The 71,905-nt window shown below is 43.0% G+C and overlaps 4 protein-coding genes across 5 annotated transcripts; 3 read left to right on the top strand and 1 right to left on the bottom strand.

The window, feature by feature from the left end:
* Positions 1-15,100: 15,100 nt before the first annotated feature.
* Positions 15,101-17,962, top strand: LOC311146005 (protein eva-1 homolog A-like). Its single transcript, XM_084182437.1, has 3 exons — positions 15,101-15,431; positions 15,827-16,183; positions 16,324-17,962. The coding sequence occupies exons 1-3, from the start codon at positions 15,323-15,325 to the stop codon at positions 16,434-16,436; spliced, it is 579 nt and encodes a 192-aa protein (XP_084038563.1). The 5' UTR covers positions 15,101-15,322; the 3' UTR covers positions 16,437-17,962.
* Positions 17,963-18,769: 807 nt separating this feature from the next.
* LOC311145523 (XK-related protein 5-like) lies at positions 18,770-26,857 on the top strand (the record flags this gene model as incomplete). Its single annotated transcript, XM_084181787.1, has 9 exons — positions 18,770-18,887; positions 19,803-19,998; positions 23,917-24,083; positions 24,203-24,336; positions 24,421-24,499; positions 24,879-25,048; positions 25,133-25,244; positions 25,359-25,792; positions 26,144-26,857. 9 exons carry the CDS (start codon positions 18,770-18,772, stop codon positions 26,855-26,857), a joined length of 2,124 nt encoding a protein of 707 aa, XP_084037913.1.
* Positions 26,858-30,148: 3,291 nt separating this feature from the next.
* LOC311145726 (cathepsin B-like) lies at positions 30,149-34,923 on the top strand. The gene is made up of 9 exons (XM_084182013.1): positions 30,149-30,284; positions 32,089-32,303; positions 32,591-32,705; positions 32,796-32,911; positions 33,026-33,111; positions 33,224-33,370; positions 33,515-33,631; positions 33,728-33,856; positions 33,966-34,923. The coding sequence occupies exons 2-9, from the start codon at positions 32,095-32,097 to the stop codon at positions 34,037-34,039; spliced, it is 993 nt and encodes a 330-aa protein (XP_084038139.1). The 5' UTR covers positions 30,149-30,284; positions 32,089-32,094; the 3' UTR covers positions 34,040-34,923.
* A 492-nt stretch (positions 34,924-35,415) lies between these two features.
* LOC311145727 (uncharacterized protein) lies at positions 35,416-52,566 on the bottom strand. Of its 2 annotated transcripts, XM_084182015.1 has the most exons (6): positions 52,442-52,559; positions 51,874-51,970; positions 51,166-51,237; positions 37,459-37,529; positions 37,253-37,377; positions 35,416-36,884 (listed from the first exon to the last, which is right to left on the bottom strand). In XM_084182015.1, exons 1-6 carry the CDS (start codon positions 52,476-52,478, stop codon positions 36,465-36,467), a joined length of 822 nt encoding a protein of 273 aa, XP_084038141.1. In that variant the 5' UTR covers positions 52,479-52,559; the 3' UTR covers positions 35,416-36,464. The 2 variants fall into 2 exon arrangements, with proteins under 2 accessions (XP_084038141.1, XP_084038140.1); XM_084182014.1 differs by having other exon boundaries at positions 37,253-37,529; positions 52,442-52,566.
* Positions 52,567-71,905: the final 19,339 nt, after the last annotated feature.

The following is a 71,905-nucleotide window of genomic DNA, read 5'->3' as shown; positions in this document are numbered from 1 at the left end:
CGCTGCCTTAATCTCATAGGCCTGCAGTAGCAAAATTTTAATAATAGCCACACCATACCAAACTTTCACAAACGCTTCTAAACTATATTACTTTGCTTAAATGATGCCAAGCACACACATGGATTTACACCGATGCGTACATTGAAAACATCATTTTTCCTGACACAGGCCATCTCCATATGCCGGCTCTCTCAGCTGACGACCTGTCTCCCGAACTGAAATATCTGTACCTCAAGGAAAACAGGTTAAAACTAAATGGCATGAGACTGCGTGAGTATGTACAGTAAGGTCTAAGAGGATCCCAAGAGGCCTCCATATTCAGAAAGTACCTACTCTGGGTCGCAAAGATTAGGAATTCTGCACCAAGTGGTGTGCGGTCCTCAATAAAGCCAGGACCAGGATTTTCAACGGGAAGGAGAGCGACACAGCCCCGGAGTGCGATCAAGACCCCAACAGTACCGCTACAATACCAGACAAAGAGGACGCGGAGGTGTCGGCATGGAATGGGGAGAAAGACGTCAGCACCACCCGAGCTGCAGGACCAGAACCTAATCTTCAATCTGTTTGACAACAACCTGACACCGTCCGAGCAACGCCTTCTTAACAAAGCTAAAAGTTGAGATGTTCAATAGATCAATCAAGCTGAAATATTTCTACAACAATGACAATGTGCAGGTGTATAATCCCCTTGCCGAATCCTCACAACAAACCACTCTAAGAGTCAAAAGTAACTTTTGACCACCAGTCAACAATACCGCTATTAATCCATTTTGTAATCTGGTGGATAGAGATATTGACTTAATCCTGCAGTCTTCTAAACATATAGACATTGGTAAAGTTGAACGTGATACATTACCGTCACTGAGCAGCAACAGGAATGTGGTTTAGAAACCAGCTGACAGAGGCGGCTTAGTATTGTTAAATAAAGACAATTATGACTTTGAAATCATGTCCCAACTCTCTAATGAGACTTGTTTCACCAACTTGGAAAGCAACCCTACCACCATTTTTAAGGATACATTTGACAATTTTCTCCATAACGCATTGGCAGAGGGCCATATCTCCCTATCTGAATTTAAGTACCTTACAAAATACTTTCCTTCAGTCCCTCTTATGTACTGCCTTCCTAAGATTCACAAATCAATAGAGATCAAATCCTCCTGGATGGCCTATTGTAGCATGTAATGACATCTTTATTTTGCATTCAAGCCTCAGTTTTGGATCTTTTCCTTTTTTCAATAGTGTGCATGTCTCTATTTCTTCCAGTAAACTTTATTAGGGTAATATCAAAAGTCAAGCCATTGTTTATAGGGAAAATACCAGCAGAAGAGCAAATGTAAACCATGGTAAAAACGCACTACCCTCTCCTGCGCCTCACAAAAAACTACACAACCCTCCCTAAAGCAAAAAATAAAACAGTTTGACAATCCTTCCCTATTTTTGACCACCCCTCCCCCCATAATGAATGAGACACCAAAATATTCTGGAAATTCTTCATGAACACCTTCTTCTTCTTCTTCTTCTTCTATTGGTGTATTGCCGCCACCTACTGTACGGGTCTTCTTCTTCGATATTATTGTGGTCCGCAAACAAATGCTGTAGGGGCATGCCGCCACCTACTGTTTTGGCTGTATGTCAGCCCAAATAATTAACAAAATATACTAAACAAACAAAATAAACAAAACAAAACTCAATTTACTCCTTTATTCAAATTCAACTGCCACCGCCCATCCCTACAGGCTCTGGGGCCTGAGAAGGAAGAGCATCTTCGGACAGTATTCTTTGCAATGTTTCAGTAAAAACCTTTCAGCTGCAGATACTACTATGTTCAGTTTCTTTGACTTTTTGTTAGTTTTTGTAGTACAATTAATCACATGCGCGATAAACACCATAAAATCCACCTTCTTCACAATCAGCATATCAGTTTCCCTAAACTGTTGAACAACACTCTGAATCTCCACAGTCTGCGGAGCATCCACTGCCATATCTTCAGCTCCCCTCGCTCCTTCAACTATTTCACATGCCTCGGTGTGGGAGACCTGCTGTATAGCCCTGACCCTTGCCACTTCATACTCCTTTACCCTAACTGGGCACTCAGGGAACAGTCTATGACTTGGGTGACTGGAGTCTTTGACAATTTTTAGGGCCTTCCTCTGACACCACCTAGTATACTGTATAGGTCCTGGATGGCAGGAAGCTTGGCCCCAGTGATGTACTGGGCCGTACGCATTACCCTCTGTAGCGCCTTATGGTTGGATGCCGAGCAATTGCCATACCAGGAGGTGGTGCAACCGGTCAGGATGCTCTCAATGGTGCAGCTGTAGAACCTTTTGAGGATCTGGGGACTCATGCCAAATATTTTCAGTCTCCTGAGGGGGAAAAGCTGTTGTCGTGCCCTCTTCACGACTGTCTTGGTGTGTTTGGACCATGATAGTTTGTTGGTGATGTGGACACCAAGGAACTTGAAACTCTCAACCTGCTCCACTACAGCCCTGTTGATGTGAATGGGGGCGTGTTCGGCCCTCCTTTTCCTGTAGTCCACAACACGGTTCAGCGGGCGTGCTCCAACTACTCCTGGTATGCTCCTCGTAAACCACGAGGCCTCCACATCCAACGCGATGCAAGAGATGACACCTTTTAACAGTGCTCTGCAACAAAAATCAAAACTCTCCACTTCATACGTCGATAGTTTGTCGATCCTTAATGCCTTTTCCTTCTGCTCTTTCGACACACAAGAAATCAAAACAAAACCACTTCTGGTCACTCTGACCGACTCCACATTTCCCAATGCATCCCTTAGCATACTTGATACTTCAAACGGATCTCCCAAAAAAGCATAATTGTTAGTGAACAACTTCTCCAACCAAAAACCTATACTCACTTTTGTTCCATTTCCCTTTATCACTGTCCTCCACTCTTCAGCCAGACTGCAATGATTCACTTTCTCCACCAATCTCACTCCCACTGGGCCAGAATCATCCTCGGAACGAGGCCTGAACTCGCCAGTTCCATGAACACCTTTCCAGCACTTGGGCAGTTGTCACAATAGCTGGACCTCATTTGACTGTCATTCAGAACATTTCTTCCTGGATCAGATGATGATGTGTGAAAATATCATGACGTAATTATACAGCTCAACACCAAATGAGCATCCAATAAGTATTATGCATAATTATTGAAGGACTACATTAATGACAGTATCGATTTAGATTTTAAGTATCAAGGTGAGGTGACTCTTTCGGTTAGAAGCATTCGATTTTGCAATCGCATACATTTTTGGGGATTTGTATGCCCATGAAAACCATTTTCACCTCCTAACATAAGGAGACATGAAATGTTAAGTAACTACACTGCATTTCTGAGATCTCTATACAAAAAAACTGTCTGACAGCTAGATCCAGGATTCGTATAGGGTTCAAGTTCAATGTCTAATTTAACTGATTAATACTTAATACTGTATATAATATAATGACAACTTACATTGACATAAATTAAAGGACAGAAAAGTAATGTCACATGATTTTGGACAAATCTGTCAACACACCAGCTGTGGTGCGTGGGTAAAATCACTGGGGAAGCCAAGCCAGTAAAAAAGCCATATTACAGCTTATGTTGTGATAATAACCCATTCGTTCAATAGTTCTATGACCTGCAGCATTGTCAAGCAAGTTAATGTTTTCGACAGTTTACTAAATAACTACTGATTTAGAACCACAGAGTTACTGCAAGTCAGCACAAAAACAAGAGGAGCACTGCGCCTCCGCTATTCCAGCACCATTTCAACTTAAACATCATCAAATAAATCAACAAGGCTATATATGCTTAGTTTAATACACTAAAAACAAACATAAATTCATAGGCTACCTAGCTAAAATGCTTGCTATTCTAACTTCCTCACATGGGCAATAATGAACCAGCTAAGTTAGCTAGCTAGTTAACGTGAGCCTGCTAGGCTACATCTAGGCTACATATTGAACTTCAATCATCTCAAGCCAGTGGCACAATATAATCAATTTATGGTTATATCCAAATTGTCATCATAATCATTGGCCTGTACAGAGAATTAAGTCAAAACTACAATTCCAACTCCAAGGGCCGATTTAGCAAGCTAGCTACTGCGGACATCAACACAACATCAACACTTGCAAATTGATGGAAAATTATGAAAACACAGAGAGACTAAACCTACTTTTTTAAATCGTTTTTATTATTGGCCAAATTTTGGGCCTGGCTTCCCTTGGCATCAACAAATACACACCACTGCAAGACACCAACCATGAGAAAGGGTTAAACAGGTTTTAAATAATTTCTATTGAATATAGATAGCTATGTTCCCCCCTTATATCTTAATGTAATGACATGAACAATATTGGCAGATTATTATCAACGACTTATCAACAGCTGTAACAAGTTGTCCAGCGTAGGAAATCCTCACTGGTACACTAGTTTATAGAAAGACCCATATGCATTTCAGCTTTATACCTCAAGGAGAAGGGCAATTTAAAAAAGAAACTGTCTGTGTTGATCTCATCTCAGACCTTCTGTTCAAATGCTCCAATTACTCTCCAACCCCCTCTGGCGATAACATTATTAACCTAGCTACACACTCGCACACACACACACACACACACACACACACACACAGTGAGGTCCAAAAGTATTTGGACAGTGATACATTTTCTGTTGTTTTCGCTCTGTACTCCATCACTTTGGATTTGAAATGATACAATGAATATTAGGTTCAAGTGCAGACTGTCAGATGATTTAATTTGAGGGTATTTGCATCCCATATCAGATGAACCGTTTAGATATTACAGCACTTTTTGTACATAGTCCCCCCATTTTAGAGAATCAAATGTATTTGGACAAATTCACATACACTACCGTTCAAAAGTTTGGGGTCACTTAGAAATGTCCTTGTTTTCGAAGGAAAAGCAATTTTTTTGTCCATTAAAATAACATCAAATTGATCAGAAATACAGTGTAGACATTGTTAATGTTGTAAATGGCTATTGTAGCTGGAAACGGCTGTTTTTTAATGGAATATCTACATAGGCGTACAGAGGCCCATTATCAGCAACCATCAGTCCTGTGTTCCAATGGCACGTTGTGTTTGCTAATGAAGGCTATTCCATGCGAGAAATTGCCAAGAAACTGAAGATCACGTACAACGCTGTGTACTACTCCCTTCACAGAACAGCGCAAACTGTCTCTAACCAGAATAGAAAGAGGAGTGGGAGGCCCCGGTGCACAACTGAGCAAGAGGACAAATACATTAGAGTGTCTAGTTTGAGAAACAGGCGCCTCACAGGTCCTCAACTGGCAGCTTCATTAAATAGTACGCGCAAAACACCAGTCTCAACATCAACAGTGAAGAGGCGACTCCGGGATGCTGACCTTCTAGGCAGAGTTGCAAAGAAAAAGCCATATCTCAGACTGGCCAATAAAAAGAAAAGATTAAGATGGGCAGTCTGAGATATGGCTTTTTCTTTGCAACTCTGCCTAGAAGGTCAGCATCCCGGAGTCGCCTCTTCACTGTTGACGTTGAGACTCTTGTTTCTCATGGACTGAGAGTCCTTTAAGTGCCTTTTGGCAAACTCCAAGCGGGCTGTCATGTGCCTTTTACTGAGGAGTGGCTTCCGTCTGGCCACTCTACTAAAAAGGCCTGATTGCTGGAGTGCTACAGAGATGGTTGTCCTTCTGGAAGGTTCTCCCATCTCCACCCACAGAGGAACTCTGGAGCTCTGTCAGAGTGACCATCGGGTTTTTGGTCACCTCCCTGACCAAGGCCTTTCTCCCCCGATTGCTCAGTTTGGCCGGGCGGCCAGCTCTAGGAAGAGTCTTGGTGGTTCCAAACTTCTTCCATTTAAGAATGATGGAGGCCACTGTATTCTTGGGGACATTCAATGCTGCAGAAATGTTTTGGTACCATTTCCCAGATCTGTGCCTTGACACAATCCTGCCTCGGAGCTCTACGGACAATTCCTTCGACCTCCATGCCTTGGTTTTTGCTCTGACATGCACTGTTAACTGTGGCACCTTATATAGACAGGTGTGTGCCTTTCCAAATCATGCCCAATCAATTGAATTTACCACAGGTGGACTTGTAGAAACATCTCAAGGATGATCAATGGAAACAGGATGCATATACATTATTTACCATTCATTTCTGATGGACACAGAATTATCTGAAACATAATCAAAACAAACTGCAAATGCATCCAACAAGTTTGTAGAGTCACAAGCTTGATGTAGTCATTGTGTGCTAGGAATATGGGACCAAATACTACACCTTTGACTACTTTAAAGGATAATTAAGTGCACTTACCCCAACCAGCAATTCACTTCCTCCTACTTGTTGTGCAGTATGAGGCTCTGAATTTTTTTTGAACAAATGCTCCAAAAACATCACTGTACTGAGAGCTTCTAAAAGGACGTATTTGGGAGTTTTTGGAGCATTTGTTCATGAGCCCCCGTAATGCACAATGAGGATGAGGAAGTGAATCGCTGGTTGGGGTTGGGGTTTCTTAAAAACAAGTGAAATTGCAATAAAGTGTCTGGACCCTTCTATAACATGCCATTTATATCCAAAATAGAGATTTTGTTGTAAAAAAGCTACATTCTCCTTTAATACAAATAAGTTAATTTGTCCAAATACTTTTGGTTCCCTAAAATGGGGCGACTATGTACAAAAGGTGCTGTAATTTCTAAACGGTTCACCCGATATGGATGAAAATACCCTCAAATTAAAGCTGACAGTCTGCACTTTAACCTCATAGTCATTGTATCATTTCAAGTACAGAGCCAAAACAACAAAACATTAGTCACTGTCCAAATGGACCTCACTGTATGTGCATGCACACACACGGCACACACACACACACACACACACATCCTGAGTGTTTTAGAGCTGAAGCTGTGTAAATGAATTTACTCATGAGAACAAATGAAGGAAATCTGTATCTGAGTGCACTGTCAGTTCAACTGAGCTTAACTCTGATGTAGCCTGAATGAATCCTGTCTGGCCCCGAGGTTAAACCCACACTAAAGCCAATATGACACACACACACACACACACACACACACACACACATATACACACACACACATACACACAAACACGTGTATCATCCCTAGCCTGGCCCTGAGGTCAAACCCTCAGTAAAGCCAATATGACAGTGTAACACTAGAGAGGAGCCAGTGGATGACAGGCTGTGTGATACAGTGTGTTTGTTAACCAATCTCTGTCTGTTCACTGGCCAACACAAACCCAAGCAGAGAGACTAACAGGAACACACACACACACACACACACACAATGTTGAGACAACTCCTGAATTCCTCAGATAGGATTTGTGCTTGTATCTGCCTGCATGGTTGGATAGAGGAGGAGAGGAGAGGTGTATATAACATGGAGAACAACATTAAATGTATGGCGAGCAAGCATTGTCAACACAACTCACAGAAACAAAGATCTTTGTAACCTGGAGGCAGATTATTTCTTAGGGTTAGTGGAGGACATTTGTTCATCACCGTGAGACAGTGGCTGAAAGGTTACGTAATGATCCTCCAATGAGATTAAGGCACAGAGGGTTATGGGTAAATGAGGGGCAGCAGTGTGCACTAACGACTCTGAAGTGTCCTGTACGCCACTACGTCTGCATAGTGACAACTCTCAAGTGTACTCCATGACCCACTTATCAGAGAAGTGTTTACTTTTGAGAGCACTCCAACTCCTTTGTGCAGGATACTGTATCTATATAACTCTAATGTGACTAATTAATGTGAAGCTTCTCACTGTAACTCTAAGGCAGGGGTGGCCTACCCTCCTTCTGGGGAGCTACAGGGTTTGCTCCACCCCTGCACTAACACATCTGTCAATGCCCTAATGAGCAGAGCTACCCTTGCCTGTATCTTGAAGACTGATGTTGTCACGATCGCTATTAGATGACTCGTGGAACCAAGGCGCAGCGTGATAAGCGTACATTTTATTTGTACTGAACACACAAACCAAAACAACAAACAAACGATACGTGAAGTCCTAGGTTACCAAAACAAACCTTAACGGAACAAGATCCCACAACCTAACTGGTGCCAACAGGCTGCCTAAGTATGGTCCCCAATCAGAGACAACGAGCTACAGCTGTCTCTGTTTGGGAACCACCCTGGCCAACATAGATCAACACGATCTAGAACAAAAACATAGAAAACTCAACATAGAAAATCCACACCCTGGCTCAACATTTAAGAGTCCCCAGAGCCAGGGCGTGACAGTACCCCCTCCAAAGGCGCGGACTGCGACCCCGCCACACAAACACAACAGGGTAGGGGCCGGGTGGGCATTCCGCCTCGGAGGCGGATCCGGCTCCGGGCGTGACCACCACCTTTTCTCCACCTCCCCGTTGCGCCCCTGGTCTGGTCTGGCCCCGCTGACTGGAGCTGGACCCGACGACGGTGGATCAAACCTTACCGGCTCCGGACTGGAGCCGCTGGCCGGAGCTGGACTGGACACCGGTGGAACGGATTGCTCTGGCTCCGGAGTGGATCCGCTGACTGGAGTTGGACCGGACCCCGGTGGAGCGGATTGCTCTGACTCCGGAGTGGAGCAGCTGACCGGTGCCGGACCAGGCACCGGTGGAACAGGCACGGACCGTGCTGGACTGGACACATGCACCACTGGCTTGGTGCGGGGAGCAGGAACGGGCCGGACCGGGCTGACGACGCGCACCACTGGCTTGGTGCGGGGAGCAGGAACGGGCCGGACCGGGCTGGCGACGCGCACCACTGGCTTGGTGCGGGGAGCAGGAACGGGCCGGACCGGGCTGGCAACGCGCACCACTGGCTTGGTGCGGGGAGCAGGAACGGGCCGGACCGGGCTGGCGACGCGCACCATTGGCTTGGTGCGGGGAGCAGGAACGGGTCGGACCGGGCTGGCGACGCGCACCACTGGCTTGGTGCGGAGAGCAGGAACGGGCTGGACCGGGCTGACGACGCGCACCACTGGCTTGGTGCGGGGAGCAGGAACGGGCCGGACCGGGCTGGTGACGCGCACCACTGGCTTGGTGCGAGGGAAGGGAACAGGCCGGACCGGGCTGGCGACGCGCACCACTGGCTTGGTGCGAGGGGCAGGAACAGGCCGGACCGGGCTGGCGACGCGCACCACTGGCTTGGTGCGAGGGGCAGGAACAGGCCGGACCGGGCTGGCGACGCGCACCACTGGCTTGGTGCGGGGAGAAGGAACAGGCCGGACCGTACTGGGAACACACACCACTGGCCTTGTGCGGGAAGCAGGAATGGGTCGGGCCGTACTGGGAACACGCACCACTGGCTTAGTGCGGGGATCAGGAACGGGCCGGACCGGACTGGTGACACACACCACTTGCTTGGTGCGAGGAGCGGGACTGGGTTTCCTTATAAACCTCCGCTCCCTCTGCTGCCTAACCAGTTCCTCTCGCCGTGCCTCTACACTCTCCTTCTCCCTTATCGCCTCCAGTAGCTCCTCCCTCTGACCCATTAACTCCTGCTCCCTCATGACCAATAGCCCCCGTAACCTGGTGGCCTCCTCTCCTAGTCCGCAGATTCGCCCTGTAGCTGCCACCTGCTGCCCCGTCGTCCACGCAGTGTGCCCCCCCCAAAAAAATTATTGGGGTTGCTTCTCGCGTGTCCGTCGTCGGCACGGTTGGCGCCGTTTCTCCTCTCCTGCCTGGGCATTTACCTTTGCCCATGGCCCTTTCCCCGCGAATATCTCCTCCCAAGTCCAGGCTGTCTGTTCCTGGACACACTGCTTGGTCCTCTTACGGTGGGATCTTCTGTCACGATCGTTATTAGATGACTCGTGGAACCAAGGCGCAGCGTGATAAGCGTACATTTTATTTGTACTGAACACACAAACCAAAACAACAAACAAACGATACGTGAAGTCCTAGGTTACCAAAACAAACCTTAACGGAACAAGATCCCACAACCTAACTGGTGCCAACAGGCTGCCTAAGTATGGTCCCCAATCAGAGACAACGAGCTACAGCTGTCTCTGATTGGGAACCACCCTGGCCAACATAGATCAACACGATCTAGAACAAAAACATAGAAAACTCAACATAGAAAATCCACACCCTGGCTCAACATTTAAGAGTCCCCAGAGCCAGGGCGTGACAGATGTTAGCTGATGCCAAGCTTTTAGCTCAGTGGGCTCAGACAGTATTGAGTCGTGCAACCAACTGCCATTGCGACATGTTAATGTAATTTTTTTAATACAGTATACTGTATGTGCTGGAGATAAAGGGAGGTGTATTTTTCCTGACGTACGTGTGTGTGTGTGTACAATTGTCTGTGTGGGTGTGTGCGTGTATTTTCCCCGACGTGGCCTCTCTCTGCATGTCATAATTTTTTGAGACGTTTGTGTGTGTGTTACATAAGTCATGCTCATGCACAGTGCTAATCGAATCATTCACATGACCGAGTCATCTGGAGCAGAGGCCCAATCTGCCTCTTCCTCTCCTCTAGTCTCTCTATCCAGATATCTCTCTCTGGCTCTTTCTCTCGCTCTCTTTTTCTGTGAGTCCCTCTCCTAATCTATTCATTAAAGAAAATGTCACTGCTGCTCTTTCACTGTATGTGTCCATTAATATGTTATGAACATGTAATTTATGTACACATATTTAGCAGATGTTATTGCGGGTGTAGTGAAATGCTTGTGTTCCTAGCTCCAACAGTGCAGTAGTATCTAACAATTCACAACATTACACACAAATCTCAAAGTAAAAGAATGGAATTAAGAAATATATAAACACACACACAGAGAAAGAGAGAGGACAGTCATAGAGGCACACAATAGCTGTTCTCACACAGAGGACTGAATGGCTGCCCTGTTGGCAGGTCAATAGGTAGGTGAAAGGGGGTTGTGTGGAGGTTGTATGGTGGTTGTGTGAGAGTTGTGAGCGATGGTGCGTTATTGGTCAAAGTTGTGTATATTGTTGTTCCCTAGGGAAAAGGTTGTATTTGTAAGTTGTGCATTACTAATGTCTGGTAGAATAAATGATGCAGTCAACAACCTTTTCATTCAACAAAGCGAAAGACAGATGTCATGTACCTTATTTTTTTAGTGATCCAATTGACATTTTACATTTACATTTTAGTCATTTAGCAGACGTTCTTATCCAGAGCGACAATTAGTGAGTGCATACATTTTTCATACTTGCTCTTTCAGATTCTTTCAGATTCTTTCAGATTCTTTCAGATTCTTTCAGATTCTTTCAGATTCTTTCAGATTCTTTCAGGTTCTTTCAGATTCTTTGATCATTGTTGCAGCTCTCAAACACACACACACAAGTATCTCAGTATGAGAGTTCTTCACAGCATATTAACAAGGGTCACAAGGGTTAGAGGTCAAAGTAGGTCTGCTCCCAGGTTTGTGTGGTCGGGTGTTCGGCCCACTGGATCAGGTGACAACAACAGATAACTCAGGGTTTTAAGCAGACATGGACAAGACATCTGGAATAACTATTTTGTCTACTAGATTAGTGTGTGTTTGTGTGTGTGATATATCGTCTGATGTCCCCAGGGAATGTTCTCTGGAGAAGTCAGCAGGCAAATTCCCAGTCAAAGCTGAATGAAAGTCCCATGTCATACTCACTCCTCCCTCTCTCTCTCTCTCGCTCTCTCTCTCTCTCTCTCTCTCTCTCTCTCTCTCTCTCTCTCTCTCTCTCCACCTTTCCCCTGGCTTCTCTCTCTCTGTTTCTCTCTGTCTTTCTTTGTGCCACGGTGTTGCTCTCTCTCTGTTCAGTGTAGTCAGGTTGAGTGGTAGGAGGGAGAATGTATGGCAAAGAGTGAGGGTCTTACTGAGTGTGGGAGATGAGAGTGTGAGGGGTTTTTAGGAAGAAGAGTGTGGGGCAAGAGAGTGTGTGTGTGTATGTAAGTGAGGGCTGTGTGTTTGTGAGTGTGTGTGTGAGTGTCCGTGGGGTGAGCTGCTCGCGTGTCACATTCCAGCGTCCAGGGCTCGACCCCTGTCTACCTGGAGACGGACCTGGAAAACTTTGAAAAATCATTCGTAGAAAACTGTGTGATTGGAAAACCTCTGAAAACCTGTATCTCTCTGTGACTTTGAACTGCTGCTGGTCTTGCTCAGAAAATACTCATCTGTTGTAGGAGTGACAGAGGAGCTTACTTTTCATTGAAGGAGGGATTCTCTCTACTCTCCACTTCCTCTGTTTCTCCTGCTGGGTCTCTGGGCTTTGGATAGTGGTCTCGCTGGTGCCGCACTTACTACGGCTCAAAACCAGAGGAGAGGAGGGAAAAGGAGAGGGCAGATGAAGAGAGGAGAACATTACATTTAAAAACAGTTTCAATGGAATGGATTAATAATCTGTATCATGGATATGTAAGTATAAACAGTAGCCTATTTGTTTACGTTAATGTTCCCTTAACGTTTCTGATGGATGAGTGAGACATACAGTATGTGTCTTTGTGTGTGTATGAAGTTGTGTGTGTGTGTGTGTGTGTGTGTGTGTGTGTGTGTGTGTGTGTGTGTGTGTGTGTGTGTGTGTGTGTGTGTGTGTGTGTGTGTGTGTGTGTGTGTGTTGGATAATGTGTGGCATTTAGAGAAGCATAATAACCTAGTGTGTCACAGTGTGACTCCACTGCTGGTCTGTGGGTTTGGCTACAGGGTGCGTGTGATTGTATGTGTGTAGGGAACACACAAACAAACACACACATACACACACACACACTGGCACCAGCAGAGAGTTGTTGAGTTGATTTATGAATGGGGGGCTCCCACAGTATGGTTGTGGGGGGAGTGCAGACTATTTCTCTTTCTTGCTCTCCCTCTCCATCTTCCTCTCCAACTGCCTCGCCCTCTCGTTCAAAAAGACTGGAGGCCTGTAATATTGCTGTGTTTGGACTATAGCATGTTCTAACTATAATATCCTCTCTCTGTTTATTTATGTCTCTCTCTCTCTCTCTCTCTCTCTCTCTCTCTCTCTCTCTCTCTCTCTCTCTCTCTCTCTCTCTCTCTCTCTTCTGTCTGTCTGTCTGTCTCTTTTTCTCTGTATTCCCATTTGGTCTTTAAGCAGGTTAATGAGATGGTTGTATGTTCAAAGCAGACAAGGGGGAAAGTCCAGTGTCACTCTGCATCAGTCTCAGAGTCAACACACACATGCACATGCACGCTCTTTTGGCTAAATTTGGTCTGAAAGCTGGAGGCTTGGTTTCTCTGGAATATTAATGGCCAGAGCTATGTATGTATGTGTGTGTGTGTGGGCATATTTCTTGTCAGAATTCTGCACACACTGGTCGGAGTCATGCCAAAGTGGGGTAAGAGTTGAGCAGTATGTGAGAGAAATAGGAGCCCAGTTTAAATCAGCACAGGGACTCTGCATTACAATGGACTATTGTGCTGTAAGACTGTCTGTCTGTCTCTGTCTGTACACGTCTGTGTCTATTACCAAGCAATAGGTTTTAGTCTGCACCTGCAGTCTCACAGAAACAGAGTGGAGACTTGAAGAAGAAAACGGAGAGAAGAAGGAAGAGGGGAGAAGAGAGAGGAAAGTAGAGGCTAAAAAGGAGAGTTCATGAACTGCTGAGTGTTTAGTCAAGTCATTCTAACTGTATCAGACTGTAATCCGTTAAGTAGAGTGTTCTAATGAGCTGTAACAAGTTTTAACGAGCTGTGTGTGAGCCAAGTCTGACTCTTATAAAACTCACCTATCATTATCAGCTCAGTCTGTTTGATAAGGACATCAGACAAACCATGCCTAGGTAATAGATTTAATTTAAACTTTAGCTGACCTGGTCAGTTTTCCACCTCGTCTGTTCCCCTCTTTTCCTCTTTGTTTCTCTCTCACCATCCCATCACAAAGCAGCCTTCATGGATTGTTTCACTGACAGTCAACTAAACTCAGTCTGAGTTCACACACAAGCACAAATATAATAATAATAATATGCCATTTAGCAGACGCTTTTATCCAAAGCGACTTACAGTCATGCATGCATACATTTTTGTGTATGGGTGGTCCCGGGGCTCGAACCCACTACCTTGGCGTTTCAAGCGCCGTGCTCTACCAGCTGAGCTACAGAGGACCACACGTGCACAGCCCCTTCTCCCTATCTCAACCAGCTGTGATACTGTGTAGCCTACAGTTCCCTGTTCCTCATTTTCAGTATTGTTCAAATAATCTCCACGGAAGATAGATGAATATGTTCTGTCAAAAATGTACACAGGGCTTTCTCCCTAAAATTTAAGTTATTTATTTCCTTCTTTCTGTTGAGTGTGCATTTATGCGCTTGTGCCTGTGTGAGCGATTGCATGAGCGTATGTGAGAAAAGGAGAGAAGGAATATGAGTCCTATGTGTGTAGGAGGGAAGAGAATGAGAGGGGGAGCGCAGGAAAGAGAGAGGGGGAGAAAGTAGGTAGAAGGGGAGAGGGGAAATGGAAGAGAGGGGAGTTTTCTTCAGAGTTGCAGGTCTGTTATTCTGATCAGAGAATGACTCATGGACCCTATCCTCCCACACCTTCCCTCTTTCCCTCTTCTCTCTCTCTCTTTCTTTCTCCCCTCTCTCTCTCCCTCTCCTTGGAAAACCGTAAACCAAGGAGCCAGGCTCGCCAAACCATGAAAAGCAGCGCTGCCTTTCTAAGTTTACAGTGTTTACAATCTCTGAAATATTTTCCCTTTCACTAAATACTATCTTTGTGTCCTATCCTTCTGATTGGGTGGAAAGCCACTGTGTTTGGATAACATCTAAGTGGTATTTCTGGGGTGAATTAGGGCCTTTTTTGTTGCTTTATTGACTACATAACTGCAAAGGCATGTTTACATGGGGGGAAAGTGGAAACCAATGATTGTCTCAGGCTCTGTAATTTTCTCTAGACTCATCAGACAGACCCACAATCATCCAGAGCTTGAAACAGGGTTCATCGCTTGCTGAACGTTTATGTGACACTTTGATTGAACATGTGGCTAATGGGGAGATACCAGGTTAGGGGCATTTCTCAGACTTTCTCATAAATCATGCAATAATTATGAGATAATCTAGAATGATCTTACTTTGTCACTCACTACTCTCCTTCCGTCCCTCTCTCCCTCCCCCCTATTTGAACCCTACAGTGACAGAGAAGACTGCTGTGCTGTTTTCAGCTGAGGACAAGAGAGAACTCAGTTCAGACTTTATGGAAGGGGGTAGACCGGAACAGATGACGCGCTAAGGGTCCAAACATTGTTTCCATAAAACCATATAGGATTAAAGACCAGAGTCAGCCGAGTCTGACTTATAGACAGAAGATACCAGCCTAGACCAGAGAGAGGCCAGACACAGTTAGTGACATCATCATGAATGCCCCACCCACAGGAAGTCCCAGCCCAAATATGGAGGTGAAGGTGGTCTCCCAGGAGATGGCGTTGTTTAGCAACGCCCTGGCGGCCTACACCTTCATAGCAGGTAAACATTGACTGATACAACAGTTGTACAGCACAAGAGGCTGCTGAGTGGAGGAAGGCTCGTAACAATGGCTGGAATGGAGTGAATGGAATGGTATCAAACACATGGAAACAATCTGTTTGAAGTGTTCGATACCATTCCATTGATTCCGTTCCAGTCATTACTATGAGCCCGTCCTCCTCAATTAAGGTGCCACCAGCCGCCTGTGTTGTACAGGTGTAATTGCTGTTGTTTGGAATATATTTTTGTTACAAATGATGATTGAAAAACATGTGCTGTTCAGGTGTCTGTCAGTGTTACCTGCATAAATAAAGAAGATTACTCTTATTATTTTATGCTCTCATGCTCTTTGTTTGTCTCTCTTTCTCTCTCTCTCCTTCGCTCTCTTGTCTCAGACCAGCCGGAGCGAGCAGCTCTGGTGTTTGTTAGTGGTGTGTGTGTGGGTCTCCTTCTCACCCTCTGTGGCCTGGTGGTCCAGATACACTGTCGCACCGACTGTCACTACAGTAACGGACGGCGACATCACCATCAGCATAGAAACAAGACTCATCACCATCACCATAGGGACCATCACTGTCACCACCATCACCAACCTGGCAACCCTAATACAGGCAACCCTGGTGTAACCACAGAGACGAGCGAAGACAGCGACTCGGAGGACTGGGACGACAGGAACTCTGACCTCACGGCTCGACGACGAAGGCGCTTTGAGAGAACGCTGCTGCAAACCAGCGTTTTCACCTCCGCAGAAGGTAACACACACACTGCGTTGGAAACATTTGAAGTACTTTGTTGTTTTTTGTTGTTAAGTGTACAGTTTATTATTAAAATGTTCTGGAAGCAGTTGAAATAAAGTTGGTTTTGTTGTGTTTTGTTTTGTTTTGGCCTGTAGAGTTGGAGCGAGCTCAGAGGGTTGAGGAGAGAGAGAGGATCATGCGAGAGATCTGGATGAACGGACAGCCTGATGTCAACACTGTCACACGCAGCCTCAACAGATACTACTGACAGGAACGGAGAAAGAGAGGATGAGAGACAGATAGAGAGAGAGAGAGAGAGAGAGAGAGAGAGAGAGAGAGAGAGAGAGAGAGAGAGAGACATACGGATGGAAGAAGAGAAAAAGAAAGGATAGGGAAATGATGCACTTTTTTTTAGACAATGTCACATTGAATGGTGCGTGAAGCCTACAGTAGTTGTGGACAGGACTGTTAGCCAGGGAGAGACAAACGGAAATTACACTGGGCACAGAGCCATGGAGAGAGGGTTAGGGTGTGTCTGACACAGTAATGTAGTGGTAAAGAAATAGGTGGGTAAACGCTGATCGCCGTTCGCGGTGAGTAAAGTAGCGTTCCTTATACTTTCAATGCATTTTCCACAAAAATTGCACAAAAAATAAAAAAAGGTGCGTAGACGGCTTTTACGTGCGTTTATCCTCCACTACACCCCTGGTCTGACATGACACCAGGAGTACGCCAATCTAAGGCTTTTAGAGCTGTGATTATCACCATCACCATTGACAACGGCCCACAATTCACCTCTATGGAAATATCTGCTTTCCTGGCTGAACATTCTGGTTTTTGTACTTTGTACCAGACTGGTACTGTCTTACACAGCACAGTTCACAACAAGGACAAGGACCACAGAGAAAACATCTCAACTAAAATGGAATTTTTGCCTTCACTCAATCTTAATGTGTATTTAATTGATTCACTGTTGTATTTTGTGGATTAATTCCTTTTTATAAAATAGCAACACTTTGTTCGTTTGTCTCAGGGATGCTTTTAAGGGTTGTCGTTGGGGAAATGTTTGAATTTTGTAGATGAAGCAACAATCATTCCTTAGAGAGACTATAACGATGAAGCTGCGTCTGTTTGGTTTGTCAGCAGGAGTGTGCATTTATTAGGTAACTAGCACGGTTGTGTGCCTTAAATTTAGTCACGACAGACAGAGGCACTGCTCCAATACAGCCAGCTCCGGAACAGTGCCCTTCAGATAATAAGTGCAATACACTCCCTGTACAGCCCTTAAGAAGCCACCACCATATTGCTAACACCTATCTGCTCCCTTCAGATGTGAAACACTGAAGAGGTAGCTATAGTCTCTACTATATGTATTGCTTTTGGAGTGACGTGGGGTGGTGCAACACTACCTTGTGATGTTTTGAATAGGTTAAATGGTGCAACACAACAGTATTATTCTCTCTGCAGTGTTTCTGGGTGTTTCCCCTAGCTTGTCGTCTGTATTAGAAAAGCTGTCCGTAAAGTGAAACGTCTCTCTGAGAGAGAGGTTCTGTATGCATCCTTCCTTCCTCTCTTCCTTGAGTTAATCACAGATCTGAGAGAGGTGGATAGGTGAAAACAGTAGGATAGCCTTGCCACTTTGTTCTCACTTATCCAGTCAATACAGATCAGTGATTTCCTCAAGGAAGGGAGAAAAGAAGGAAATAAAGATTGCATTAAAGGATACTTTAATTAAGTACTCAAACAGACTGAGACCAACACACTGACCTTTTATTGAATAATAAAACCCTTTAGAAACAAATGATCTGCCTGTTTTGGTCTGTCCTGTGAGTTTATACTACCATCTGCTGTTAACTGTAATGCACTACACCACTTTTTCAATCCCTCCAAAACTAGGCAGTATGCATGAAGGGGCTTCCTTTCCAAATCTTTGGTAAAATTCTGAGTTATTTGGGAACAAATGCCATCACGAGACAAATATTGTATTAACTATCTAATACAGGACACTAAATACTGTATTAACTATTTATTATAAAAGTCATGCTGTACCAATGTTACTCATTATTTGAAATGACAAAAATCTGAGACTTTGGTTTTAAAGGGGCAATCAGCAGTTGAAACAATAACAAAGGACTACACGTCCCCTTTCGGTAAAAAGCTGAGGGATGGGGCTGGAGAAATGTAACCACTCTCAAATTCATAGACAGAGCAATGACTGCAAGGACTGGCCATCCATGAAATAAACATTATAATTGTAACCATGTTTTGAGGCTATATAGTGTTTGTTTACAAACATTGGAATTAAAAAAGCGTATATTTTGGATTCTGATGGGGTAAGACAGTTGCACTAAGCTCATGAGGCATTTATAAGATATATTCGTCAAGAATCAATGGGTACATATCATTAATTTATATGTCCAAATATACATTTAGCAACTGCAGATTGCTCTTTTAATGCGCGGGCTATGACGTCAGAAGCCATCTTCAGAAGAAAACGGAACCGAGCAGAGAGCGCGGTACCCTATTTACCTTGGACCGGATTATGCTGCATGGGACTCATCACAAAAACAACACAGCAGTTAAAGATTCTTCATCTCCGTGATGAGACAATACACCACGTCCCGGGACATGGCCAACCCGGGAGGCTCGTGCGTGGCCTGCTGCCAAGTTTGCGTTTTCGCGTTTACAGCATTTCTCATTGTGGCTGAGCGGACTGCGCGTAAGTTTAGCACTGCGGTTACCGAGAACGACCGAAACGCAACCCTCCGGTGATGGAGATAGGCCTGTTATATCTCTCACCACACCTATGCTACACCACGTCATATCATATCAGTACAGTGTTAAACCAGGAAAGGCTGCATGCATGATGGTTTAATTCATTCATATTTCCTAAAGTATAAAAATGTTCATCTGCATTTGCAGATACATTAGAATCATTATACTGACTGGTGTTGTTGATCTAGATTTACCCAGGTGGTCATGAAACCATGCAGCAGCACAGCCGCGAACACATTACAGCTGTAGATTTAGTTATGCTAATAGAAAAGTGGCGCATTTTTGTCATATTCGAGGGCATTTTCTGGGTGCCATGAATGGATAGCGGATTGGCCGGACCCTACTCTACCCTACCCTCTCTCCTATACCGACCGTCTGGTCCGGCAGATGGTTCATATTACTGGGACAGGAGAGGAAGAAAGAGGGAGGGAGGGCGAGGGAGGAGAGAGAAAATGCAGATCTGAAGGGAGAGAGCACCGCATCGTTCGTTCAGTGGATCTCCCATACATGAGGCGCGTGCATTTTGTAGCCTATTAGAGATACGGAGACAGCGCAGAATCTCCCAGACCCTACGCTGTCCTCAGCCGACAGTCGCACACACACATACAATGCTGAAACTGCCCTTGTTCAAGTGCTTAGCACACTTTTGTGGTCTCGAGTCAGAACAAATATTAATTAGGATATTAACTACACATTAGTTAGATAATAATTACATATTGACATATTGATTACCTTTTGCCCATTCACATTTGTACTTAAACACCATCAGCAATTAGACTATAAAAAAAGTGTATCAGTGTGTAGATTTACTGTATGTCATCTCTAATCTAATCATCTACCTGTGCATGTGTCTCCACAGTGATCTATTGTTTCGTGTACTACCTGTGGGTGGGGCATAACTACTGCTACGGCCACTGGGCGGGGCTAACGGCCTTGTTTCTCCTCCCTGGATGGGGCCCCCAGTTGCTAAGTTGGCTGTGGTACCAGGCAGATGGACATATACGCAGCAAAGATCTCAAATGGATTCACATCCTGCACCTGGGCATCTTTAGAAGGTAACGTACTACACAGCTAATTAGGCAGTGTTGATTTTTCAGTGTAACATTTCTATTGTTGATTCAGGAGTTAAATTCACTCTGCAAGTGTGAAATTAACACTCAGTGGCATAAAAGAGCCCCCATTGTTGGTGTTAATAACCAGAGTTGTTGTTTTACACTGTAGAGAGTAAAACAGTCCCATACCCATCAATATATTTCCCAGCATGCTCTACTATAGGTATATTTTTTAGGATTGTTTTAAATATCTGTTTTTGCATGTACATTGATTGACATCTTATACACAAAGATAAATAACATACATTTTTCAAAACGAATCCAATCAGTTAGTTAGATTTATTGCACCCGTTACCGATTTAAATGGTTTAGGTAGTCTTTTTTATCAAGTTTTCTAACCCTGACAGCCATTCTGAATGCAGTTTGCGGGTGAATAAAAACTGTTGGATATCCTAACTCTGGCTGGATTCCAATAGGAATTACACATCACTTTGCAAGCCAGCATAATGTGACTTGCAGGCCTGATGTGGCCTGTAAACCAGGAGTTTCCTAACACCACTGTGTTAAGGCGTCCGCATGCTTTCCCCTCAGAAACAGTTCGCAACAGTTCGTGCATATATTATGATGACATTTTGTGACGTTTTTGTTCGTTTTGGCCTTCGGCAAGGGTTTGTGAACACAATAAAAATTCTCGAGGCAAGCCGAAGATCGGAAGCCGAAGTCTACGCCGATTCGTAGGTGATTGGTCAACAGTAGTGATTCTTCAATAAAGTGTTTGTTGTCATTCAACGATAGAAGACTCGTTTTCATGCAGTTTTTTTTTTTACTTGAGAAATACTGCACCAAACATCCTAGTTAGATGTACAATTGCGCGACTAAGCTCTCCTCGACAAAAACGTCTACATTTATGACAGATTTCTTGAGTTATGTGACTATTTTGAGGATGTGTACTGGCTACGATGTCTGTGTAAATCGCTTTGGATAAAAGCGTCTGCTAAATGGCATATTATTATTATTATTATTATTATTATTATTATTATTATTATTATTATTATTATTATGGACAAACAGTACTATTGCCCCTTTTTTCTTGTTTTTCAAGCGAAGGGCTTTTCAAGCTACGGTCAAATGTATGCGAGCACACTCGTGCGGTTCGAACCAAAGCTCGCAGAAGCCTTTAGGGTAAAACTAGGCCATCAAAGTAAGGCCTTATGATACAGTGGGGAGAACAAGTATTTGATACACTGCCAATTTTGAAGGTTTTCCTACTTACAAAGCATGTAGAGGTCTGTAATTTTTATCATAGGTACACTTCAACTGTGAGAGACGGAATCTAAAACAAAAATCCAGAAAATCACATTGTATGATTTTTAAGTAATTAATTTGCATTTTATTGCATGACATAAGTATTTGATCACCTACCAACCAGTAAGAATTCCGGCTCTCACAGACCTGTTAGTTTTTCTTTAAGAAGCCCTCCTGTTCTCCACTCATTACCTGTATTAACTGCACCTGTTTGAACTCGTTACCTGTATAAAAGATACCTGTCCACACACTCAATCAAACAGACTCCAAACTCTCCACAATGGCCAAGACCAGAGAGCTGTGTAATGACATCAGGGATACAATTGTAGACCTGCACAAGGCTGGGATTGGCTACAGGACAATAGGCAAGCAGCTTGGTGAGAAGGCAACAACTGTTGGCGCAATTATTAGAAAAGGGAAGAAGTTCAAGATGACGGTCAATCACCCTCGGTCTGGGGCTCCATGCAAGATCTCACCTCGTGGGGCATCAATGATCATGAGGAAGGTGAGGGATCAGCCCAGAACTACACGGCAGGACCTGGTCAATGACCTGAAGAGAGCTGGGACCACAGTTTCAAAGAAAACCATTAGTAACACACTACGCCGTCATGGATTAAAATCCTGCAGCGCACGCAAGGTCCCCCTGCTCAAGCCAGCACATGTCCAGGCCCGTCTGAAGTTTGCCAATGACCATCTGGATGATCCAGAGGAGGAATGGGAGAAGGTCATGTGGTATGATGAGACAAAAATAGAGCTTTTTGGTCTAAACTCCACTCGCCGTGTTTGGAGGAAGAAGAAGGATGAGTACAACCCCAAGAACACCATCCCAACCGTGAAGCATGGAGGTGGAAACATAATTCTTTAGGGATGCTTTTCTGCAAAGGGGACAGGACAACTGCACCGTATTGAGGGGAGGATGGATGGGGCCATGTATCGCGAGATCTTGGCCAACAACCTCCTTCCCTCAGTAAGAGCATTGAAGATGGGTCGTGGCTGGGTCTTCCAGCATGACAACGACCCGAAACACACAGCCAGGCCAACTAAGGAGTGGCTCCGTAAGAAGCATCTCAAGGTCCTGGAGTGACCTAGCCAGTCTCCAGGCCTGACCCAAATAGAACATCTTTGGAGGGAGCTGAAAGTCCGTATTGCCCAGCGACAGCCCCGAAACCTGAAGGATCTGGAGAAGGTCTGTATGGAGGAGTGGGCCAAAATCCCTGCTGTAGTGTGTGCAAACCTGGTCAAGACCTACAGGAAACATATGATCTCTGTAATTGCAAACAAAGGTTTCTGTACCAAATATTAAGTTCTGCTTTTCTGATGTATCAAATACTTATGTCATGCAATAAAATGCAAATTAATTACTTAAAAATCATACAATGTGATTTTCTGGATTTTTGTTTTAGATTCCGTCTCTCACAGTTGTAGTGTACCTATGATAAAAATTACAGACCTCTACATGCTTTGTAAGTAGGAAAACCTGCAAAATCGGCAGTGTATCAAATACTTGTTCTCCCCACTGTATATGTAACATTTTAATGATAACATTCACTTACTGTATGGACTCATTTGGTGAAAGCCACAGGTCTTTAAAATGAAAGAATTCAACAAGCATATCTCTGTCACTAACAAATACAGTCATGGGTGGTAACTTAAATTCACTCAAAAAGAAAAGGCACCATGGGAAATATGCAAATTAGGCTTTACTCCATACAACAGGTTACCCCACCTGGTGGACGGCGGGCCCCCCAAGTTTTCTGAGCAAAAAAATGACAAATATTCTTATTTATTTTTTGGGACATAAAAGACTGTAAAAACACCAGCAAATCAGCTCAAAGTGATTTTAATATGGAAATCTGTTCAAAAGTACTCCCACACATAGTAGAGAGATATATGTGATCGTATACAAACGTAAGCAAGGTTTGAAATTATTATGTTTTAGTCAAACATTATATCAGTTTGGGCTTTTTGCAGTCTATAAATTATTTGTAATTATGTTCCGGCCCCGTGATCATCCGCTCAATATTTATTTTTATTTTTATTTATTTTTATGAATTTTTTTTTATGAATTTTTTTTTCTCACCTTTATTTAACCAGGTAAGCCAGTTGAGAACAAGTTCTCATTTACAACTGCGACCTGGCCAAGATAAAGCAAAGCAGTGCGATAAAAAACAACAACACAGAGTTACATATGGCCTGTGGCTGAATCTAGCTGATGATCCCTGCCATACAGTGTTAAAACAACACCCAAAATGACTTACTGTGACAGTGTTTTTGTTTAACAATAATAGTAGTTAACGCTAGATCAAGTGTGAGTGTTAATTACCCCATAGTGTTAAATTTGAGTTACACTGGCAAGTATAATGCAGTGTACATTTTTTACACTACGGAGTGTTACATTAACACTATAATCAGAGCAGTTTTTACACTCAGAGATAGTGTTAAAATTAACTATTTAAGTGTTGATTTAACACTGCAAAATTTGCTGTGTACTGCTGTAGTACCTCTTTGGGGTTAGAGGTCAGAGGTGAGAGGTCAGCGATGAAACAAAAACACTAAGCTGAACTCTGTGTTGAAGTGTCTCACTCCCTCTAACTCTGTGTTGTGTGTGTGTTCCAGGTTATGGGAGACTATGACATCCACTGGAGAGGATCGGTGTAGTGAGATAATGCAGCAGGCTGATGTTTCAGCTCTCCGCCTGTTGGAGGCGCTGGTGGTCACTCTGCCACAGACTATCCTGCAGACATACGTCCTCATCTGTACCGATGTAGGACTCTCTTCACCAGGTACTACACGTGTGTGTTTGTGTGTGTTTGATACAATCACCCTACAGAGTATTCATGTTATCTCTCCCTCCACCTCTCTCCCCCTACCCTCTCTCTCTCCCCAACCTCTCTCTCTCCAGTGTCAGTGTGTTTTGCGGTGTGTCTGCTGTCCCTGGCCTGGGCCTTAGTGCTGTATGCCAGAGCCTGTTCCCTCATCAGACCTGGACATCTCCCCATGACCCCCGCTGCTATCGCCTGTAGACTGCTCTGGAGGGTAGGGGGGCTGGCTGGGCTGGGCTGGGTGTGTGTTTGTGTGCGTGTATGTGTGTTAGTAACAGACTTATTGTATTGTGTTTAGGTCAGTATGTTGGGAGCACGTCTCGCCACCCTCACGCTCTTCACACGCCTGTTCCGCCAGTGGGTACTTGGAGTTATTGGTGAGTGTGTGTATATGTGTCTCTCTTTTAGTGTGTGTTCGTAGATAGATATATGTGTGTGTCAGCGGAGGCTGCTGAGGGGAGAACGGCTCATAATAATGGCCGGAATGGAGCAAATGGAATGGCATCAAACACCTGGAAACCATGTGTTTGATACCATTACCACGAGCCCATTCTCCCCAATTAAGGTTCCACCAACCACATTTGACATTTTAGTCATTTAGCAGAAGCTCTTATCCAGAAGGACTTACAGTTAGTGAGTGCATACATTTTCATACTGGCCCCCCGTTGCAAGCGCCATGCTCTACCAACTGAGCTACACCTGTGATGTGAGTGTGTGAACGTTCAGTGATGTTTGTCCTGCTCCTGTGTGTCTCAGGTCTTCACTGGTTGGGTGCTACGTTCTGGTTGGTGTCGCAGCAGAGTGACATCATTAAAACGCCACTGCGCTGGCACCTGTTCAACCTGGTTCTGGGAGCTATTCACATCTTCCTCTTCCTCAACGTCAAAGACGGAGCCTCCAGATGCCGCATGGCCGGCTTCTACTTGGTGTGTATGTGTGTTTGTTTGTGTGCGTGTGTGTGTGTGTGTGTGTGTGTGTGTGTGTGTAACTCTCTCTGCTCTCTCCTGCAGGCCATGTTTATCGAGAACGCTCTTCTTCTGCTGGCAGGTTCCGACTTCTTCAGTGTTGCATCATGGGATAGCATGGGTATCCCAGCCGCCGTGTTCTGTAGTTTCCTCATTGGTGAGACATGCACACGTGCACGCACACACACACACTTACACTCACACTCACACTCACACTCACACCACACTCACACACACTCACACACTCATATTTCGGTCTGTGTTATTACAGGAGTGATAGCTTTAGTCCTATACTACCGGTTCCTCCACCCTAAGTCATTTGAGATCTTCCAGAGCATACGTCACCATGGAATGAGCGGAGCTTGTGCGGACCGGGGCTCTTCTCTCTCATTGGAGGAGAAGAACCATCGCCACGGTCAACTTGTGGGTGGCGGGAATCTGCTGGAGCTCCCTAGCCAATGGCAGGGATGGAAGCACCACCACTGGCTGCTGATTCGCCTAGCCCTGAAGACGGGTGATGTGGCTAGAATAAGCCATGCCTATGGCGAAGGGGGATTGGCCGGGCTGCTGGGACTAGAGGAAGAGACTCTGCCAAGGTCCCCAGACATTCCGCAACGTTCTCTCAACGTTCCACAACATTCCCCCAACGTTCCACAACATTCTCCCATCGTTCCCCAGGTTGACCAGGTCAGACAGGTGGAGGAGGTGAGATGAGCACCCAATTCCATTTGTTCCCCTTCTCCTGAAGTGTACCCTTGACAGGTTGTTGTTGTTGTCAAGCTCCTGTGTCATGTTTGGATGTTCAGAACTCCTATCTTTTCCAAATAAATCTGCACTCTGGTATCTGCTTTTGAAAGTTCTGTTTTCATGTGGATGAAGCGTTGTTTGTCTTAAAACAGAGCAGGGTGCAGAATTATTTGCTATTCTCTACTACTGTTGGATGTTCTCTGATAAGTTATCTATTTCCAGGATGTGAGAACAGGACAAATATAAGTAACAACCAAATTATTATTATTATAGAATATCATTCACCATAGCTGTCCTTCTTCTTCCTAGGTTATAAAGGCAGCCCAAGCCAGAGACATCATCAGTGAGGTGAGACAGGCAGTGAGACAGGGGGAGGTGAGACATGTGCTGCCCTCACCCTCTCCCATCCATGAAGTCAACCCGCCGCTGGTGGAGGTCCTAGTTGAGGAGGTCAGAGGTCACCTCTCTGAGCCCACCAACCCGCAGGACAACTCCAGCCCCCCTCCCTCCAGCCCCCCTCCCTCTGACGATCGAGACGACGAAGACTTCCAGAGCGCAACGTACTGCTCCCCCACACCGTCTTCTCCCAAGTACCCAGACTACCGCCACATCGACAGCAACGTGGTCACCTCAAACACCGAAGGGTCATCTTCTGCAGGGTCACTGGATGTCAGACGTGGTTCGTCTCCAGAGAGGTCACCGTCCCTGCTGTTGGGCATGGGAAGCCCCCAGCGGAACTTTAACCCCACGGAGTCTGGCACCACCTTGTACTTCAGCAATGACCCAGTCTCCCCGTCCAGTGGCAGTTACCTGGGCTGGGGGTCTGAGCTGTCACCCATCTCCACCTACCGGAGCCCCTACCGCATCAGGGAGCCCCTCTTCACCTCCACCCCCAGACAGGAGCCTCGTGCTGGGCCAGAGGAACCAGGTCCTGGCCCCTCTACCACCGCCACCACCACCATCACCACGCATGCTAGAAAACAACTGGTCCAGTTTGTAGACCATAGAGATAAATTGATCTAAAGGGGGACAATGGGTGTAGTGAGATGATCAGACCTGGTCAAATACATGTAAAATACTCTCAAATACTTATTGAGGTGTGTTTGATTTCGCTTGACCGGTGTGCAGCTGGTTGGGAGGAGTTTACACTTTTGGGACTATTTCATTGGTTCCATTGTACCACTGTTCCATTCCATTCCAAGCTAAATCAAGTGTGCCTAAAGTATTTGAAAGTATTTAACATTATTGTATTTGACCCAGGTCTAGAGATGATATAGAACACAATAAATAGAGAGTATGTTACAATATATATGACGTTAGCCTGGGTGTAAGGCTGGTTCAGTATTCAACAGTGCTATTACAACATCGTTTTCATGCCAGACAACTGGTCTATTACTAGCCATGGGCTTGTTGACTAAATTAGAACCAGCTCGGCCCCCAGGCTAGCCAGACGTGTTTCACACTAAATATCAATAGCTTGTCTTGTGTATCCATTTTAATCAGCCAGTGTGAGATTGTGAATCCACATGTATCTATCACACACAAACACACTAACATAGAAGCTGCACTGGAAGTAGTCTTTAATGAAGGAACAGTGGGATATCCTTTGCTCTTAGGCCCCGATTCAATCAATCACAGATATAGAAAATTGCACTGTGGGTATACTCCGAATGTCCATGCTGTATTCTTTTAAAAACAGATTGGGTTTCATGTTGACATTGAATGATAATGTCCGTGAGAGTAATAGCGTGTGGTGTGTCAGATTTAACATGGTTAACACCTCTGCTAGAGCATATACCATAGAAATAGAATCTAGAAATAGAATCGAAAACTAGATTATATATTTCTATGGCATAAAAATTGTGAGTGAACCCTCAGTGTGGTTTACTTTATGCTATGGGTTGAATTAGTGCCACCATAAGGCGTTATGATTCATCATTAGGCTATAATATCTTAAGTTATGGTTTATTAAGGTTTGACAGAGAAGAGAGTTTATATTTTTGACATTGTTTCTTTCTTTCTTTTATATAACTAAAATAATTTGAAGCAGTTTGCACTTTTATGAGGTATTACGATATGATTGGGTAATTGAAGGGGAGCTATTGGTTAGTCAATAGAGACACTCTCGTCACATTAAATTTTTTACATTTTAGTCATTTAGCAGACGCTCTTATCCAGAGCGACTTACAGTTAGTGAGTGCATACATTTTTCATACTGGCCCCCCCGTGGGAATCGAACCCACAACCCTGGCATTGCAAGCGCCATGCTCTACCAACTGAGCTACACGGTGCCTGTTAGGGTTTACAATACTATTATAGGCTACTGTATATACATTAATTATTATTGTATCCAAATGTGATATTTAATCTAAAGGGACTCTAGCAATATAAGGTAATGTACGTAAATACTTTTATTATGTGAAATTTAAACCGATATTCTTACTCTTATTTACAATTTGTTTACAGCTAGTCCCGACATGTCAAGCAGACCATTCGGTCTGATAGGTACTAGTATTTAAATATTTATGACATTATTCAAATGTGTTCAGTGTTCAATTCATTTCGGTCAGTATAGGTGCTATTTCTAAGTCTTGAATTCACCTCATATGGTGAAGATGTAAGATCATTGTGAACCATTGTAGGGAGGAATCATTTCTACTTCTGTGAGACAGGAGAAAGATCCAACTAATCTTATCTATTCAAGTGGCATCAAAGCAGAGTGTATCTATCAGTGTGGAAGTGCCTGAAACAAGCTGCTAGTAGTATTGATGAGCTTCCAGATCCTCTACAGTCTGGTCATATTTCTGTCCCTATCCCTTACCTTAGTCCCTAAAGGGGCCCTTTGTTCCTAGAAGGGGCTAGGGAGAGAAATAGAGCTAGGCCTATCTAGAGGTTATGTCATGCGCTGCTATGGATGTTTGGAGGTCAGTGTTATCAGAATGTTGTGTTTTTTACTTGTTTTTTTACTGTTGTTTATTTTGTTTGATTGGTTTTATAGTGAATTCAGAACTAACTTTGTCCCCAGGCTCAAGAGAGAGAGAGCCAGCTGGGGACGAGATCAGTTCAGAACTATTGTTTTATCTCTGTTGATATAAAAGGGAATGTGTGAGCTAGCTAGAGCTGAGGAAAATGGTACGACTGCATGCTCGTCCTTATTTTTATACATGTGAAAAGAAAAATCACTTACACACACGTTGCATTAACCAGCTTTTAGAATATATGTCTATGCAAAGTTAATATACTAGCTAATATAGCCTACTAATATCAGCATGTACTTTTAAATGTATGTTAGTGCTCTAACACGCTTTAGAACGCTATCTCAATGCCTGGCTTGATAATCAAAATAATGAAATTGTGATCAGTGCTTGCCTTGTAGAAACTACAGCATCAGCTGCAATGGCTGTCAGTGTCATTGCCTTATCTGTATATGTTCATCACAATGAATGGATGGTGCGCTCGCATTTTCAGTTTCTTGCATTTTATACATAATTTTTTTATTGTGGCCACATTTACTGAATGAAATGTGTACAGTAGTGTGATTCACTGTGTTTTGACTAGGTACGATTTGATGTCTGTACTTGACAATATGCATTAACAAAATGTTGTTGTTGTTTTTATTATTATTGTTATACCAGGTGAATGTCATGCATCTGATTGCTTCATGTAATGTCATTATTCAAATAATACAATGGTTATTAATAATTGGATAAAGTACACCTGAATAAACACTAGCATTACCACTATGGAAGGGTGCTGTGTTTCTAATGTTTATCTAGCCATGCAGACGACCAGTGTTCAAGCCCAGTCAATCACACCTTCTTTATTCTGTTTCTTCATGATTATCTAATCAGTTGTTTGTCAGCTGAGTAAACGAACAGAGGAACAGAAAGAAGACTGATCATTCATTTGTTACACAATAGCTTTTCTGTGGTTTATGGCTTTTGTCCTCTGATGCTTTATTTTATATGATGACTTTGCTTGCTTTGCAGTCACAAGTTGTTCTTGAAATGCAGTATTTTGTGTTGAAGATCCTTTAAACTTAGCCTGATGTGAGTTAGCAAATGCAAATCCTATAGGCCTAAGTTTCTGCTTCACCTGCATCAGCTAGAACACTGTCATGTAGCAAGAATTTCTGTCTGCAATTGTGCACATTTCATTTCACCTGAATATACCCCCTACTCATCATAGTTGTTGTAAATAACTAGGCCTATAGTAGTTACATCATAGGACTATTGTATCAATGTACAAGTTACCAAATCTTCTAATCCAATCTGCATCTGCAAGAGTCACGAGGGCGATGAGCGTAAGAGGCGCATGACAAGTCACGTGATTTACCGGATTTAAACGCCAGATTCAGAACTGAAAGGTGAAAGCTACAAAATATATTTTTTGACGAGAGGTGGATGTGTAGTGTAACTGTTATTCGGCACACCTGACAAGCAGATAACAGGTAATTTATTTTATTTGATTTCACATTTGTTTTGAAACTTGAGGAATGTGAATGTAGCTACAGGAACTGGCAACAGTGTTAGCTAGCTAGTTTGTTAGATAGTTTACGTTAATTACTGTAGGTAACAGTAGCTAAATTTAGCTACGCTAGTTCGCTGAACTCAACAAGCTAGCAACATTGTCGTCTTGGAATAAGACAGCAATGGATAGATAGATAGATAGATAGATAGCTAGTTAGTGTCTATTTCCTGATTTACATTTTGTTGTGACAAACAGAACATTATTAATGTTACTTAGAATTACTAACGTTAGACAGTTTAAAATGCAGCTGTGTTGTGTCAGCTAACTACGTTACTTTCAAAGTGACAATTATAAAATTGGTTGATAACTTGTTTTCGAGATACGCGTGTGTGTGCTATGAATTGTGTAATGACTATCTGCAATGACTAGATAACTCAATACATTTCTCAAAGGCATTTTATGAAAGGGCTCAGATAAGTTCCCTACCCTGTGTAAACAACATGCCTGGACTGGTATGTAACAGAAATCCTGGTTTCATTGTAAACAAGACTGATATTTCTGGATAAGAAATTGAAAGCCAGACACTCACTGTAACTGGATCTCAAAGTTACTCTTGTGGTGTAGAAGTCAAGTGTTATTCACTCCTGGCCACCCTGTGTACAAGCATTTATCAGTTAATTTTCCATGTGATGAGGCTAGTGATTCATGTCAAAGCAGAACAATAAGTCACTGATGACAAGTACTCTTTCATTTCCTCTCTGTGGGTTTATGAATGCCTGTTCTGACAGTTTGAAGTTCAGGTATTTTCTCCTTACTAAACACTGCCCTGTTTATGTCCTTTTGAGACTAGTTTAGACATTGTTAGAGTTACCCTATCCTTGACCTACTGATGGAAGATGCGGTGCTGCTTTATCAATTGCCAGTGGGACAGCATGTTGCACCAGTCTCAGACAGGATGGAAAACAATATCTTATAGGCATGTAGCAATACCCCATGTAGCAATACCCCTAATTCAAAAAATGACATCTGAAAGTCTTCGTGACTCATATGTTCCTCTACCATATGACCAGTGGTGCTGTGCTTTAGAGAAGTGACTATCTTTAGGGAAGTAGTACTTCGCTGCCTGGCTGGCTGACCCTTGTCTATGCTGAGTTGAGAGGAGTTGTAAGCAGTCATGTTGAGGGGAATTTCCTGTAGAAGTACTTGCCTGTTTCTACATGATCTTGCTGCTGACTCATGCCTGCCATGTGACATCAAGTTTTTCCCTCCAGTTAAACGGAAGTCCTCTTCTTTCTGTCCTGTTGATCTGATTGTCCTGAGTGGTCTGTTCTGTGGCCTTGCTCTTAAGAGCTGCTTTAGTTCAGCTCGTGTTTGTGTCCCTGCATGACTGCATGCTCTCGTCACAACACTTGTGACTCCATGATGCCAGTCAGCAGGTGGTAGGTCTACATGTGGCATTAGCTTTGTTATTAACTAGGGGATTACGCACCAAACCTGTTGTGTTGATTAGGGCCTAGCCTTCACCCTTACTCTTTACAAGGATCAAATGGGGTGGAGCGCCTAGTTTCTTTCAACAGTTGGTGGGACAATTCCCATCGTCAGTCGACATCGCTGTAAATGTGCCACACTCCACATTTAGTCAAAAGTCTAATTTCCATCTGTGAGTGTCTAGATAGAGGGTTGACTTCATCTGAGCAAGCAACTGCAAATGTCCTAAACTACATTGCCTTACTCTTCTTTAGTGTTTGAACTCCAGTTCCCATTATGCCGTTGTGTCCCTACAGGAAGTGATGTGGCACGTGGCATTCCTGGTGCTGGTGTCTGGGCTATCAATCAGCTTGGCCCGGCCCCGCCTACCTCCGCTCTCCCACGAGATGGTTGACTACATCAACAAGGCCAACACTACCTGGAAGGCTGGCCACAACTTTCATAATGTGGACTACAGCTATGTCAAGAGGCTGTGTGGCACCCTGCTCAAAGGACCCAAACTCTCCATCATGTGAGTGTCAGCTGTGTGTGTGGGTTGTATTGATGGAATGTACTAGCTAGTGTATTTTTGCTGTACAAGAAGGAAGTGAAAATGGATCTGTCAATAGAAATGAACACAAGCTTCAGATTCTGCCAACACTACACAGTAACAGTACACATGTTCAGTCTTGGTCTTCTCCTGTCACACTCTTTCTCCTTTCTCTCCCTCTTTCTCCATGGCTGTCTCTCTGGAGGGTTAGTGTGTAGGGTAGGTTGTAGCATGTAGAGTTAATGGCTATTTTGTTCTCTCCTTTGTAGGGTGCAGTATGCAGGGGACATGGAGCTGCCTAAAAACTTTGACCCTAGGCTTCAGTGGCCCAACTGCCCCACTCTGAAGGAGGTCCGGGACCAGGGCTCCTGTGGCAGCTGCTGGGTAAGAACGCACACAAGGATACACCCATTCTCAGATTCCTGTGACTGATCCATGAAGTTGAGTGTGTTTGATGTGCTTGTTCCACTGCAGGCGTTTGGTGCTGCGGAGGCCATTTCAGACCGTGTGTGTATCCATAGCAACGCTAAGGTCAGCGTGGAGATCTCCGCTGAAGACCTGCTCAGCTGCTGTGAAAGTTGTGGCATGGGGTACGTGCATATGTGTGTTTCTCGTTCACCTGGGGGGGGAGTGGGGGTGCGCAAGGGATCGGAGGTTGGTGGGATTTGTGCGCTTGCATTTTTGCTAACTGTGTGTGTTCTTAGATGTAATGGTGGTTACCCCTCTGCTGCATGGGACTTCTGGACTAAAGAGGGGATGGTGTCTGGAGGACTCTATGACTCTCACATCGGTGAGTAGCACACACTTTCTCACTCTGTTTTCCCACAGTTCGTCATCTCTACTCCGTCCTCGCTGAGCATCATGTGAAACCCACTTACCCTCTGTCTGGTCTCTCCTCTCAGGTTGCAGGCCCTACTCTATCCCTCCCTGTGAGCACCATGTCAATGGCACACGACCCCCCTGTAAAGGAGAGGAGGGCGACACCCCACAATGTATCAACCAGTGTGAGGCCGGGTACACACCTGGCTACAAGCAGGACAAGCACTTCGGTAAGGACACACAAACGCATTGTGTATTTTTTTTTTCTTTGAAAATGAGTGATTGAATCTATACGGTTTGAGTCTATTCAAGCAAGGCTCTCACCCATGGAGATGCACACACCCTCTCTAAGCCCTCTCTCTCCTGTCCTCTAGGTAAGCGTTCGTACAGTTTGCCCTCTGACGTGAACGAGATCATGAAGGAGCTTTACAAGAATGGACCTGTAGAGGGTGCTTTCACTGTCTATGAAGACTTCCTGCTCTACAAGACTGGTGAGGTCACTCACTCATTTATCTCTCATGCACTTGCTCACTTTCTACTCTCTCAAACATTTTCCTATTTCTCACACCCGAACACTCTCTCTATAGGTGTGTACCAACATGTCTCTGGCAGTGCAGTAGGAGGCCATGCCATTAAGATTCTGGGCTGGGGAGAGGAGGGGGGAACTTCTTACTGGCTGGCTGCTAACTCCTGGAACACTGACTGGGGAGATAATGGTGAGACACTATTTGTTACAACTCTGTTCAAATAAGCCCCCACCTATTGTTGATAAATTGCTATTTCTGGTCTTATTTTCTAATGTGTGTATTTTCTCTCCTGTCTCAGGTTTCTTCAAGATCCTGCGAGGTGAGGACCACTGTGGCATCGAGTCCGAGATGGTGGCTGGTATCCCTTTGTAACCAGGACGTGATGGGAGAGAGACTGCTACAGATGCGGCAGTTTCCTGTCCACTAGATGGATATTTTGGCAACTCTGTAGTTCCAAAATAATTGGTTAAGTAAACTCCACCATGTCAGAGGGAAAGATGGAGCTGCTACCATATTGCGCATACCTGTCCTATTCTGATTGGTTATCAGATCTGAGTAGTGGCTAGGGGTCTCTGATTTTAGTTAAATGTTTATCACTTTTTTAAAACTACAGGACAGATCACTGCTGTCTGTGGTACTGTGTTTTACCTATGGCTCATGTTACACGTATGACCGGCTATCTCCGGTGGCTCTGGCTCAATGTCACACTGGGTGCCTCAATAGTCTGTAGTGGCTTCCTCCCCTTGTATCTGACAACACAGGATGGGTGAAGGCAATATGGAGGATGCCTGCGATGTATATGCTTTCACCTGTCCAGTTGTGTAATGTCAGTGCAGGGAGAGGAATCCACTGTAGACTATTGAGAACGCCCCCAGTGAGTGACTAGACGTCCATCTTGTTTCCTGTGTTTGTACGATGTTGCCAGTGATGGCAAGGTCACTAGCTGTGCTAAAATACTCCTCTCCCTGTTTGCTAGTTCACAAAAAGGAACAATTTTTTATTAGTTATGCTTGTAAGTGTTAAACCCCTATTTTTTTTTAATTTGTTTTTTTCAATTGACATGATCAGTTGTGCACGTATTTGTGTTATCTTGGATCATCATTGAAAAATGTGGGAGTAGTTTTATACTGATGGGTTGTGATTTGAATGCTGTGTTTTTTTTTTTTGTGTGGTTCTCTCCCTACTCTGATCAAAAGTGTTCTGGGATGTTTGTTTTTTAGTTACATTATGAAATAAAAGTCCACCAACATGTTTTACTTGGCCTCAGAAAACTCCTGTCCTTGTTCAGAGAGGTTTAGTGGATCCTTTTCTCCCCGCCCCCCTAAACATCCATCTAACATTCTACACATGAATGCCTCTGCATTCTTTGTTTTGCTTTGACCCATCTGGTGCCTGTATTTGTGAGTTGTAATTAGTAGGTATGGACACTAATGCACTTGTGGAGATCTGAGCAGATTTGAATGGTGTAAGCAACACGGTGACACTTCCACATACCAGTAGCTTATCAGAGGGCAAGGTGGCAAATATTACCATATTGCTTACAGTTGTCAAATCCTCTCGGATCTCCACAAGTGCTTAGGCCAAATCCCAATTGGACCCATATGTTTTAGCATAGGAATCCGTCTGCTGAGTGGAAATGTTGGAGCAGCAAAAAGTGAGTGGACATTCCTCTTTATTCCCCTTTTAAACAAACAAGGTGCAATCAGTACCTAGTCACCGCCGAGACAGAAACTACGTAATAAAGGTGGCATAGTCATGTTGGCTTTATTTTTGTCATATAAATATACAAACCTTCCAATTCAGGAAATTTACAGCAAACCAAATATTCATTTGTTTCTTAAATTCATCCCATGTTCCTAAATCATTGTGTTCGATTACATGAAATCAAATTACACTTCAGATTACACTTCTCACCAGTGTATATTTGTTTACTCCCCTCATGTATTTTAAAGGAACAAGTGCACACTTCTAGGAGAAGGGGGAGACTGAATTGGGCTCTAGTGTTACTGTGGCTGAGCAGGCAGCTGTGCAGCGACGCAAAAAATATTATTTGTACAAATCAACAGACGGCACTTTAGTTTATTGGTAGCATAAGTGAAAAGGGCCTGGGGTTTTTTGACCTGACCAGGAAAAACGCCTGTCTAATAATGAGAAGGAAGAATCTAGTCTCAACAACTGCTGTGACAAGGAGAGAACCCAATTCCATGAGCTAGAGGGATTTTCCACTGAATTTCTTAAACCAACCCATTCCTTTTGCATCAATGAGGGGAGTACACAATTTATTTTATATTGCACAGGAGGGGGAAGGCAATGCATTTGACACGTTCGTAAATGCAGTCAATTCCTTAACTTTTCTTCAGATTGTCCATTCCAATATGATATGGCTTCTTCAACAGAAAAAGCAACTAGTTACTGCAAAATCAATAAACTGAAGGTCAAACTGTACTATTTAGCAGTGTAAGGCATAGTATCTTTTGGCACAATACAACATATTTAATGCTGAATTATATTCTCACTCGATCTTGTTCAGAAGGGCAATGTGTTGAAATATAACAGCAGCTTGAAAACAATATGGCTGACATCTCTTAGTTTACAATTCTTTAGTACAAAAGAAAACAGAAATCCCTCAATGTGAAACAAATAAGCCCCTACCCCCAAGGTAGATGAGGGGATGTGATTTGCTAACTCTGCTTCCTGTCACTCAACGGGCTCCTGCTATTGGCTGACCCCTCTCGGTCTGGATGGAAGTATTGTTGTGTTGGAGTGCTGTTTGCATATTATTATTGTGTGTGTTTGTTTACATTTCAGGCTGCCCCTGATGTACAGGAGCAGGCCTATTTTGCACATGATCAGCAGCAGGGGCCTCTGGGATATGCGGTCCTTTCTCCTCTGCCTGTTTAATCTCTTCCTGTATAGAATGTTCATCTGTCTTAACTTCCTGTCCCTCATCTCCTGGCTTTGACTCTTCTTCCTTGGGCTGTTCCTCTGCTTTCTTCTCCTCTTTCTGTGCTGCCTTGTCTTGTTTTGGTTCCTCAACTTTGACTTCCATTTGGACCTCTACCTGCTCCTGGGCCACACTCCTTCCCTGTTCAGGTGCACCCTGGGTGTTGGAGTCTGGTTGTTGTAGTTTGGGGGGAGAGAGTAGCTCAGAGGGAGCTATTAGACCGTCCATGTTGAGATCCTGAGTCTGCAGGAGAAAGTCTACCATTTCCACCACCTGGAATGCGCGTACACACAAACACACACAACAAAAAACATTGGCTTAGTGTACATATTCACCAACTGAAACACTGTGCAGTCAACTTCAGCATTAGTGGAGATTCACTTACGGCTAAAGTGAGTCCTACAGTAACATCTTTATACCTACACAACAGTACAGGCTACAGTATCTATTTCAATCCTGATACATAACCCTTATAATATTATGTCCTGCTAGCTAGTTGGCCAAACTGACTACGATCAAGACAGAGTTACAAAATCAGTCAGTACAATACAGTATGTCCTAACCATGACAGTGAAGATGTCTTCTACAGATGTTCTACACACACACACACACACACACACACACACACACACACCCCTCACCGGCTCAGCTGACTGTTCTCCAGGTGTATTGTGGGAGTTGTATTCAGAGAGCAGCTTCATCATCTCCAGGCCATCCATGTCACCGCTGCGGTCGTAGTCATGGAGACTGAACAGGAAAAACACCTCTGACCAGCAGGAAATAGGAAGATGTTGACTCATTAATAATGTCAATGATTGTGTGTGTGTGTATGTGTGTGTGTGTTTACCTTGTTCCCAGGTGCTATCTGGTCCTCCCTGTCCCTCCTTCAGGTTGGCCTTGATGTAGCTCTGCAGCAGCCTAACACACACACAGAGGTTATAGGTCAGAGGTTACGGTTCACAGAGGTTAGGGCTTGGGATAGAAGGTTCAACCTCAGGCCCACCTGACTGGGTAGAAAGTTACTTCACTGTACAGAAAGTACCACTGTAATCTAGTCTCAACATGTCTCAAGGTTTTACAAACAAACTCTCTGTTCCCTCCCTGGTGTGTTCTGTGTACAGTAGGGTTAAATATTTTCCCTGTATTTTACAAATGTTAAATCCCGAGAATAAATCATTTTTCTCCCACGTAAGCAGGTATTTCCCACCCAAACCGGAAGTGTCATGTTAAAACATTAGGAACACCTTCCTAATATTGAGTTGCACCTACTACCATACCCTGTTCAAAGGCACGTAAATATTTTGTCTTGCCCATTCACCCTCTGAATGGCACACATACAAAATCATTCTTTAACCTGTCTCTAACCCTTAATCTACACTGATTGAAGTGGATTTAACAAGTGACATCAATAAGGGATCATAGCTTCACCTGGATTCACCTGGTCACTACATGGAATGAGCAGGTGTTCTTAATGTTTTGTATACTCAGTGTATAAAGCATATAAATATGTCTGGATTTGATTAGAGTTTTGATCGGCATGAAAATTCAAGCCTGACGCTACCAGAGCCTGATGAGCCATACATTAAAGACATTTTAAGATCCCAAGCTCAAAAAGCCCCAAATGATTGTGTCGTTATCCAATACATAGCCTATGATATATAGGCTACCGCACATTACGTACGACAGAAAAACATAAAAGCCGATAGATGTAGGCCTGCCTATACTCTCTTGGGTAAATAAATGAAACAACTCCAGTAGGCTGAGTGTATTAGCCTACTGTACTGTATTTTACTGTTTTATATGGACTGGAATTACGCACCTTGTTCAATCCATGAAGCTGGGGGAGAACATACGGCCTACAAAGTTACAAGTATAGGCTAGCAAATTTGATTTTAATTTTGAAATATAATAGAACCTATTTTACGTTTTTATAATTAATAGACTGACGCATATACCTTTCATCATATTTTCATCATTTTTTATTTTTTTTAGGGGGTAGATCAGCTTTAATATTGCAGATAGATTGTAACTTCCATCAATGTAATTGTCTGCATCACTTCCCAAGTTTTGAATCCAGCGTCGTTTTGCGTATCAGTTCATAAACACTATGCCATGGGATCGGTACGTCAAAAATCTCTTCCCAACTATTTTGCAATCTATATGGGACGGCTGTCAATCCTTTGGTCCTTAAATGAAACTGGTACACTTTGTTATTTAGCACAGTTTTCTTTAACCAATTATGTTCTTTAATGCAGACAGACAAGTTCCTTACATTTTCCCCCTTCCACTTTCCTCTTACATTTTTGCGGTAATGCTGCAATAATTTGGTTGTAATTTTGGGTAGAGCAGACATTTCCATATGTTTTTGTTAGCTGCATGTGCGACATAACTCCACCAGCCCTACCGATGATATCATTTACGAAGATTATACCTTTTTTAAACATTTTGTCAAAAAAAAGTTTTTTTATCAATTAGTATATTTGAGTTTAACCACAATATTTGTTGCATTATTTGTTCTGTCGTTTCTGGAGGATTAAATTGAAAATGCAACCAACTTTCTATGGCTTGTTTTAGAAATAGTGATATTTGGGAGATTATTTCCTTTTGAAATAACTGAAAATTAGAGGTTGTAATCTGAATAAAGGGAAAAAGGCCATTCTTGAACATTGGGTGAGACAATCTTACTAATTTGCTAGAGAACCAGTTTGGATTTAAGTATAACTTTTGTATGACAAGCTTTTAGTGATAGGTCTAATGCTTTAATATTTAATCATTTCTGTCCTCCGAATTCATATTCATTATATAAATAGGCCCGTTTAATTTTGTCTGGCTCGCCGTTCCAAATAAAATGGAATCTTTTTTTCTCATATAATTTAATAAACTGTTCGCTAGGCGTAGGCAAGACCATAAGCAAATAGGTAAACTGGGATAATACTAAAGAGTTAATCAAGGTGATTTTTCCACAAATTGACAGGTATTTACCTTTCCATGGTAGCAAGATCTTATCTATTTTTGCTAACTTTCTATAAAAATGTATTGGAGTGAGATCATTTATTTCCTTTGGGATATGTATTCCGACTATATCCACATCACCATCAGACCATTTTATTGGTAAACTACATGTTAATGTAAATGTTTAATTTAGCAGGCCTGGTTTCCCAGATTTTTCTTAGTGTTCTATTGTTTCCAGTACTTGCCTTATATTATCTCCAATGTATCGTCCATGTAAAAAACCTGTCTGATTAGAATGAATAATGTCCGACAATATCTTTTTAATTCTATGAGCTATACATTTTACTAGAATTTTTGCATCACAACACTGAAGTGTAAGGGGCCTCCAATTTTTTTTAATGGACTGGATCTTTGTATTTTCCACTTGTATCCTGTTTCAGTAATAATGAAATCAGACCTTCTTTTTGAGTGTCTGATAATCTACCATTTACATAGGAGTGGTTAAAAAATGCTAATAACGGTCCTCTGAGTATATCAAAAAAGGTTTGGTATACCTCGACTGGTTATTGGACTGCCATCCAACCCTGGAGTTTTCCCGGACTTAAAGTCTTTAATTGCATCCAGAAGTTCCTCCTCTGTAATTTCACCTTCACATTAGTATTTCTGTATGGCTGTTAATTTTACATTATCAATAGAAAAAACATCTCTACAATTAGCTTCAGTTAGAGGAGATGGAGGCGACTGAAACGAAAACATATGCTTAAAGTACTTTGTTTCCTCCTTCAAAATATAATTTGGTGAATCATGGGTGACTCCGTCATTTGTAACCAGTTTCAGTACATTATTTTTGGTAGCATTCCTATGCTGAAGATTAAAAAATAATTTGGTGCATTTTCCCCCATGTTCCATCCAGTTTGCTTTATTTTTATAATATATTACACTTGATCTTTCTTGAATAAGTTTCTCCATTTCTGTTTGTTTTTCCTCTAATTTATTTTGAGCCTCTATGTTACAGTTTTTATTGCTATCTGTTCTTTTAGACCTTCTATTTCCTTTGTTAGTATGGACTCTTTGATTATTTTGTGCCACCTGGGCCACAATGATAAGCCCCTCTCTGATTGTCCGAGTGTGACCCCCTCCCCATGGGTTACTGTAGCCAGTGTTGTCAGCACTGCCACTACCTGGGTGGGGGTACCCAACTGGAATCCCCACCGACTAGGTACAAGGTCGTCAAGGTTCTCATTAGCAGCTTTGAGAATTTCCTTGTATATTATGCTCTCCCATCAGGGGGCTCTGGCTTTGTAGGACCAACCCTGTCAGGCAGGCTCAGAATCTTGAGGGGGCGGTGCTGCTCAAGTAGGTCTCTGACCGCATTTATTTTTCTGTTTTGGCTGCATATAGGCAACTCACAGCAGGTCCATAAAACAGATGGGGACTTCTCTTTGGTGTATGGGTCGCTCAAGTGGGTGTCTAGGACATAGGGTTGGGGATCGTTCCATCATGATAGGACAATTTAAAAATATATATTAGATGTATACTATATTTTAAAATGTATATCCCTCATCTGCACAAAATTGAAAGCTCTCTCTCACAACCCCTGCTCACAGACACACGTTGGTTCTGGGATATGCTACCATTTCCTTTCTCAATCACTTAACGCCACACTTATTCAAACACAAAAACGCACACCACACCTTCCATCACAATTCATCCACACATACCCACATACTGTGCTGTGCCTTCTATGTCTTCTGTTTGCTATGTTTTTATCTCCACTATGTTGATTGAGTACTTGTGTTCTAATTTAGTTGTATTTGAAGATGTATTATTTTGCTTGTTATCTTTTCTTGTAATAACGTCTTTTCCCTTTATAAAATACTATACCTACTATAATAAATGTGCTTTATTATTACAATCCCTACCATGACTAGTATTGGGTGTTCTATTATTCGACTCCTCTATTAGAACTTTCAGAATAGCCATGGCGTAGTCTTTGGTTGTCAATTTACAGTTTATCGACAACAAGAGCAACACGCTTCCCTTTTAATCTATTGGGTACAGAACTTTGCGCCGTTCTGCAATCTCCCTCGGGAACTGATAATTCATGCCTATTTTCGTGCCAGCAAGTCTTTTACCTAGGCTTTTAACCATACTTTATCCTTAAAAAAAGCAAATTTGGCAACGATTGGACGCTCATATCTCTGTCCTCTTTGTCTGAAACGGTGTACACGTTCGAGTTGGATTTTGTCAACAGCCTCGAGTAGAATTTGAAGCGCTGTAAGAAAGAAGTACTTCACTATTTTTTCTGTAATCTCTCCCGCTTTTTCCTGGATACCCGTAAGTACTAGATTTTCTCTCATCGATCTAGTTTGTATGTCTAGTAAGGCTTCTCTCAGAAAGTTGTTCTCCTTTTTAAGTTCCTTAACGTCCGTTTCCATCCTAGTGACTGTCCCTTTTAGTTTTTTTGTATCGCTCTTCATTATCGCAGCTTTTCCGTCACTCATTTCAAGACTCGCCTTTAACTCTTTTACATCATTACTGACCAACTCTAGTATGCACAGTTTGTAATTTATCGACTTCAACAAGTCGCTTTCCACACTTACCAGTCCCGGTGGTGAAAAGCATAAATCATCTGTATCAGTCGAGGAGTCACATTTTCTCTTGGAGATTGATTCTCCTCGTTTATCTTCCGTCATGTTTGGGTGTTGCGTGTTGTTGTAATATTTGTCGATACATTTCTCTAGCCTTATAATTTGTTTTGTGTTATTATCCAGATTGAATGTTATTACCCTCGAATATATGAAATGTTAATATTTAGTCTAACTTACTGATAATGAATATTATGTTTTTATCTTGAGGCGATTTGTAGCGCTGTGTATTCAATACGCCATCTTGTATATCCATGTGCTTATTAACCCATCTCCTCTTTCTATCTCTATTGTTGCGTCATTCCTTCTTCGCTTTCAACAGTTAAATGAAATACGTTTTGTTGTCCTTATCTTCATCATTGTAATGACATGCTTGAATAATATAGGACTAGAATAAGATGCAGAAGGCTTTCCCTTCTCTTCACGAAGATCGAATGTTTATGGTTCTGAACAAATAACTGCTATAGTCTACCGCGGTCCCGCATTCTCTATTCTTTCAATCTGCTGTATTTAACAGTCAGCAAACAAGAGCTTGCATCCCTTTTCGAATAGTCTATTAGTATGAGAATAAGAAAAAAAGAATTCCAGCAAGCTATTCTAGTCTAGTTTTCCTGGGACTCCAAGAGCTAAGGAGCCAGCGGAGTGAAGGTGCGTATTGTGCAAGAGACAGAGGCTATGTTAGAAGCTTATGCATAACCCATCATTAATTAGCTAAATATAAGGTTAATACAGCATTGAATGTATTACCTGAAACAGGGTAGGCTAGGACATCTATATATACAGTAAAATGAGTGTACAAAACATTAGGAAAACCTTCCTAATATTGAGTTGCACCCCTTTTGCCCTCAAAACAGCCTTCATTTGTCGGGGCATGGACTCTACAAGTTGTCGAAAGCGTTCCACAGGAATCCTGGCCCATGTTGACTCCAATGCTTCCCACAGTTGTGTCAAGTTGGCTGGTAGTGGGTCTCTACTCCGAATAAGTCGTTCCATCTCATCCTATAGATGCTCAATTAGATTGAGATCTGGTGGCTGTGCAGGCCACTGTAGTACGCTGAATTCACTGTCATGTCCATGGAACCATTCCTGGACATTCCTAAACTTCTGGCATGGGGCATTATCCTGCTGAAAAAATCTATTTGCCGATGGATACACTGCTGCCATGAAGGGATGCACCTGATTGGCAATGATGTTCAGATATCCTGTGGCACTCAAACGTTGCTCCACTTTTATCAAGGGGCCCAATGTGTGCCATGAAAACACACCCAACACCACCACCACCAGCCTGTTGAGATGTGGCATGATGGATGCATGTTTTCTCCATACCCTAGTTCTCCCATCAGAGTAAAACAGCAGGAACCGGGATTCATCAGACCAGGCAATGTTTTTCAAATTCTCCAGTGTCCAGTGTTTTCGTCCCTTAGCCCACTGCAACTGCAGAACTCTATAAGGTCGTCAGCTGCCATACCCAATTTGTGTCAAGGTACGGCGAGTTGTGCTTTATTTTATGGGTCTTTGGGCACCAATGTTGTACTGGACTGTCAGTTGACTAACTGTAGCCCATCTGTTGTTCTGCACAATTAGTGTCAGCCTCCTTTGTCCTCTTCATCAATGACCCATTTCCGACCACTGGTCTGCCATTGGCTGGATCTCCTTTGGGTGGTGGACCATTCTTGATACACACAGGAAACTGTTGAGCATGAAAAACCCAGCAGCGTTGCAGTTTTTGATACACTCAAACCGGTGCACGTGGCATCTACTACCATACCCAATGTTCCCTCAAAAAAAAATTAGGCACTGAGCAAATTTCAGGTCTGCTGAGCACAAGCTTGAACGTTGTGAAAATTATGTGCAACTTCCAGCGCACGTTTACTGTGAACACTGAGGCTGTACCCACTTTAAGTTACAGTTATAACAGTGGCCAACTAGGCTACTTTGGCTTTTTGATCATAATGTAGGCCTACCAGAGCGCCCTACCATCAGAAACAATGGAGTAAATGAATCCCATAACATTTGAACATGGAAATAGCTGTTCTATCATTCAGCCTACAGTAGCAGCCAATGTGTGGCGTTAAATGTAGGCCTACATTCCATGAGACTTTTGAAAACAACATGCAGGGCTTGACATTAACCTGTTCATCCACTTGTCCTTCAGACAAGGAGGTGATTGAAAATGTTGTTGTGTTGTTTGATGCAAGAAACCGCTTTACAAAATAAAATGCATTATTATTCCCATACCATTATTACAGAGAATCAGCCAAATTATGCTAAACTCTGCCTATTGGCTACTTAGCTTATTCAGGCCTGTTTCAAAATACAACACTGCCCCTTTAAGACAAAAAAAAGCTCTTTACCTGACTTGCTTTTCAAAGATGTCTAGAAATGTACACGTTTTGTGCTCTTGTAGGAAGCAATCTCTCCCCTATTGCGGACTACAAATTATCTATAACAGGGTTAATAATTCATTAACTAGCAAAGGATATGAACAAAATGTGCACAGGTGGCTACATGCAGCTCTTTCTTTGATCTCAAAACAAGCGCATCTACTCACGACCACAGCTGTAAACACAGTCCAGTTCAAAGTAAATGGCACAGATCCATATATGGCAATGGTCTATTTGCATATAGGCCTACTGCAGCTCTGATTGGTTATGCCGCACCGGTCTGGGCTGAGTTGTGCGCAATAGAATCCTACTCCGATGCGTTCTGTCTACAATAAAATCTCTTGCATAGTTCGTTTTGTTTTGGTATGTTGCAATGAAAGTGGCTAATATTGCGTTGATTCGATCACTATTACCACAGTAAAGGGAAACGTTGATAGTGTTAACTACCAGGGAAAACTTTAGAATGTTGAGTGAAGTTCAATCTCATGTTTCTCTTTGTGGGCTGATATTTCTTCTGCGCTCTGTGCGGCAGTCCTGGTGGAGCTGCACTGCAGTTTCGGGGCTACTGCGCGCCCGTGCGCAGCTTAGAGGGAACATTGGACATACCCCGTTCAAAGACACTTAAATCTTTTGTCTTGCCCATTCACCCTCAATGGCAAACATACACAATCCATGTCTCAAGGCTATAAAATCCTTCTTTAACCTGTCTCCTCCCCTTCATCTACACTGATTGAAGTGGATTTAACAGGTGACATCACTAAGGGATCATAGCTTTCACCTGGATTCACCTGGTCAGTCTATGTCATGGAAAGAACAGTTGTTCCTAATGTTTTGTACACTCAATGTATATACAGTTGAAGTCGGAAGTTTACATACACTTAGGTTGGAGTCATTAAAACTTGTTTTTCAACCACTCCACAAATGTCTTGTTAACAAACTATAGTTTTGGCAAGTCGGTTAGGACATCTACTTTGTGCATGACACAAGTAATTTTTCCAACAATTGTATACAGACAGATTATTTCACTTATAATTCACTGTATCACAATTCCAGTGGGTCAGAAGTTTACATACACTAAGTTGACGGCGCCTTTAAACAGCTTGGAAAATTCCAGAAAATGATGTCATGGCTTTAGAAGCTTCTGATAGGCTAATTGACATCATTTGAGGCAATTGGAGGTGTACCTGTGGATGTATTTCAAGACCTACCTTCAAACTCAGTGCCTCTTTGCTTGACATCATGGGAAAATCAAAAGAAATCAGCCAAAAAATTGTAGACATCCACAAGTCTGGTTCATCCTTGGGAGCAATTTCCAAACGCCTGAAGGTACCACGTTCATCTGTACAAACAATAGTACGCAAGTATAAACACCATGGGACCACGCAGCCGTCATACCACTCAGGAAGGAGACGCGTTCTGTCTCCTAGAGATGAATGTATTTTGGTGCGAAAGTGCAAATCAATCCCAGAACAACAGCAAAGGACCTTGTGAAGATGCTGGAGGAAACAGGTACAAAAGTATCTATATCCACAGTAAAACGAGTCCTATATCGACATAACCTGAAAGGCCGCTCAGCAAGGAAGAAGCCACTGCTCCAAAACCGCCATAAAAAAGCCAGGCTACGGTTTGCAACTGCACATAGGGACAAAGATCGTACTTTTTGGAGAAATGTCCAAAAATAGAACTGTTTGGCCATAATGACCATTGTTATGTTTGGAGGAAAAAGGGGGTACTTGCGAGCCGAAGAACACCATCCCAACCGTGAAGCACGGGGGTGGCAGCATCATGCTGTGGGGGTGCTTTGCTGCAGGAGGGACTGGTGCACTTCACAAAATAGATGGCATCATGAGGAAGGAAAATTATGTGGATATATTGAAGCAACATCTCAAGACATCAGTCAGGAAGTTAAAGCTTGGTCTCAAATGGGTCTTCCAAATGGACAATGTGTCACGCCCTGGCTCTGGGGACTCTCGTATGTTGAGCCAGGGTGTTTATTTCTAGGTTTTGTATATCTATGTTAGCCAGGGTGGCTCCCAATCAGAGACGGCTGTAGCTCGTTGTCTCTGATTGGGAGCCATACTTAGGTAGCCATTTGGCATTCATTTGGTGTGGTTTCTTGTTCCGTGTTGGTTTGTGTATGTACCAGGGACGTCACGTTATCGTTTTGTTGTTTTGTTCGTGTGATCATTATTTAAATAAAATATGTTCGCATTCCACGCTGCGCGGTGGTCCTCCTCCTTCAGCGATCGTGACAGAAGAAACCACCATAACAGGACCAAGCAGCGTGAAGAGGAGAGAGGATGGACTTGGGAGCAGTGGATTAAGAGTCTCGACTGGGCCAAGCCAAGTGAAGAGGAGAGAGGTTGGACTTTGGAGCAGTGGGGTGAGAGTCTGGCGAGAGACATGGAGGCCTGGTCCACGGGGAGAGACGCCCAGAATTTTTTTAGTGGGGGGCTCACGCCGTGGACGACGGGGCAGCAGGAGGGCGCGATAGAGTGGTCCAGCGGGTTAGCAGAGGAGGCCGCCAGGTTACGGGGGCCACTGGTCACAAAGGGGAGGGAAAGTGTAGAGGCACGGCGAGAGGTACTGGGGTGTGTTACCAGTCCGGTCCGGCCCGTTCCTGATCCCTGCGTAGGGCCAGTGGTGTGTGTCCCCAGTACGGTCCGGCCTGTTCCTGTTCCTCGCATCGAGCCTGTGATGCGCGTCGCCAGCCCGGTCCGGCCTGTTCCTGCTCCCCGCATCGAGCCTGTGGTGCGCGTCGCCAGCCTGGTCCGGCCTGTTCCTGCCCCTCGCACCAAGCCAGTTGTGCGCGTCGCCAGCCCGGTCCGGCCCGTTCCTGCTCCCCGCACCAAGCCAGTGGTGCGCGTCGTCAGCCCGGCCCGGCCCGTTCCTGCTCCCCGCACCAAGCCAGTGGTGCGCGTCGTCAGCCCGGCCCGGCCCGTTCCTGCTCCCCGCACCAAGCCAGTGGTGCGCGTCGTCAGCCCGGCCCGGCCCGTTCCTGCTCCCCGCACCAAGCCAGTGGGGTGCGTCGTCAGCCCGGTTCGTCCCGCTCCTGCTCCCCGCACCAAGCCAGTGGTGCGCGTCGTCAGCCCGGTTCGGCCCGTCCCTGCTCCCCGCACCAAGACAGTGGTGCGCATCGTCAGTCCGGTTCGTCCCGTTCCTGCTCCCCGCACCAAGCCAGTGGTGCGCGTCGTCAGTTCGGCACAGCCCGTACCTGTTCCACCGATGCCTGGTCCGGCACCGGTCAGCTGCTCCACTCCGGAGCTAGAGCAATCCGCTCCACCAGTGTTCAGTCCAGCTCCGGCCAGTAGGGCCAGACCGGACCAGGGGCGCTTTGGGGGGTTAGAGAGGGAGTGGGGGTCATGTCCGGAGCCGGATCCGCCGCCGAGGCGGAGTGCCCACCCGGTCCCTCCCCTGTTGGGTGTGGTTGGCGCGGTCGGAGTCCGCGCCTTTGGGGGGGGGGGATACTGTCACGCCCTGGCTCTGGGGACTCTCGTATGTTGAGCCAGGGTGTTTATTTCTAGGTTTTGTATATCTATGTTAGCCAGGGTGGCTCCCAATCAGAGACGGCTGTAGCTCGTTGTCTCTGATTGGGAGCCATACTTAGGTAGCCGTTTGGCATTCATTTGGTGTGGTTTCTTGTTCCGTGTTGGTTTGTGTATGTACCAGGGACGTCACGTTATCGTTTTGTTGTTTTGTTCGTGTGATCATTATTTAAATAAAATATGTTCGCATTCCACGCTGCGCCTTGGTCCTCTCTTCCCGACGATCATGACACAATGACCCCAAGCATACTTCCAAAGTTGTGGCAAAATGGCTTAAGGACAACAAAGTCAAGGTATTGGAGTGGCCATCACAAAGCCCTGATGTCAATCCTATAGAAAATGTGTGGGCAGAACTGAAAAAGCATGTGCGAGCAAGGTGGCCTACAAACCTGACTCAGTTACACCAGCTCTGTCAGGAGGAATGGGCCAAAATTCACCCAACTTATTGTGGGAAGCTTGTGGAAGGCTAACCGAAACGTTTGACCCAAGTTAAACAATTTAAAGGCAATGCTACCAAATACTAATTGAGTGTATGTAAACTTCTGACCCACTGGGAATGTGATGAAATAATTAAAAACTGAAATAAATCATTCTCTCTACTATTATTCTGACATTTCACATTCTTAAAATAAAAGTGGTGATCCTAACTGACCTAAGACAGGGAATTTCTACTAGGATTACATTTCAGGAATTGTGAAAAACTGAGTTTAAATGTATTTGGCTAAGGTGAATGTAAACTTAATATGGAGTTGGTCCCCCCTTTGCTGCTATAACAGCCTCCACTAGATGTTGTAACATTGCTGCGGGGACTTGCTTCCATTCAGCCACAAGAGCATTAGTGAGGTCGGGCAATGACGTTGGGCGATTAGGCCTGGCTCGCAGTCGGCGTTCCAATTCATCCCAAAGGTGTTCGATGGGGTTGAGGTCAGGGCTCTGTGCAGGCCAGTCAAGTTCTTCCACACTGATCTCGACAAACCATTTCTGTATGGTCCTTGCTTTATGCTCGGGGGGATTGCCATGCTGAAACAGGAAAGGCCCTTCCCCAAACTGTTGCCACAAAGTTGGAAGCACAGAATCGTCTAGAATGTCATTGTATGCTGTAGCGTTAAGATTTCCCTTCACTGGAACTAAGGGGCCTAGCCCGAACCATGAAATACAGCCCCAGACCATTATTCCACATCCACCAAACTTTACAGTTGGCACTATGCATTTGGGCAGGTAGCGTTCTCCTGGCATCCGCCAAACCCAGATTCGTCCGTCGGATGGTGAAGCGTGATTCATCACTCCAGATAAAGCGTTTCCACTGCTCCAGAGTCCAATGGCGGCCCGCTTTACACCACTCCAGCTGATGATTGGCATTGCCCATGGTGATCTTAGGTTTGTGCGCGGCTGCTCGGCCATGCAAACCCATTTCATGAAGCTCCCGACGAACAGTTATTGTGCTGACGTTGCTTCCAGAGGCAGTTTGGAACTCAGTAGTGAGTGTTGCAACCGAGGACAGACAATTTTGACGTGCTTCAGCAGTCGGCGGCCCAGTTCAGTGAGCTTGTGTGGCCTATCACTTCGTGGCTGTGCCGTTGTTACTCCTATACGTTTCCACTTCACAATAACAGCACTTACAGTTGACCGGGGAAGCTCTAGCAGGGCAGAAATTTTACGAACTGACTTGTTGGAAAGGTGGCATCCTATGACGGTGCCACGTTGAAAGTCACTGAGCTCTTCAGTAAGGGCATTCTACTGCCAATGCTTGTCTATGGAGATTGCATGGCTGTGTGCTCGATTTTATACACCTGTCAGCAACTAGTGTGGCTGAAATAGCCGAATCCACTAATTTTAAGGGGTGTCCACATACCTTTGTATATATAGTGTATCAATCTTGAACAGAATTATCTACTTTGGATGCAATTTGAATGGAATTGATGGAGAGAGAGAAAGACTGCGAGAGTGCTCGCGTGCGCACCAATTTAAAGCAACGATGTTCGAGCGATAGGCTGTTTTAAAACTCTGCAGCTGCAATTTAAAAAAAAATCTTTACATTTACATTTGACATTTTAGTCATTTAGCAGACGCTCTTATCCAGAGCGACTTACAATTGAAAAACAAGGTGACCCCTGAAAGCCAGATGGAGATGTGTAAATTAGATGCAGATTCAGTCATTATAGCCTATTAATATAGTATGGCCTACCCTTCACAAGAAAAAAAGTTACCATGATGAGATGATACATGTTGTGAACTGCGCTCCATACTGAGATGCCTTGTCTGTCCCCACTCTGAGCGATAATGATTGATCATGCAGATAGCAGAGAGAAGGCCGTAGAGAAGCCAGATTTAGACATTGCATATAATTTAACAGTTCCATTTCACATCATGCTGTTCATTGAAATAATTTATTATAATTTACCGGTTTCTCTTAGTTATTTATCCCGGGAAAAGGGAGTGGGTTTGGACGGGAAATCTGCTATTCAACCCCTAGTGTAGCATGTCCTTGTGCTCACCTGTCTTAAATCACACAGTAGGCCTGGTCAGTGCATATGAACTGAGGCCTGGACAGCTAGAACACTCACACACCTAGACAACCTTTGACCTTTTACAGAACACAACTGAATGTGGTAATTGTGTAATAGCACAAAATATTTCAGTAATTTGTTTGTTTGTTTGTTTGTTCAACCAGATTGTTGTGAAAATAGGCAGTCATACTGGCAGCATCACACTAGTTAGGTTTACAAAAAAGGCTAACATTATAACAGCATCATAAACCTGTGTTTGAACATAGCTACATACAGTATCTTATCTGTCTGTCTGGGAGAAACTCTGCAGCTGCCTACTCAAAGTCCACAGAGCTGATAGCGTGAACGAACATAATACATGCCCCTGTCAGAGTAAAGGGTTAAATTAGGGCTGGAGCAAAGCCCTGCACTCCCAGCAGCTCACCTGGAGGAGGGTTGGCCAGATTTGGCCTGATTTAACCCTTTATTTAGTAGAGTTGACCACCACTGTAATAATTAAAGTAAAAGGTGCCACTCACCTGCGCTCCTCGTCTCCAGAGCCGAAGGGATTGGCCAGTGTGAGAGGGGGAGGGGCTCCTGCTGACTCTACTCTGTGGGACAAACACACACAGAGAGAGAGAGAGAGACTGTTGTGATAACAAATACTTTATGTTGGTTTTATTAATAGGATTAAGTGCAGGGAAAGATGACCTTTGACCTCTACCTGAAGCGCTATATAAACAGGCTCACTCGGAACTCTGACCCCTATTTCTCCTCTGTTGTTGTTACCACCCAGGGACAGGATGTGATGTAATTCCCGTAACCTCATACTGTCTCTGTTATTCCTATTTATTTATTTTTACATCAGGTGGCATCACTCCTACAGGACGCTTGTCCCTCAATCGACAGTGCAGGCTGAAGGCTGTCAGGGGTGCTACACAAGTAGTTTGTAAGTCGCTCTGGATAAGAGCGTCTGCTAAATTACGTAAATGTAAATGTAAATGTAAATATTGTTGTCTGACTGGCTCACCAAATAAACAACAAATAAAAAACAAAAGAATGACAAAACATACCCAAGCCAACAGGAAACCTAACCCTGCTGGAAAATCCATCTTAGACCAGTGTTGGTTCATATTTTTAACCTTGAGGACAAACCCTATACTTTCCCCCTGCCCTATACTTTTACTGTGTGTGTGTGTGTGTGTGTGTGTGTGTGTGTGTGTGTGTGTGTGTGTGTCAGGGCCTACCTTTCGTCACCGGGCACCTGTGGCGCAGAAACACACTTGTGCACGAGCAGGAGCAGGGAAAGCACACATGTCACCAACATGTCAGCGCCAGACTCACCTGCAAGCGCGAGAAGAACTGGCACTGTCATTCTGATTCGATATTAAACATTTTAGGCGTATTGTAACATTTAGGCCGATCATTTCGTTATTCAAACATTTCTGAATTATGTTCTGGAAGATGTAACTAAGGCAATAACCGTAGTCTATGAGAAATAATTGATGCTTTCAGCCCATCAGTTCTGCATCGGTAGACAGCCCAGACGAGCGTAGCCTATTTTACAATTGCAGTGATTTGGCATTTGTGTCCAACGTTGAATTATTGAGCGATATCATCATAGCATACAGTAACGTTAGGCCTAGTGATTTAAAACATCTCAATTATTGCTACAGAGATAGCTGTGATGCTAATGCTGCAACATTGTATCCATCTGATGTTACAATGGTAAAGTAGCAATCTCTCACTCAAATCAGTTATTATGCATCGTTTTAAATAGTTGCAATCTTACATTGCAATGTTGCCATATCCTACCTGTTGGCCCGTTTGATGAGTAGACAGAGAAACGCATGGTAACGTCGTGTTGTTAGTTGAGGTTGTGATTTCATAGCGGAAGATTCTACGGTTCAGCCCTCCGGGTAATATCTGCACTGCGCAGCGGCGAGATCGAGGCACCGGTCAAATAATTTCAATACATCCTTATTTTCTTCCTTTCCTTTAAGTAATCATTGATCTGACGTGACAGGAGAGGTGGACGCTATATGGAGCCCCTGGTTACACTATCCCGTTTTGTTGAATTTAGATCATAGATATATAAACCAAAAAAGGAAGGATGTATTTTGAAAGTATTCGAACTGGGCCACGGGATCTGTTTTGGTCAATGACTAGGTCCACGTGGAACCCCGGGCGAGGAGAGGACGTGTCCCGGTCGGTGCGGTCTCTCTCTCTCTCTCTCTCTCTCTCTCTCTCTCTCTCTCTCTCTCTCTCTCTCTCTTCTCTCTTTCTCTCTCTCTTTCTCTCTCTCTCGCTCTCTCTCTCTCTCTCTCTCTCTCTCTCTCATTGGCGATGCCACGTAGCTGCAGCTGACTAGGCACGAATCAGGCGGGGATGGAACGACAGTAGAGTGTGTGTGTGTGCAGCTGTGTGTAAGCCTAGAAACTGAACTTTTCTACATGGATTGTGAACATGGATGGCCCCCGCTACCGAGGCAGCGCGCTCAGCGTCGCCAGCCAGCAGCGGCTATACAGTAGCTCATTCACACAGTATCACAGGCAGACTCTACGAGACTACATTGGTCTAATACTCTCCATCATTATAACTGACATGTCAACATTTACCTTCATTTATAATGATTATTTTTGACTACACAGCTACACATTTCCCTTTGGAACAAATTGATTGTTTTGGGAATGTACGTAGCCTACTTGTCTCTCTCTGCTGGGAAAGCTTGGTCAGAGAGTTGGAGCAATCATTGGTCCAAAGGGCGATATATACTGAGTATACAAAACATTAAGAACACCTGCACTTTCTATGACAGACTGACCAGGTGAATCCAGGTGAAAGCTATGATCTCTTATTGATGTCACTTGTTAAATCCACTTCAATCAGTGTAGATTAAGGGAAGGAGACAGTTTAAAGAAGGATATTTAAGCATTGAGACATGGATTGTGTATGTGTGCCATTTGTGCCAAGAACGGCAACGCTGCTGGGTTTTTCATGCTCAACAGTTCCGTGGATATCAAGAACCCAAAGGACATCAAGCCAACTTGACACAACTGTGGGAAGCATTGGAGTCAACATTGGGCCAGCATCCTTGTGGAACGCTTTTGATACCTTGTAGAGTCCATGCCCTGATGAATTGAGGCTGTTCTGAGGGCAAAAGGGGTGACTCAATATTAGGAAGATGTTCGGTATACTCAGTGTAGGTTCGCGTGTTTGTGTGTGTTTAACCACATTAATGTAGTGTTTCACTGTAATGATATATTTCGACCACTAGATGGCAATATTGTCCAAATAGCAGATTCCGTCCAAGTGCTTTTGCTATGTCTCTCACTTTTTTTTTTAAATAGGCAAATCAGTTAAGAACAAATTCTTATTTACAATGACGGCCTACACCGGGACTCCCAATCACGGCCAGTTGTGATACAGCCTGGAACCGAACCAGGGGTCTGTAGTGACGCCTCAAGCACTGAGATGCAGTGCCTTAGACCACTGCGCCACTCAAGTGATATGGAAATAATGTTTGTCTGATACACACAAACTTTCCCTATTTTGGACCTCTCTTTCCTTCTGTGGATTGTGGTGGGCCAAGGGACGGTAATGCAAACAGAGGAGAGTGAGATAGAGGGAGGCGGCAAGGGAGGTAGGAAATAAGAACATGTGGTATAGGGAAGGAGAGAACAAACAGAGGGCCTCAGTCAAGTCAGGGAGAGTGAGGGAGAAATGGAGAGATGGAAGGATGGTGAGAGGGATGGATGGAGAGGAGGAGAGAGATGAAAGTGTTGGGTAACAGCGGGGAGCAGAAGACAATCTCAGCATGATCCCTGTGTTGGAGCGCCAGATTGGTAGTCAGGGAGAGGCTGACACACACACACACATACACACACACACCGTCTTGCGCAGCTAGCCTTGTGGGGACATACAATTCAGTCCCATTCAAAATCCTATTTTCCCTAACCCCTAACCCCAAACCTAACCCTAACCCATACTCTAACCCTAACCCTAACCTTAACCCAAAAACCTAAACTTAACCTTAACCCTAACCCTAAACCTAACACTTGCTCCTAACCCTAACCCTAAAACTAACCCTATCTCCTAACCCTAACCCTAAACCTAATTCTAACCCTAACACTAATTCTAACCTTAACCCTAAACCCCCTAGAAATAGAATTTGAGCTTGTGGGGACAAACAAATGTCCCCAATTGGTCAACATTTTCTTGGTTTACTCTTCTTGTGAGGACTTCTGGTCCCCACGAGTATAGTTAAACACGTCCACACACACACACACACACACACACACACACACACACGCGCGCACGCACGCACGTACTAAGGCAAGGGCACATACACACACGCTAGAGATGCGTGGGTCAGCTGTTTGTTATTGGCTATTGCCAATAACCCGTCCGCAACCGCCCGACTATAGGCTACAGTGATAAAGTTCACATCTTAGGTCCGCACCCGAGCCTAACCAGCAAATAGGCCTACAGAAAATGCGATGTACAGTTAGAGATGGCAGAACGATTTTGTTGACAATACTTTTTAGATAGGCCTGGTTTCTGGTTATAATTTCCGACATTTTGGTAGGCCACTTGTCTATAATTAGATGGGTCATTCTACAGATTCGGTGACATTTCAGTATTGTCAGTGTCCCAAGATGTACTAGTGTTATAACTTGTCAGAACATTTATCAAACTACACTTAAATTACAACATTTCAAAGTTTTACATGTTTTTAATATGGAGTAGAGAATATGATTTTAAACAGAGATGAATTTCAATACTTATATGTTTGCTTTTCTTAGGAGTATTAAGAATTTCGCCTGTCCCTATTGACCATCATGCAAATGGCGTGACTCATTTTGAGTACACAGTGTTAAATAATAATGCTTTTTTTTTGTTAAATTAATTGTATATGCCCCCTTATTATGCATAATCCATTTTCTCAGCATAAGACATTTTATTTTCTGAGAAATTCAGGCTTTTACCCCTGTCCTTGTATTTCTTTCAACCCCGTAATGCAACAATACCCCCACTCACAATTAAATAATGGTTTGATCCTGTGGACATCATTTATGAGGAAGTGACATCATACAAGTCTTCAGAGAAGCCTGGTGTGACAAGTGGTAAGCTGCTCTCTCACTTTTTATAAATATTTCATGTTTTTTAAGCACATATGGGCTTTGTCAATCTCAGGTATTCAACTCTGTTGGGGGGGGGGTAATTCATAGTTAAGATTTTACCAATAATTGTTTTTATAGCTATGAAGTATAACAATGTATTTTGTTGAATAAGGCCATGTGGCACACTGCTAGCTGCTAGCATCCCGAATTAGCAACAGATTAGCACAAAATCTTCAACCCTGTCACATTCAACCCCATCACATTTTTCAATGTTACGGGGTTGAATGGCTGTTACAGGGTTGAATAGCTGTTAAATCTTAGCAATATTTAATGTATATTGCTTAATACCAATCATATTTTCTTGTTGAATGTTTGTTGTTTACGGTTTTACAGTATCAACTAAAAGTACGAGGAATTTTTGAAAATAATAACTTAAAAAAAGTGACAATTAATTTGTTCTCTCTCCTATATACATTGACATATTTAGGAGTATTATCTGCAAGTTCATGTTCATTTTACTACATAGTGATTAAAAGGATACAATATTTAGTCTTGAAGAGTAAGCAGGTCATTGACTTGACCTTGACCTACAATTTCAGATTCAACAATGGAAAAAACAGCAGCAGAAAGGAAACACACATAGAGAGGAAGGTGAGGGACATCCGCGCGCCGGTGGTCAGGTAATTCTCCTGGAAATGTAAGATCTTTAAGACACGAGGTGGTGGTGGTCATGGACACACAATCAACAGAATATAAAGTTTTGTTGCTTTAAAGCATAATTTGGTAATGCATAAAAAGACTAGAGAATGTAAATGAAGACTAGTCTAAAAAGACATACAGTATACTGCCTTGGCAACTGGTGCGTGAGGGGTTCATGTTCACTAGCCGACTGGTTTGTACTGACATATTTAGGAGTATTATCTGCAAGTTCACGTTCATTTTACTACATAGTGATTAAAAGGATACAGTAATTAGTTTTGGAGAGTAAACTGGTCATTGACTTGACCTTGACCTACAATTTCAGATTCAACAATGGCAAAAACAGTAGCAGAAAGGCAAAGATTTGCCAGTAGTTCCATCCACAATGCGGATCCACCAAGTTGTTTGTGTGGCTGCAAGGCAAATTGCCTACCGTGATGTAAGCTGTATGTGCACAGTCCACAACAAGAAACTGGAATGCCAGTGTTTCAATACACAACATTTCACATTTACCCCTAAAGTTACATCAGTCGTGTCACAGAGGGAGGTTGATTGGGCAAATCCAGACATATGCGGGAAATGGTGCGTGGCCAAATATGATGACGATTTCTATCCCGGAATAATTCTAGCCACAGATGAATCCCATGTGCAGGTCAAATGCATGTGCTGTGCTGGACCAAATAGGTACTTCTGGCCACTTCTTCATGATATCCTGTGGTATCCATTTGAGGACATCTTGGAACACATTGATCCCCCTAAACCGGTGACTTCTAGGCACATGGAAATACAGAAGGAAGTGTGGGCTAGGCTCTCTCAGTAAAAATGGTGAACAAACTGTAGGCTTACCTATAGGTTATTAATGTTAAGATGTTTGCTTAATGTTCAAACATTCAAACAACACAGACATTCCTGCCATTACTCTGGATATTTCTATGAAATCAATGAAATGTTGTAACTGTTGTTAGTTTATTAATGTGTTTTAATCTGTCTAGATTTCATCTTGATTGTTTAAACTTTAAAAGCTATGTCGACAGTAGTTTAAAATGTTAAAAAATGGCAACATGTGACCTATATAGGTTATCAATGTTAAGATGTTTGCTCAATGTTCAAACAGACTCCTGCCATTATCAGATGGATATTTTTATGAAATCAATTAAATGTTGTTACTGTTATTAGTTCATTAATGTGTTTTACTCTGTCTAGCTTTCATCTAGATTCTTTAGATTTTAAAAGCTATGTTGACAGTAGGTTTAAAAATGTTTAAAAAATGGCAACATGTTAGTGATCTCAAAAGATAAAACATATGACACGTGATGCTTTTCACTCAACCCTGTTACATGATTTTCAACCCTGTTGCGGTGCATTCATCCCTGTTACGAGATTATTTTTTTACATTTTTGTATTAAATACACAAAATATAACATCAATAGTGTTTTTATTGTGTGTATTAAATCAGGGTAAATAAGGCTATTTCAATTTTGTCAGGAATTACGCAGCATTCTTGCACATTTCTTGCGAAAATGTGGAGTTAGATTCGAAATTTCTTCATCGTAAACTGGAAAGGATGGTGCTGGTCAGTTTTTCTTGATTTTCTCTTTAATTACAATATGCCATTATTTACAAGGGACATCTAAACTGTGAGATTATGCCAGAAGCTGATCTCAAGCTCATTGGAAAAATGAATAGTTGAATAACAAAATGACTGTGACGGGGTTGAATTAAATTGGGACTTGTTTGAGAAAATAATACAGAATAATAACTTAATACTCTACATTGAGATGGGAAAAGGTATTTTCTATCAAGTACACACATTACTTTGTCACATCAAATAAAAAAAAGCTTAAGATTTTAATGTTCATTGTTTCATCCTCCTCAATCACAAAAGGCACCGAATCTGTAGAATGACCCAGATAGCCTACATACAGCTTCTCTTCTGTCTTTACTTGTTGCCCTAGAACACTAAATAAACCCCTGCTCACCAGAATATGTCATAAATCGATAGAATGAATACCCTTGCTCATCAGAGTAATTTCATAAATCGATAGAATTAATGCTTCAATCTAGTTGACATGGGTGAAGTTTGTTTTCTCTTTGCTTTTTCATCTCTGCTTCTATTATGCGCAGCAAAGACGTTTATGGACAGGGAGAATATGCTAACAAAAAAAAACTTGCGAAATGTCCAAATTACATATTGTTGTCCGCTTTTAAGGGTCTGTATATTTATTTATAATGAGGGAGACCTGGAGAAAATTGGATCTCTCTGAAATGAAAATGGTTGGCTCTCCCTTTAGTCAAATATATTTTTACCTGACCCTCCCTGAATGCTTAAAAAAAACAAGTGTCCCTCCCCTATACCCACAATAATAATTAAAACATAAAGTGGACAGCAGAGAACATACCTACCGTTTACCCCCACTCCCAATACCGACCAGAGCCTTAGATATGCAGTTTTAGAAACTGTTCTTCGTTTAGTAAGAATTACATGGCAAAGTAGCCAGAAGGTTGTGGATTCGCAGACCACCCTGGACAAGGGGGGTGAAAAGATATTCATTATAATAGTACTGCATGAGTCTATTATCTTATTATGGGGCGGCTTAGTGGTTAAGAGCGTTGTGCCAGTAACCGAAAAGTCGCTGGTTCTAATCCCCGAGCCGACTAGGTGAAAATTCTGTCGATGTGCCCTTGAGCAAGGCATTTAACCCTAATTGCTCCTGTAAGTCGCTCTGGATAAGAGCGTCTGCTAAATGACTTAAATGTTATTTGCGGTCTGAGAAAACAAATCATTTTATGAACGCATTTCATGCAATTCTTTTTCATTTTACATCACTGGAGACAAGCATCATCTTTATTAATACCACAACAGAGAATGACAACGAATGAGCGCATGCTGCAGCACCGGAGATGTTTTGAATTATATACAGGCTATTGTTAAAAAAAGAGGATAGTCTTACATTTCGAACTGGGACTTCACTAGACATTCAGAACAACCGGGGCTCAGTCCCGAAGACCTGGGGCTGACTCTGAGGTGGGAGGGGGGCAAGTACAAATTAGTGCATAACTATATCGTAATTTTCCATGAAGAAAAATTGTTGGAAAAAGTATTTGGATCATTTTGTAGCAATGTTTTCATAAACCATGTCCAATATTTGATTGGAAATAAAAAAAAAGCCTCATGTTGATGTTGGTCACATTACTGATAACTAATGTGAGCTAGTCATGCTGCGCGCACAGTGCAGTTCCAAAATAATCAAAATGGTGGCAGCCTACACAACTAATTAATGTTTTGCATGAAATAATGTTCTAGTTACGTGCAATATAGCAGGATTGGTATTTTAGGCTGCCATCCTTTGGATTATGTTGGAACTGCGTAAACCCACATTAGCAGTAGGTTTGTATTATAACTGTGGGGGCGGGGACGACACAACTTTTGCAGAAAATATGTACAAACGCAGGCACCAAACACGCTTGAAAATCATGATTTTATAATATTTGTGGTAATAAATCACAGATTCCAAGGTCAATTAGCTACAGGACAATATTTCTACCTAATTAATTACACAAAAACAAATACCCCCCCCTCCCCCAACACCCCTGTAATAATAACACATGTACATACCAACATACAATCCTTTCTCCAACTAAATATTCACAATGTTTGCGAGTTATATTACACAGTACTAGGATGTTAGTCCATCCATAAAGATTCGAAATGACACAAAATGAAACTGTAGGTGCAAACCTGTCTATGACTTCACTCTTTCCCAAGCGTGTTAGTATGTATATCTTTGTCAATTGTCATGATGCATTCTATCTTGGGTCATTGGGCTCCTAAACCAGGTATGTAGACTTCTTAATGCACTAGTGGAAAGATCTCTCACAGTTGCTAACTGGGATGGTCAGCGCAGCCTGTATCATTTCCTTCAGTGATGGGAACATATCAGTGTCTAACAGTTTATACACACAGAACATGTCAGAAGTGGCATCTTTCTTTTTTTGGGAGGTAATGTTTCGCAAGAACTACTTCCTCTGGCTTGAGAGGAATATGCCATGTTTTTCTTGTGTGGGCCTCCCCTCTCTCTATGTTCTCCTGTGTTCTCTCTCTGTTCTGTCTGCTCCTCTCTCTCACTCCCCTCTCTTCCTTGCTGTCTGAAGTTCTGCTTTCCTGGATCTCCTATATTATTACAGAGACGGCATAGTATCAGTGCCATAGCAATATGGAGTATTCTGAACAGACAAACACACACAGAAGCACACAATACGCTCACACACACACAATATGAACAACAGACAAATAATGTTGACCTGAGTTGAGCTAAATGTCAAATCTGGGATCATTTCTGTTCCTTGATGATATCAGCAGTTCACTCAATCTTAAACCTGATTAACATTCAACTGTCTTACCCTTCACTGACCACAATACCTGTGTTCTCTGTTGCTTTAGCAACAAAATCGACATGCGTGCAACCACGGGGCAAAACAGATGAGGTTGGCTTAGATTGTTGACAACATGTAAGCTATATTTCGTCTCCAATGTTTATTGAAAACAAATACATTTGCACAATGTTGACCACTTGTTGTTTCAAATACATCGTTACAGTTGTTGGTTAGCTAGCTAGCGAATTTGAGCCATATTTGCATTTACATTAAATCAGTCAGAACACCTCAAAACAAGACATGGTATCAATAACATGATGAAACATGTTGAAATAAGACACTTACGATTCCCCACATGGCAGTGTCATTCTTGCTAGCAATCTGGCCATCCAGAATCACAACAGGCTGACTTGCCCCATGTGGAAGTAGTGTTGCCAACTCCTCAGTAAGGAAAGTAGCTATTGGCTGTCCTAAAAGTCGCTAAATGACATCATCACCTAATTTGCATAATTGTCCATGTGCATGTAATTGATGGACGCTGTAGGAGAGAGGAATAACGTCATGGGAGAGACAAAAAGTGAGTAAAAAACACCCTACATTTACATCCCGCCCTGAATGTAAGCCAGTGCGGGATCAGCCAGCGGTGGCTTCCCGCATGCGCGATTCATTTGCAGTCTGGACGCGGTGGGGTAAACATCTCCTGGTCTGACTGCAGCTGGGAGGGACTGGGCCGCCTGTGAGTGCTTTGGGACGGGGGTGGGGCCCACGGCAGCACCCGCTGCTCGTTGAGAAGAGTAAGAACGATACGTGCTTTCACGTCAGAGTCTCCAAAAGTCTCCAATAACACCAGAAAAAGTCGCTAGATTTGTCGCTAGTCGCTTTTTTGAAAATGTGTCGCTAGAGGGGTCTGAAAACTCGCTAAATATAGTTGGCAACACTGTGTGGAAGCGCGCACATCATTTTCGTGACGTTGTCAGCCAACCCATCTATGTAGCTAGATGCTAAATAATTGTATTGTAAACACACACTCACACACACAATCTATTCGCTTACTCCTGCAAATAAAACAACAGTCTCTGTGTTTGCTGAGCTGCATCTCTCGCCCTCTTTCTCAAGAAGAAATTCCGTATGTCCATCTTCTATAAATTGGAAAAAATGTTAACTCAGCTATCCAGCTTTTGTTTTTTCAACAGATAGCTAGCTAATTGAGCTGAAGTTACCAAGTAGCTAACGTCATGTTAGCCTTAAGTTAGCTAGCTATCTTTATTAGTAATTTTTAGCATATTTGGACAGTACTTGATTAGACAATAATTGGTTAGTTAGAGATACTTTATTGGGTGGTGAACAGAGTTCCAGCAGTTGCCAACTGAGTTGGATTCAGTGTCCAGGTAGCTAATCAATAACTGGACTGGCAAAACCCTGCTCATAAAATTTGCTAGGTTGATAATGAAGTAGCACTGCTAGCTAGACTGGATAGTGACTCACGTTAGTTAGTTAGCTTAACGTTATTTAAATTTTAGTCATTTAGCAGACGCTCTTTTCCAGAGCGACTTACATGAGCAATTAGGGTTAAGTGCTTTGCTCAAGGGCACATCGACAGATTTTTCACCTAGTTGGCTCGGGGATTAGAACCAGCGACCTTTTGGTTACTGGCACAACGCTCTTAACCACTAAGCTACCTGCCGCCCCGTCAATGCAGCGTTTGAGTCAACATGTTGAAATGTAAGTTACTCAAATCTGTCTTACTGTGAGGTCAATAACTCTGAATAACATCATCATGGGCTAACAAAATGAGCTATAATAATAGCAAGCTAACAAAGTTTCCCTCCGGTTCTCCTCATCTTTGCGTTCGATGCACCTGAGCTCAATTTTGAGTCTCATAGCAAAGGATCTGAATACTTATGTAAATAAGGTATTTCTGCTTTTTATTTTTAAAACATTTGCTAAAATTTCTAAAAACCAGTTTTCGTTTTGACATGATGGGGTATTGTGTGTAAATTGATGAGGGGAAAAAAAACAATTTAATCAATTTTAGAATAAGGCTGTAACATAACAAAATGTGGAAAAGGTCAAGGGGTCTGAATACTTTCCGAATGCACTGTAAATTCTAGGTTTGATAGTCTGGATTTTAGTACTGAGAAGAATGAGCTGCTGTGTGAACTCTTATCATTAGCACAAGAGGAAAATTGATTTGGTAATAGAGGAAATATTGTTGCATTAAAGGGGCAATAAGCAGTTGCTACATCAATTTTTTGACTTATAATTATTTTTATTTTTATAACGTTTATTTTAACAGGGCAGACATACTGAGACCTACAGTAGGTCTCTTTTACAAATGCGCCCTGTATATACAACATAAATATACACATTATACCCAAACTATATACAGTGCCTTCGGAAAGTATTCAGACCCCTTGACTTTTCCCACATTTTGTTACATTACAGCCTTATTCTAAAATGGATAAAATAAAATAAAATCCTCAGCAATCTACACACAATATCCCATAATGACAAAGTGAAAACAGGTTTTTAGAAAGTTATGCAAATTTCTAAAAAATAATTATAAAAAATATTTACATAAGTATTCAGACCCTTTGCTATGAGACTCGAAGTTGAGCTCAGGTGCACCCTTTTTCCATTGATCATCCTTGAGATGTTTCTACAACTTGATTGGAGTCCACCTGTGGTAAATTGAATTTATTGGACATGATTTGGAAAGGCACACACCTGTCTATATAAGGTCCCACAGTTGACAGTGAATGTGAGAGCAAAAACCAAGCCATGAGGTTGAATCCTCCTGTAGCTCAGTTGGTAGAGCATGGCGCTTGCAACGCCAGGGTTGGCAGGACGGCCATCTCTAGGAAGAGTCTTGGTGGTTCCAACCTTCTTCCATCTATCTAGCTGGCTAGCTAGAGCCAACTTCATAAAATACTCTTTGCCTGGTACCGTTAGTGTGCCCCCGCCGGAAAATACTGATGACAGATCTTTTAAATAAATAATTATGATAAAACGCGGGCTTAAAAATAAAGTTGAGTAATTCATGTAACATCTGTAAAATTGAAAAACAGGACTAATCTGAAAATTAGGCTTAAGCTACACACTAACGCCAGATAAAAATAATGAAAGATAAACCTCGACGTAGCCTACAGATATTAACTGCACAAGAATGATACATTTATGGATTTTGAATGCATTGGTTTCTCTTTAATCAAACTACCCGCCCTTTATCCACACAATATTTCATGACCCTAAACCCGCCCGCCCTGCAGATATAACCACGTGGACTGCGGGTTATGTGTCAACCCGTGCATCACTAACGCACGCACGCACGCACACACGCACACACACACACACACACACACACACAGTGAGAGATGGGTCCTCTAGGACTCATCAGTTCCTCTGTGGAGACGCAACCTCCTGACCCCATAATGGCTCCGTGGGGAGAGAGCCATCATTGCCTAATTTCCTGCAACCCAGGTTGCATTGGGGTCAAAGCTTGAGTGCCGTTAGCCTAATTCCTAGGGATAATCCCAATTGGGCAAAAGTCCGTCCTCCTCTCCTTCGTGACCCGGAAACCGAAAAGTGGAGGAGAGTGCCAATTTGTTAGTAGGCGAACAAAGGAGTGTCCTCCTCCCACCAAAGAAGCACAAGTGTATCCTCTCAGCTCCTTATCGTGGAAGCGTTATGAAATCCGCCACACCAACTTGTGTGTTTGTGTGTGTGTGCGTGCGTGGTGGGAAGGTTGGTGGAACAGTTTCCTCACAGGATTGAACAATGGTGAAATTCTACTCATCATACACACACACACACACACACATCAGGTGTGACTAATTCCTTTTTTAACGCCCCAAGACATTTAATTGATTAACTGTGTTTACCTGTATTGTATTTAACCCCGTTTTTTTCTGTTTGAGGTGCGGCTGCGCAGGGGAGGTGATGCACGCCAGAGGTATGGTCGTTCCCAGGGGGCATGTTATAATGGAGGCTTGTGAGTTTGAGGAACAAGGGAAAAGAAGAGGAAAAACACCTAGCCCCTGGGCTGAACCACCTCCTGTGCCTTTGGTTTTGGTTAGACTTTATTTTAAGGTTTATTGGTTGGATTTGATGTGTGAAAAGAAAACTAAAGATTACAAATCACATTCTGAGACTGAGAACAACAGTTATATGTAAACCATGCCTTTATTTATTAAATGTTTGAAACTGTTCCTTGACGTCTGTCTATGGCTACATTTAGACAGGCAGCCCAGTTCTGATATTTTTTTCTCTCACTAATTGGTCTTTTGACCAATCAGATCAGCTCTGAAAAAGATCTGATGTGATTGGTGAAAATCAGAATTGGGCTGCCTATGTAAACTCAGCCTACTTCACTCTGCCTGCTGAAGCCAGATCCAAAATAACCTGTCACTTTTCCACCTTGTGACACACACACAGCTCACTGGATGGGCAGAGCTAAACCAACTCAGCCATTCAGTGGAATTCCATTCGCAGAGACAAAACCACATAACTGAAGCTCTTTTCCTCACATGTGCTCATTGAGATTCAATTTCATCCATCTCTCTCTCTGAAGTTGAGCCAGCCCATCACTCTTTGTTCTATTAATAGATGAGCCTATCGGGGAAGTCCTGATAATTAGTGACAGGTGAAATCCACTTGCTTGATCAAGTCCATCTCAGCAGTACGCTGCTCCACTCGGAGGGATTTTTGTACAGCTGCCCCAAATGTGTATAGCACATTTCTAATTGGTAAAAGCTCAATGCAGTCCTTTACTTTACTGACTAATCTAATGGCTAAAGTGGCCCTTCTGTGGCTTTCTGGTTTGGGACCCTGGTAGGCGTTTACAGTGATAAACTGGCATTTGTGGGCCACCTCCCCATGTTAGGACCACTTGTTGGTCAGGAGCAGTGTAGGAGTGGCAGAGTAGGCCACTTGGGCAGGCTCAGGTGAGACCCCTTGAATGGGTACATGATAGGCCACCTCTTGGATGGGCTCAGGTAGCATCTCATGACCTACTATGTACCCAATCCGGGTCTCCCATGGGAGAAGCCAATGTCTTGAACATTAGACAAAGAGGGCCACCACTGGGTTTCTCTTCTATTATACATTTCCCTCAATCTCATAATATTGATTGTTCAATTATCAAACGTTTAAAAAATATTATTGAGTTAATCGCATATACAAAATTCTGCTCAAATTGCATTACAAGAATATTGACGTCTTGATTTTGTTCAAAGTAACGGATAGCAAAATCTGGTAAATTGATAAAGCACACTTTTTAATCCTCAATGTCAATTTATTTTGACATGGCATTGTAGTTTTTAGCTGTATAGATAATGTATTTTTGAGGTTTTCAGGGTATTTTTAACGCTTTCAGACCATGCGATTAATCATGCAAAAAAATTTGCGCACTAAAATTACAGAAATGTAATTAAAGTTAACTGATTAACTCTGACAGCCGAAAAATAATCTCTTGGTAGAAAAGTGTTATTCCAATAGCAAATGTTCCTACATTTTCAAATACATTAAAATTCCTTTTAGGCCTGGGTATTAAATGTAATAAAAACCAATGGATAGCTAACAATAACAGAAGCAAGAAATAGCTAGCTAGGACAAAATGGAAGGCTAGCTATCACCTATCACTAAGCTAGCGGTTAGCAACTAGCATGCGACCATTAGATACAATTGTCATAAAAAGTAATGTGAAATATATATCATGAGCGTGGCTCATATGTACACATGTAAATACACTCAATATGAGCCCTCATTTGTAAAAAAAACAAAACAAAAAAACAAAAAAAAACATTTGAGAGCCAAAACATTTATAATGGAAAATATTAAATCTTCCAAAATGCCATCTTGTTCTCATTGACTTGCATACAGAAGTGAGCTAGCTAGCTAGCTACTTAGCTTGGCTACACTAATGTAAATGGGAAAATCTCACTCGTTTTTCCCTCGATTGAAACAATTAAAGTAACTGTCCTGTGGAAATCTAACTTTTAGAAGTTAATACTCTGTTAACTCATACCCAATTAATGTTGTTGACTTATCCTATACTCGTATGTGTGGCCAAAGCATAAATTGGAGAAAAAACACGTAAAAAATCCCACCTCAAACTTGTATCTAAATTCTATGAACAGACCGTTTAAAAAATGCTTGCTATTTCCTAATAGAGTATGATGTCATGAGGAGGATGAGCTGTCCAATCAGCGGTCTAGAGGAGGATGAGGAAAATTATTTTTTGGAAGGAAAACAATTTCACTCATATTGTAAGTAATTATAGGTCATATTTCTTAGAATGTGAGTTGGCTTGGGGGTATGGTTTGATATCGGTTGAGTTCAATAACTACAGACTAATTTATTGTGAGATGCCGGAGGAAGCTTTGAATAGGTCAGTAGCCTACAGAGTAATATGAGAAGAATGCAATTGCGTAGTTTATCTAGATATTCTAAAGTAAGTGTTTTGATAACTTTCAAATGTAATAACAGGTCCATGCAGAATAAACAACCCTTTACATAATACCATAGAAGCAGTGTTCAGCTAATATAACAATGTGCACCTTTCACCTTTCATTGTCATTCCCTGCAGATACAAATACTGTGTCTATTGGCATTTTGTCTGGTGGTAATGGGGCCACTTTGGTAAACATGTCAGAGTGGTCAGACCTTCCTGTGTGGTGTCCCAGATACAACAGGAGTTCCCTGATCCTGGTGCAGAATATACAGGGTTTCTCCCTCCCAATATTGACTGAGACCATTCAATTCAATAATTTAAAAAAAGACAAGAAAAAGTTGTGTCTAGTAAAATTGTCATGCCGAGTGCCAGGTCTCTCTCCATTTAGAGACATCAGTATCAAGCCCGTCTGTCAGTCTGGACTTCATCACATCATCTTGTAAGTCTCCAAGTGCTGGCTCCATAGATGCATCTGTGAACACATACACAGTCACTGTTCTATTACCAATGGCAGTTAGGATAGGTGTAGTCTCGCGTTGCCATACCTCCAAAATCACGTCATTGTCACGCCCCCCTTGGGGGTCTGGAGGATTTTGTATTGCAAAAACGGTTTGAATGGTCCGCTGCCTCCCAGCAGCAAGATTTTGATTGAATGTTACATTTCAAGAACCCTCCTCCCACACCACAGGAGGTTGGTGGCACCTTAATTGGGGAGAACAGGCTCGTTCTAATGACTGGAGCGGAATAAGTGAAATGGTAACAAATGCATCAAACACATGGTTTCCAGGTGTTTGATGCCTTTCCATTTGCTCCGTTCCGGCCATTATTATGAGCCGTTCTCCCCTCGGCAGCCGGCCGGGTAGGACGGTTGTTCCGTATGCTAGCTAGTTTGCAACATTGCAGAAAATTGAAGAAAAATGGAATTATGTTTTGCCAGAAGTGTGCTCTATACAGAAAATCGAGTCGATGAAGACATTACAACTGCTTCTCTTGAACACTCTACTAAAGTAAACAGATGTTTTGGCGTGTTTAGCTACAGGCTATGGTAAAAGTTTAGTGTATTAAGTGTGGCCGACAGTCTGCAATTTATTTAAATTGAAAGTGGAGAAATCAATGGTAATACACTGAACAAAAATATAAATGCAACATGTAAAGTGTTGGTTCCAAGTTTCATGAGCTGAAATAAAAGATCCCAGAAATTGTCCATACACACAAAAGCTTATTTCTCTTACATTTTGTGCACAAATTTGTTGATATCGCTGTTAGTGAGCATTTCTCCTTTGCCAAGATAATCCATCCACCTGACAGTTGTGGCATATCAAGAAGCTGATTAAACAGCATGATCATTACACAGGTGCACCTTGTGCTGGGGACGATAAAAGGCCACTTTAAAATGTGCAGTTTTGTCACACAACACAATGCCACAGATGTATCAAGTTTTGTGGGAGTGTGCAATTGGCATGCTGACTGCAGGAATGTCCACCAGAGCTGTTGCCAGATAATTGAATGCTAATTTCTCTAACATAAGCCGCCTCCAACGTCATTTTAGAGAATTTGGCAGTACGTCCAAACGACCTCACAACCGCAGACCACATGTAACCACGCCAGCCCAGGACCTCCACAGCCCAGGACCAGCCACCCGGACAGCTGATGAAACTGTGAGTTTGCACAACCGAAGATTTCTGCACAAACTGTCAGAAACCTTATAATATAATAATATAATAAGCCATTTAGCAGACGCTTTTATCCAAAGCGACTTACAGTCATGCATGCATAATTTTTAGTTTTTTGTTTTGTATGGGTGGTCCTGGGGATCGAACCCACTACCTTGGCGTTACAAGCGCCGTACTCTACCAGCTGAGCTACAGAGGACCACAACCCTAAGCACCTTCTCTGGGAAGCTCATCTGCGTGCTCGTCGTCCTCACCAGGGTCTTGACCTGACTGCAGTTCGGCGTCGTAACCTACTTTAGTGGGCAAATGCTCACCTTCGATGGCCACTGGCACACTGGAGAACTGTGCTCTTCACTGATGAATCTCAGTTTCAATTGTATCGGGCAGATGGCAGACAACGTGTATGGCATCGTGTGGGCGAGCAGCTTGACCCGGTTTCCACAAGATAACTCAGCCACAAAGTCAAAACAGCTTTCCCATTTTGACAACAGGTGCTGTTCCGGTGGGAGAAATCAATAGGCGAATATCACAGCCAATCACAACACTTGCGGGTACAGTGCCTTCAGAAACTATTCATACCCCTTGAATTATTCCACATTTTGTTGTGTTACAGCCTGAATTCAAAATGGATGAAATAATTTATTTTCTCACCCATCTACACACAATACCCGATAAGTGAAAACATGTTTTTAGAAATTATTGAACATTTATTGAAAATGAAACGCAGAAATACAGTGCATTCGGAAAGGATTCAGACCTCTTGACCTTTTCCACATTTTGTTACGTTACAGCCTTATTCTAAAATGGATTAAATGATTTTTTTTCCTAATCAAACTACAGAAAATACCCCATAATGACAAAGTGAAAACAGGTTTTTAGAAATGTTTGCAAATGTATTACAAATAAACAATAGAAATACCTTATTTATATAAGTATTCAGACCCTTTGCTATGAGACTCAAAATTGAGCTCAGGTGCATCCTGTTTCCATTGATCATCCTTGAGATACAATTTGATTGGAGTCCACCTGTGGTCAATTCAATTGATTGGACATGATTTGGAAAGGCACACACCTGTCTATGTAAGGTCCCACAGTTGGCAGTGCATGTAAGAGCAAAAACCAAGCCATGAGGTCGAAGGAATTGTCCGAAGAGCTCCGAGACAGGATTGTGTCATGGCACAGATCTGGGGAAGGGTACCAAAACATTTCAGCAGCATTAAATGTCCCCAAGAACACAGTGCCCTCCATCATTCTTAAATGGAAGAAGTTTGGAACCACCAAGACTCTTCCTAGAGCTGGCCGACCGGCCAAACTGAGCAATCGGGGGAGAAGGGCCTTGGTCAGGGAGGTGACCAAGAACCCGATGGTCACTCTGACAGAGCTCCAGAGTTCCTCTGTGGAGATGGGAGAACCTTCCAGAAGAACAACCATCTCTGCAGCACTCCACCAATCAGGCCTTTTGGTAGAGTGGCCAAATGGAAGCCACTCCTCAGTAAAAGGCACATGACAGCCTGCTTGGAGTTTGCCAAAAGACACCTGAAGAACTCTCAGACGATGAGAAACAAGATTCTCTGGTCTGATGAAACCAAGATTGAACTCTTTGGCCTGAATGCCAAGCGTCACGTCTGGAGGAAACCTGGCACCATTCCTAATGTGAAGCATGGTGGTGGCAGCATCATGCTGTGGGGATGTTTTTCAGCGGCAGGGACTGGGAGACTAGTCAGGATCGAGGCAAAGATGAACGGAGCAAAGTACATAGAGATCCTTGATGAAAACCTGCTCCACAGTGCTCAGGACCTCAGACTGGGGCGAAGGTTCACCTTCCAACAGGACAACAACCCTAAGCACACAGCCAAGACAACATAGGAGTGGCTTCGGGACAAGTCTCTGAATGTCCTTGAGTGGCCCAGCCAGAGCCTGGACTTGAACCCGATCGACGGAGCTTGAGAGGATCTGCAGAGAAGAAAGGGAGAAACTCCCCAAATACAGGTGTGCCAAGCTTGTAGCGTCATATCCAAGAAGACTCGAGGCTGTAATCGCTTTCAAAGGTGCTTCAACAAAGTACTGAGTAAAGGGTCTGAATACTTATGTAAATGTGATATTTCAGTTTTTGCTTTGTCATTATGGGGTATTGTGTGTAGATTGATGAGGAAAAAAATCGACTTCATCCATTTCAGAATTAAGGCTGTAACGTAACAAAATGTGGAAAAAGTCAAGGGGTCTGAATACTTTCCGAATGCACTGTAAGTATTCACACCCGAGTCAGTACTTTGCAGAAGCACCTTCGGCAGCAATTACAGCTGTGAGTCTTTCTGAATAAGTCTCTAAGAGCTTTGCACACCTGGATTGTACAATATTTGCACGTTATTCTTTTTTTAATTCTTCAAACTCTGTCAAGTTGGTTGTTGATCATTCCTAAACAGCCATTTTCAAGTCTTGCCATAGATTTTCAAGCCGATTTAAGTCAAAACTGTACAAATATATATTTTTAAAGATTTTATTGTCACATACATTGGATAGGTGCAGTAAAATGTGTTATTTTACAGGGTCAGTCATGAAGTACGACGCCCCTGGAGCAAATTAGGGTTAAGTGTCTTGCTCAAGGGCACATCAACAGATTTTTCACCTTGTCAGCTCGCCACTCAGGAACATTCAATGTCGTCTTGGTAAGCAACTTCAGTGTATACTCTATTTGGCCTTGTGTTTTAGGTTATTGTCCTGCTGAAAGATGTGTTTGTCTCCCAGTGTCTGTTGGAAAGCAGACTGAACCAGGTTTTCGTCTAGGATTTTGCCTGTGCTTCTTTTTATCCTAAAAAACTCTTTATTCCTGGACGATGACAAGCATACACATAACATGATGCAGCCACCACGATGCTTTAAAATATGAAGAGTGGTACTCAGTGATGTGTGCTGTTGGATTTTTCCCGAAGATAATGTTTTGTATTCAGGACATAAAGAT

The sequence above is a fragment of the Coregonus lavaretus genome (genome assembly GCF_964263955.1).
Source record: "Coregonus lavaretus genome assembly, chromosome: 18".
Lineage (NCBI taxonomy): Eukaryota > Metazoa > Chordata > Actinopteri > Salmoniformes > Salmonidae > Coregonus > Coregonus lavaretus.
This window is presented reverse-complemented; position numbering and strand designations above follow the sequence as displayed.

Bases quoted from the DNA above. Each gene is read 5' to 3' on its own strand.
- LOC311146005 (XM_084182437.1), top strand. From the start codon at position 15,323: ATGAATGCCCCACCCACAGGAAGTCCCAGCCCAAATATGGAGGTGAAG. The intron at 15,432-15,826 runs GTAAACATTGAC...CTCTTGTCTCAG, and splicing joins GGCCTACACCTTCATAGCAG to ACCAGCCGGAGCGAGCAGCT. The intron at 16,184-16,323 runs GTAACACACACA...TTTGGCCTGTAG, and splicing joins CGTTTTCACCTCCGCAGAAG to AGTTGGAGCGAGCTCAGAGG.
- LOC311145726 (XM_084182013.1), top strand. From the start codon at position 32,095: ATGTGGCACGTGGCATTCCTGGTGCTGGTGTCTGGGCTATCAATCAGC. The intron at 32,912-33,025 runs GTACGTGCATAT...GTGTGTTCTTAG, and splicing joins TGTGAAAGTTGTGGCATGGG to ATGTAATGGTGGTTACCCCT. The intron at 33,857-33,965 runs GTGAGACACTAT...CTCCTGTCTCAG, and splicing joins CACTGACTGGGGAGATAATG to GTTTCTTCAAGATCCTGCGA.
- LOC311145727 (XM_084182014.1), bottom strand. From the start codon at position 52,478: ATGCGTTTCTCTGTCTACTCATCAAACGGGCCAACAG. The intron at 37,530-51,165 runs GTGAGTGGCACC...TGTGTGTGTTAG, and splicing joins TCTGGAGACGAGGAGCGCAG to GCTGCTGCAGAGCTACATCA. The intron at 36,885-37,252 runs GTGAGGGGTGTG...CGCGCATTCCAG, and splicing joins GAGAACAGTCAGCTGAGCCG to GTGGTGGAAATGGTAGACTT.